Source organism: Dermacentor silvarum, chromosome 6, assembly GCF_013339745.2.
Source record: "Dermacentor silvarum isolate Dsil-2018 chromosome 6, BIME_Dsil_1.4, whole genome shotgun sequence".
In the NCBI taxonomy this organism is placed as follows: domain Eukaryota; kingdom Metazoa; phylum Arthropoda; class Arachnida; order Ixodida; family Ixodidae; genus Dermacentor; species Dermacentor silvarum.
Genome location: NC_051159.1, coordinates 159,728,556 through 159,800,644, shown reverse-complemented (window position 1 = coordinate 159,800,644; position 72,089 = coordinate 159,728,556). Strand labels below are relative to the sequence as shown.

The 72,089-nt window shown below is 47.1% G+C and overlaps 1 protein-coding gene and 1 long non-coding RNA gene across 2 annotated transcripts; both read right to left on the bottom strand.

Annotated features, from left to right (window-relative positions):
* Positions 1-18,795: 18,795 nt before the first annotated feature.
* On the bottom strand, positions 18,796-41,689 carry LOC125946433 (uncharacterized). Its single transcript, XM_049669714.1, has 4 exons — positions 41,550-41,689; positions 37,559-37,701; positions 36,181-36,221; positions 18,796-19,133 (listed from the first exon to the last, which is right to left on the bottom strand). The coding sequence occupies exons 2-4, from the start codon at positions 37,633-37,635 to the stop codon at positions 18,895-18,897; spliced, it is 357 nt and encodes a 118-aa protein (XP_049525671.1). The 5' UTR covers positions 37,636-37,701; positions 41,550-41,689; the 3' UTR covers positions 18,796-18,894.
* Positions 41,690-48,886: 7,197 nt separating this feature from the next.
* LOC125946435 (uncharacterized) lies at positions 48,887-68,023 on the bottom strand. The gene is made up of 4 exons (XR_007467587.1): positions 67,977-68,023; positions 59,118-59,233; positions 51,437-51,480; positions 48,887-49,221 (listed from the first exon to the last, which is right to left on the bottom strand). It is a non-coding gene; the product is annotated as an uncharacterized LOC125946435 (long non-coding RNA).
* Between the last annotated feature and the right edge of the window lie 4,066 nt (positions 68,024-72,089).

Here is a 72,089-nt window from a genome sequence, read left to right as displayed (position 1 = left end):
TTTCTTACAGATACGGCAGTTATGAAGTGGCCAGCAGGCGCCGCAGTTTCGGTTTTAAATTTCCAGTGACGCAACTTCCTCCATCCCCAGTTACAGCAATGGAGCAACAGCCATGACTGCGTATCCATTGAGACGCAACTGGCCAGCTCACGTTTTGATTGGCCGGTCTTAAGAAGCGTAACGTATGCAAGTGACAATGTGAACGACCAGCTTTGTCAAGTACCTTAACGCCAGTAACGCTCGACTAACGTTACGACCACAGTCTGAACATACCTTTAGGGACAAGAACTTCGTTGTGATGGCATGCTGCTGCGCCTTCAGTTGTCGCAACCGACAAGACGAGGGCAAAAGGCTTGTTTTGTTTACCATCCGGCGAGCGCAAACACTTGCTGCACGCTTGGTATTTGCGCCGTCTTGCATCGTCGCATTGCTACTTCGAAAACGTCATTATTAAGGCCAGTTACTGACTGACGAAGCAAAATCGCGCCTCAAAAACTGCTCCGCAGGGCGCGATCGAAGTTTTCCGCGGATTTCCTCTGATAGCGCGCTAGCCATCATCTTCTACGGCAGGGTACGGCAGGGTACGGCAGGGTCGACATGAGCGGCGCCACTGTCGAGATCGCGCCTCGATTGCGCTGGCCACGCCGATTGCGACAGTGGAACGGAGGAGGAGGGTATAAAGTCCCTATATATATTTATATAGGGACTTTATATAGGAGGAATGTGGTTGGCGCTACTTTTTATATACAGGGGCTTTACCTGTATCAGAAGTTTCTCGAACTTTATCGATGCTTCTATCCGTTGTCTGTTGTCACTCACGCTTATGTAATCTGATTGTATGAGCGACGCGAATTGTCTAGTACTTTCTGGAAGACACGCGGGCACCAGGGATTACTCCGGAACCTTCGATGACTCATATGTCTAAACGCCGACGCGTTACGCCGTTGATCAGATTTCGGCGATCGCCGACTGTGTTCGCCGCTATCGTTGTGCTTCGAGTGCAACTTGCCTTTGTGGGCAAAAGTTCGCCCAATAAAATCCGTTTCGTCATTCACAGTTTTGCGACTGTTTTCTTCACCGTCACTACTACGTGACAATATATGTATATATATGTGATCCCGAGCTACAGCCATCTCTTAAACGTGTGTCCCTGTCTTCTCATATATCTGCGTTTCTAAAGCGTAACGTTCCTTGCCTATATTCTCGGGTTTCACGTGTTGTTCGTTGGTGTGTCGTCCCGAGTGAGTTTTGTGTATAACGCGAAATGTTGATCCATAACGTACAGTAAGTGAGCGCAAATAATTTTCACCGTAATGAAACTATAATCACGACATGAAAAATGAATGCAGACTGTCGGTTTTGAGGCATATCCAACCCACACAGACCTGTATATATAATAACCATAATAATGAAGGGTTTATTTGACTTTATTAAATTGATTATATTTGGGCCATCTTTTCTGGAGCAACAAAGTATGTGCCACCTAATCCTTCGAATTGTGCAATAATCAATGCATGAAATTTTCAAATCCAACTTCTCTTTCGCACAATAGGATAATAAATCGCGACAAAATACATTTACTTATAATATGCCTGATCGCAGGTATCTGTGAAGGATAAAGACTGCTTAATGGCAAAGCGCATGATATACAACAGCTGCTTTTCTTTTCTTGTATATCATATATTTAGAATATTTCATTACTTGGGGCTATTCGGAACGTTCTACTGGGTATCTGGTCATTCTTCAACAGTCTGCAAGAACGGATATGTTTCATTATGACAACCGTGGTACAGAACATCCCTGAATGTATTTAGACATATATCGTTAATTCCACCAGTCGCCACAAATATTTCCTCAACAAGCATCGTACATATCGCCTTCACCCGCAGGGGTGGCATAGTGGCTTAAGCGTTGAGTTGTTAAGCCCGACGGCGTGGATGAAATCCCGGACGCAGCGGATGCATTTTGTTGCAGGCGAAATGCAAAAGCGTCCGTGTACCGTGCATTGAATGCACGTTAAAGAGCTCCAGGGGGTCAAAATGAATCCCGAACCCCCCCTCTACGGCATGCCTCATAATCATATTGTGGTTTTGGCACGTAAAACCTCAAAATTTTAACTAACATCGCTTTAACTCTCATGAGTGACACGGCTGCATCAACCACTACACTGTTTATTCGTGTGATCTGGTGTTTTGATTTCGGCATAGGTTGTCAGTGCCCTAGCACATTAACTTGGAATTTGCATGAAATTATTGTTATATCTAAGCAACCTTCGGCTTGCAGATGACATTGTCCTATTCAGCAACAACGGGGACGAATTACAGCAAATGATAGCGGACTTAAACCGTGAAAGTGTAAGAGTGGTGTTGAAGATTAATATGCAGAAGACAAAAATATGTTCAATAACCTGGCAAAGGAACAAGAATTCAGGATCGCCAGTCAGCCTCTACCGTCTGTAAAGGAGCACGTATATCTAGGTCAATTACTCACAGGGGACCCTGATCGTGAGAAAGAAATTTAGAGAAGAATAAAATTGGGCTGGAGTGCATACGGCAGGCATTACCAAATTCTGAATGGGAGATTACCACTGTCGTTGAATAGAAAAATGTAGAATCATTGCATTCTACCCGTGCTTACATATGGAGCAGACGTTTGGAGGTTAACAAAGAAACCCGATAAGTTAAGGACAAAGAGCGATAGAACGAAAAATGTTAGGCCTAACGTTCAAAGACAGGAAGAGAGCAGTGTGGATCGGAGAACAAACGGAAATAGCCGATATTATAGTTGACATTAAGCGGACAAAGTTGAGCTCGGCAGGCCATGTAATGCGTAGGATGGACAACCGGTGGACCATTAGGGTTACAGAATGGATACCAAGAGAAGGGAAGTGCAGTTGAGGACGGCAGAAAACTAGGTGGAGTGATGAAGATAGGAAATTCGCAGGCGCAAGCTGGAATCAGCTAGCGCAAGACATGGGTAATTGGAGATCGCAGGGAGATGCCTTCGTCCCGCAGTGTACATAAATATAGGCTGATGATGATGATGATTGTTGAGGCATTTGTAAAAGATAAACATAAAGATTACATTACATTACACATTGCACTAGATAAAATTACCACAATTAAGCGGATCGCATTAGGTTGTGTAAAATTTAAATATTCGCTGAATGAAAACTTCGCTTCAGATCGATTTGCAGGTGTGTATGTCAGCGCATATTTGTATCTCGATGTAGGTTGCTTTGTTGTACGTTGTCAATATTTCTATTTAAAACATGTAATACCTTCCCGCCAAACCCCGTATGCTTGAAACATCAAAGCCTCTCTGGACCCATCAATTAGTACAACGTTAGGCTTAGGATAACATTAGGCTTAATAATTTACTGGTCATTCTTTTGTTGTACTAACCACTGTCAACTATAAAAGAGGACGCATATAACATAATATATCTTACCAATCGCTATTACGAAAATATGCAGTATGTTCGGCTCATCCCTGAAAACAAAAAGAGAGAAAAGGTTGTGTGAAGATAGCAAAGCAAACCATTTTCCTCCTTTTCAAGGACTTGTGCAATGCATACATGTTTTACGTGAAACTAACTATAATGTCATGTCGACTGTCACTCCGCCAAGACCTCCGCGTGAACCTGACGGGCTGACAAGGCTCAAACGGGGCTTTAAAAGCTCCGCTGAAAAAGAAAACTCCTTCATTTTAAAATTTCCCCTTTTTTATTTGCAAACAACTAGCAGTTACCTGGTGAATCGCTCTGCATCTGAGGAAGATTTCGAGGTTTCCGAAGTTGTATGCAGCGGTAATATTGCTACGGACCTGCCCCATTGATGAGAAAAAGGCCAATGGCTTCTGCGCTTGACGGTGACGATTTTTGAGCTGACGCGAGCTCTGGCTTTTAAGTCAGTGATTGGTATTCGTTCGCCTATTATTGCGATAGCAATTATATGGACACTCCAAGCGGATTTCTGCCGTCGGCGTCGCCGTCGCCGTGAGGTTCCGTATAAAGTCATACGTCGATGAAATCGTCGCCGCACGCCGTATGCTGTATGTGCTCGACCAGTCTCCCGTTTTGATCTCGTCGAAAATTTGCGAGCCGACGCCAGAGGCATTGGCAACAGTCACCAACGCCCACGCGTTCGGTGCGAACGCGGGCAAAACGCCGACGGCGTAGACAATAGGTCTGCGCGTTGCTGGTGCTGCTACATGTCCAAGTTTATGCAGCTGATAAAACTACTATCTTTACTCCGTATAGCTCTCTACTAATTTGCTATCGCAATTGATGCTTCGCCTTTCGGGTGAAACTGCGACATTTTTTATGTATACTGTCTCTCGTCTGCCTTTTGCCATGTAATATCTTGGCGGGAGTAGCGTTCTTTGAGCTCGATACTGAGTTATACTCAGCGGACGCTACCTGAAGTCTTCTGTAATTACTGCATTCGCAGGATAATTGTCCTCGATGGCGGCAACATTTTCCACTGCGGCATCCATTACTCCGCTTCCCTCGATCCTCGCGTCTTCCCTGGCGTTCAAGGTGATGACAAGGCCGGGATCAACCTGCACGAGCGCATTCACACCAACAACAGCTGTATCTTGTCATGTTCACAAATGTAATGCTTAAAGGGGCCCTGAACCCACTTTTTGTCGAAGTGGAGAAAGGCATTTGAATTGAAAATTGGCTATTTCAGAAATTTTTTGCCGCAAAAAGTACTTCAATGCGTTCAGCAGAAGCGGAGTTAATGGTAATCAAACGTAGCCTCCGCTGTGCTCCGGTTCCTTCTTCAATGCCTTGCACTACGAATACTACGGCAGTGTGGGGCGTGGCGACAACGCTCCGCCTTCTAAATGTCGCCGTGGGGCGCAGTTTAAATTTCACTTTGGATGTTAACGTAGACCCCACGACTTCCGATTTTGGTGCCTACGACGCGCTAAACGTAAGCCAAAGGCGGTAGCATTCAGCGATCCGCAGTGCACTTAGCCAGTGGACTCGTGGCGGCACCCCGCGGCGGCTGCGTTATCTACGCTGCGTAGCCGACCGCAGCTACCAATAGCAGCCGCGTGTGGGACAGTGACAGTGACAGTGACAAGAACTTTTATTGGTCCTGAGAAACTGGCCAGGGGGAGCCGAAGGCTCCCTCAGGTCAAGTCGGTGGCTCCGCCCACGATGGCACCGGGAAGCGAAATCCCGTTGCGATGTCGTGGGCCCTCAGGACTGCCTGGAGTTGGATGTGGTGGTGGTCGCTTCATAGGAACTCCTCCCACTGTTCCTTTGTGGCAAGCATAGAGTTTTCTATGGCTGGGCACAGCCAGAGCATGTGATCGAAAGAGCATGAGTCGGCTCCGCATTTGGGGCACGACGGCGGGAACTGCGGGTCTATCCTGCTAAGGGACCGCGGAGTGGGGTACGTGCGGGTTTGTAACATTCTGAGCGTGCTAGCTTGTGGTTTATTTAGTTTTGGGTGAGAAGGAGAGAACCACCTTCTTTCCAAGCGGTAGTGTGAGACGATCTCGTGAAAGGTGCGCAATGGGTCTTTCTGGATGCTAGCCTCGTTACGAGGAGGGCCGTTGACGGCTGCGCGGGTCGTGAAATCGCGCGCCAGCCGGTGAGCCCTTTCGTTGGGGTTGCAGCCGTGCGGTTGGATTGAGTCTCCCAGATGGGCCGGGAACCATTAAATGTGGAAATATGCTTCCGTGCCAATTTGACTGAAATTAGTGAGCTTGTTGATCGCAATTCTATTCGCCCGTTTCGATACGCGCGTCACCGAAAAGGACCTAACGGCTGTACGGGAGTCCGAGAAGACGAAGAGGGGAGAATGTGCGCTGTGTATGGCCAGGGCGATAGCCGCCTCCTCCGCCTCGTGAGCAGAATTAGTGCGCACAGAGGCCGCATTCACCAGATTGCCTTTCGCATCCACTACCGGCATCACTTGGCACTGGCAAAAAGTGTCCGACGTCAACACCGTATTTTCTGCGAGACGGGGCGCTTAACGCTGCGACATTAAAATTTTTGCGTCACTCCTGTCAAGCTCTAGAAAAGGATCAATCGAACATGTCAAATCGATTAAGTCGAAAAAACGAAAGGTGGACATTGATGAAGATTAATTGTATTGCGTTATGATATTAATGAATTAATCGTTAATCGATATTAACAACCCTACCTCGTATATGACGCGTTTCAGCGGTGGCGATACTGTGTGTCGCTACATTTCTCCAATGTTATTATCATTAATGTCAACATTTATTGTACGATTGGTGTTGCAAGAATTTTCTTATACTGTGATTTTTACATTTCACAGGCATTAGTGAACAGACTGTAGATAACGTTTCGTCGTTGCTCAACAGGATCTCAACGTATTCGCCTACGCTTTTACCAATTTCGAATCGTGACCCACTGGTATAATGGAAACGCGGTCTTAACTGACGCCAGTTCAGTTCGAAACGTCTGTTCTTGGTTGCTCGTCACTGGGAAGAAGTCGTTCGTTTGTTCGGCGCTTCGTGCCTGCGGCCGTTAGGCCTGTCGGGCTAGGCTTCACGCCGGCCACCTTTCTGTGACGCCCTTCTAAATCTATGACATTAAAAGCAGTTAATGCTTCCTTTCAGAATCAGTTTTGTGCTCTTTGATGGGCATTCGTTGCGCCAGTCTACGACGAAACCTACGCAAGCCTCCGCCTCCTAACTTATTGCAGCCATATTTGAACCGTTGCACTATCTGTGCTTCACCGTGACCGTGACAGAGCGCATAGTTGAAGCTATTGTGTACAAGCAAGATGTATGAAATGAGCGAAATTGCACTTACCGGTCGACCCGTCGGGGTCGAGGCGCTTACGCGCTGGCCGCGAGATGACGATGTTGTTGTATGTGGCACATACCCACGATGCCAAACGGCGCATCTTCCGTTTAAAATGATAATGATGAATGCAGCCAGAAATGATGATGATGATGATGATGATGCACCTCCGTTATGGCTCGCACCCACTAAGGGGGATAGGCCAGCCAGAAATGCCACGGATCTCCTAACGATAGTAAGCTTAGAATTGGGTGGTATTACCACTTGCATCCTCTAAGTGCCGAGATCAGTCCGTATTACGAGAAGAAGATTCAAAATTTAAAGGTAAGAAATAATGCGCAAAATAAAAGAACACCTGGTAGAGAAGTGAAGGAAATCAATAATAAATAACTGGGAATGGGAAATATATGGCACAGGAACTCCAAAATTGTGAGGGCAAGCTTCCATTTGGTTGGGGGGGGGGCAGGGGTGAAGGAGAGGAAATATTTGAATTTGCTAATTTTATTACGGAGGAAGAAATAATGAGTGCATGATGGAGAGTGATTCAAATTGAGTTAAATCACGTTCTCATCTGCTTTCATTCCAAGAGGCAATAGTAGAGGGTCAGGAAAGATTACTATATATATATATAAAGTGAATGGGAAAATGGCGTCACAGTAGTTGAATAGGTAGCTCTTTTCGCACCCCAATAGCTTCACATCGCACACGTAATCCAAAGATGTCTGTTCGAATCCCACCTACACTGCGCCAGTTGTTTCTTCATCGACTTTCATTTCAGTTGATTTATCAATCCTTTCTTTCAACTAAGAATTAGAAATGATTGCCCCGATGTCGTCTTTGGTGGCGTTGTTGGTTGGCTTCGTAGGATTTGACTAAGAATAACCAGGCAGCTCGGTTTGCTTTCTTCTCGCATATATATATATATATATATAGAGAGAGAGAGAGAGAGAGAGTAGTCACTGGATTTTTCATTGGGCCAAGCGTATTTAGAAAGATGAGATGAACAACTTCGCGGTAATCTTCGGTTGATTTACCCAACAGTTTCGGTCGGTGGACCGACCTTTTTCATGGCATACAGGAAATTCTCGCAACTGTTCCTTTAGATCTTCAGGTAGAGAAGAAAGAACACAAAAAACGAGAGAAAAGAGAAAGAAAAAGCAAGCATAAAAGAAAAAAGAACATGAGAGATGGAGAGAATCACTTACCAGGACTGACTTTCTAAGAGACAGTATCCTGGACCAAGCAGTTGCGGCTGCTTGTCTACCGTCAACATAGGGTGCCTAAGGATACTGCAGTGGAACTGCCGATCAATACTTTCTGCAACTACAGATTTATTATATTTAATCTCCCAACAATCGCCAGACGTTACAAGGAACTTGTTTGTCCGCTGACCAAGACTTTCATTTAAACAATTATAAGTGTTTTCGATCGAATAGACCTTCCCGAAGTGGCGGATTAGCTTTTTTCATTTCGTCTAAATTCTGTCATAAAGCAAAAATTTCGCATCATACCCTATCATCCAAATGTGAAATCTTAATATTAGAAATAACTATTCCGGGTTGCGCCCCGCTCTCTATAATTAACTCCTACTTTCCCGCTGGAGTGCAAAACGTACGGCCACTTGATGTCGCAGTAACATACTGCAAAAAGAACATACATTGCTTGCGGGTGACTTTAACTCGCATCATGTGTCATGGGGCTTCCGCACGGACTCATCTGGAAAACGTTTATGGGATTGGGCTCATGTTAACAATTTTACATGTTTAAATGCTAAAGTTCCCACTTTCGTGCGTTCGCAGTCGCGATCTGTCCTAGATTTGACATTTGCTAGCTCAGACATTTCCATTTCTTCTTGGACTGTGGTTGATGCCGCCACTAGTAGTGACCACCGCCCGATTGTCATTGATATTAACAACCCCCTCATTTCTTTAAATAAACATGCGCATACATTCGTGGACTATTCAAAATTAAAAAATAATTTACAGTCAACTTTGTCTTCTAGGACAGATATGGAAACAGATATTAAAGCGATGAGCCTTTGTGCAATTTGAAAGGTACTATTAAAAAATCAGAATTTCTAGCATCATCAACAAAAGAGCGCATTGATTGTCCATGGTGGAATAGTGACTGCGCACGAGATTATCGACGCCGAAAAGCTGCATGGAAGAAACTTATTTCCAATCAGTGCCCTACTAATTGGAGTAATTATAAATATGGTGCTGCTACGTTTAAAAGAACACTTTCCTTAGCGAAGGATAATTATGATGAAAAACGGTACAACGTTTTATCGAAGGGTGATAATGATGATGATAAAAATTGATTTATTGTAGGATGACTCGAAGGCCTATTATGTGGAATAGGAAGGGGAGAGGGAAGGAGAAATTAGAGCCGTCCTAGAAGCTGCATGTCCTTGGCGAAACCCAAGAGCGAATCCAGAATGGCCCTGTCGGAATCCGCCAATCCAGGTGCCGGCCAAATCCATTGCTCGTAGGACGACACTTTCACCACCCTCAGGTGGTGGTCCCGCTGCTTGGCGTAGCGACGGTACTCCCAAAACAAATGGGCTGCGGATGGTCGCGTGGCCACGCCGCAGTCAGGACACCTGTGCGGCTCCTAGGGTGCTTCTTCGTCCTCAGAGGCTGTCGAGGGGCCAGGTTCCTGCGACGGAAGGGAGTCAGGAGAAGGGAAAGGAGGGCGTCTCGCCCGGCGTGGCCGGTACTGCCACCACCGCTCCAGCACGTCCGGTGTGAGGACGAAGCCAGAACGGAGCCTATGCAGCAGCACCTGCCCCGACCTGGGAAGACCCGCGGGAAGTGGGTTTGGGTCTTGCGGGACACACGCACGGAGTTCCCTCTTGCGTCGGTTGGCTGCTGCTCTCAGAGCTCTGTCTGGGTCATACGGTGGTCCTTTTGTCGTGCTAGTTGTGCTGGTGCTAAAGGTCCCTGAAGGATCCTGGGAGATGACGCGGTTGGAAAGAAGGGCGTGCGCCGCCTCATGGGCTCTCTCATTTCCCTTGATGCCCTGGTGACCAGAGATCCAATGAAGTGCTGCAGTGACCCCGCGGACCTCCACACGCCTGAAGGCCTGCTTGACCAGAAGAACTTCTGATGAGGCTGTGTGGCGAGACTTGCAAGCATGCAGCGCATATTGGGTGTCTGTGTATATATCGATGTGTTTTGCATGTGTGTTGCTTGAGACCTGGTCTACTGCCCAGCCTATCAGCCGGAGTTCAAGTTCCGTTGGGTCGTCGGAATCAGCAGTTATGAACGTATAATGTGTCGCACAAGAACCGACTACGTGGTAGGCGACTGCTCCCTCACTGGTGCGTGGGTCGAAAGATGCGTCAGTGTGCACTTGTTCTTGGCTTGGTGGTGCATCTGCCAGACACTGCGCATGACACGCCGCAAATGCTGCCGATGGTGCGCATGTTGTGCGCCCATATTTCGGGGCGTTGGTGTAGTGTCAACGACAGCAATGTCATCCCAAGGTGGAATTTCTGATGGCAGTTGGGGTAAAGTTGATATGTCCTTTCCCATGTAGGCCAGTAGTGCCCTGCCTTGTCTGGTGTGCTTCAGGCGCTCCTCGTGGCCTGCCTTCGATGCTTCGATGGTTGCGCGGAGGGTAGGCAACTTCGCATATCAATGCAGCTCCTCGACACGTGTGTGCTTCGGGAGCCCTGTGATGATGCGGAGAGCTGCTCTGTGGAGTACCTCTAGCTGTGTCCAATGCCGAGCAAGCAGGTCGTAACAGCGTGCTCCGTGTATCGCTCGGGATGTCAGCAAAGCACTCACAAGTTTTCGGCATACGTCGGTACCAGCACCACCCATGCGGAAGCAGATCCGTTTTATGAAGTGCATAGTCTTGTGCCACGTCCGGCGAAGGTCAGCGAGCCACGCATCCGCTGTGTCTGTGTGGTGAATAGGTATCCTGAGAACGCGCACTGGTTTTTTCGATCGCTGCTGTGTTTCGCCTCCGAGAGTGAGCGTGAGGGCAGCTTCATCTTTCGCTGAGCCTCGGATCACCACGTACGTTGTCTTCTCTGGAGATGGCCGCATACCAGTTTGTGGCAAGTAGTGGCCAATAACGTCAAGTGCCGCCTGCAGGGTCTCTTGCTGATTGTGAATCAGTCGTGACGCAGTTCATAACGTGATGTCATCTGCGTAAGTGGTGAATCCCAGTTCGGAAATATCCTCTAGTCACTGAGCCAGGCCTATTATAGTCAAATTAAAGAGCAGGGGTGACAGTATGGAGCCTTGAGGGACTCCCACCAAGTTTGGGTAAACCTTCCCGACGTCTCCGTCTACCCGTACGGAAAAAGTGCGATCTAGAAAGAAAGAGCACACAAAGTTGAGTGGGCGGCCTGTGATTCCGTGCCTTTCTGCTGCTTCTATGATGGCTTCATGCGTCACAGTGTCAAAAGCGTTTCGGAGGTCCACCGCCACGAGGATGCTCGGATGACCGTTTCCTCGACCAACCGTCTTTCGACGCAGTACACCTTCCTTCACAAGCAGGAGGTTGTCGTGAGGGCCAAGGTTTTGTCGAAACCCTGTCTGTGCTGGATGGAAGCGACCCTATGTTTCTAGAAAGTGATATATGCGCGTCAGGGCCATTCGCTCCGCCAGCTTACACGTAGTAAGTGTGAGCGATACTGGGCGCATGTTCGACAGTACATCTGGCTGTTTGTTTGGTTTCGGTATGGGTGTGACGATCGAATGCTTCCATCCTGCTGGGATTTCACCGTTGAACCACACTGCATTAGTCTCATCGAGAAGTTGCTTCTTTGCGTATTCTTCAGCATTCCGCACAGCCGCCCACGTTACGCCATCATGGCCTGGTGCGCTGCGCGCGTTTATAGAAGAAAGTGCCTGTTCGAGCTCGAAGAGCGAGAATGGCGCCTGGAGGCCCTCGTCGGTCACTGGCTGCGTTTTTCCGGTAAATGACGGCGTTCGGGGACCTAAACGGTTGGGGAAAGAACGTCTTCGCGGCTTCATCTTGGAGTTGGATGACTGACTGGCCAGTTTTGAGCAAGACGTTTGAAATAGCACTGCGTGTTTTGCGCTGACCTATCATAGCCTTGAACGCGTACCACACCTTATGGAGGCCAGTTCTTTCATTGAATGATGAGCAGTGCTGGCTCCAACGTTCCCGATACAGGCGTTTGGCGTATCTTCTAGCGACGGCACTGCGATGTCAAAGTCGCACACGGTGGCGATGTCGTCGGCCATTCTCTACGTACGTCAACTGTGCTCGCTTGCGTGCATCCCAAAGGTTTAGCATGTGTATGTCCGGCGCCGGCGCATCAGCTCTTACCTCCGTCTCAGAAGTGACCATTCGCAGGGCGCGCGACGCCCGCCCTCGTACGGATGCAGTCTTGGGTTGCTCAGCATACGCTCTTCTGTAGGCATCCCACCTAATCGTGCGCACAGTGCGGCCGGCCGCACATTTTCGTCCCATGTTGAAAGTAATCCACAGTGGATAGTGGTCACTGCCCCAAGCGTCTGGATCACATCGTCAGTCTTTCACGTAGTCTGGTGTGGACAACGTCAGGTCCGGGATCATGCTACGCTGTCCACTGTGCAGCGCGGCTGGGGTGATGTATAGTGACACCGACTATACTCGGTGTCATTTGCGAGCAATAAGTCAGTTGTCTCCGTGGCATCTACGAGTGCCGTTCCGTGGGGCGTGTGATAATCATAGCCCCACTGCGGATGCTTGGCGTTAAAATCGCCACCTATCAGGAAGTCGTCGTTGGGGTAACATCTGCGCAAAGCGCGAATCCATGTGAACGAACCGCGTGTGCGGGAGCTAACTTCCGGGCGCATGTATACCGATACCAGTACTACATTGCGCTTTGCGATCTTGCAACGGACCGCTACCACTTCCTGCACGGCAGTCGAATACTTAGACGTGTCCATCTGTGTTTGCGGAATGTCTGTGAACACAAATACCGCCGCTTGTCCGCGTATCGCAAATTCGTCGGCAGCACCGGCGATACCATTGGGCTGCGGGGTTCGGTGCCGTTTCCTGTTTCGATGCTCTATTCACGGTTGGTAATAACCATTGAACTTTCGTAGTGTCTCATCTGTGCCATTGGTCTCTTGAAGTAGAAGCGCAAGAGGGCGGCCGACACAGTCAAACAAGAGGTTCAGTTCCACCGTACAGGTGCCCAGCCCCCGACTGTAGCACGTGCGGAGTGGGACCGTCGAGAGCTGTACGCGAAGCTGAGTGGCTACTGACGCGAGGACGAAGAGCTGCTGGAGCAAGCCATATTGTGGCTGAAAGCGCTGCTCCTGCGCTTGGAGGAGAGGATGCAAAATTTATTGTACCAGCAGAGCCAGGTCCGTCTGCTGTGTTATGGTAGTAGAGGCTGTTTTTTGCGTTTTAGTGGGCTCCTGCGGATTACATGGCTGCCGCTGCCGCTTGGAGCGAAGTCGTTCGAGTAGAGCTGCATGCCTTTTCCATTCTCTTTTAATTTCCGCCGCAATTCGGCGTTCTGTCGTGCGAGTTCTGCGACCTCAGCTTCGACACTATCTTTCGATGGGTCGACCAGCTGCGATGGTAAAGGTGACGTCGGGGTGGTATCGCCGGCTTGGAAGCACTTGTTCGAGTTTGCTTGAGTGCTGTTGCGTAGCTGAGGTTGGAGCCGCTTCCTCTCGCAGTCGGTTGTGCGCAGTTCTTCGAAACAATCTCGTTCACTGCTTCCTTTAAGGTACGTAGCTGCGTTGAGACGTTCTCGTCCTCAAGTCGGTGCTGCGTCGATTTAACGTCATGGGGCTGGACAGTTGTGCGGAGTCTTCTCGATCGGTGCACGCCATGCCTTTTACGACGCGAGCGGGGCCGTGAGCGGATTTTGTTAGCGAGGTTTGCGTCAGACTTCAGTTTCGCTGGACACTTCGGGTCAGTAGCCGTGTGACCTTCTTCTTCACACTTGCGGCACTTGCGCGTTGTCTATTTGCATTCATCACCAGCACTGCTTCCTTCGTGTTTCTTGCCGCATGTAGGGCATACCGCTTCGTTCGGACAGACATCCTTTTTATTACCAAAGCGACGAGATCGTTTACACACAATGCTTTTAGGTTCGTAAATTGAAACCCGAGTGATGCGGCCGTAGTAAACGACGATGTTAGGGTGTGGCGTCCTTCAAATGTCAGCAAACATGTCCCACGCTTTCCCATTGGGCGCGCGTCAAGGATACGTAAACAAGCATTATTTAGGTTTCTTCGCTCTCGTAAGGCCTTTCCAGTGCCCATAAATATTCACTCAGTGGTTCTGTCACCAAAATAATTATTAGAATCATTAAATAAGATCGCAAAAGCCTTAGAAGAGCGTTTTACAACTCAGCTGCAGGTAAACTTCGTAGGGGTTCTATCAGGAGATGACTTTATAGAGGTATCAATGGAAGAACTTCAGCACGTTATTGGGCTGCTCCCTGGCACATCTCCAGGTCCAGATCGCATTACATCAGGCATGTTAAAAATATTGTTTGACCTCTCCCCACGAGACCTCTCCAATATCGTTAACTACTCCCTCATGAACGCATGGATTCCTCCTGACTGGAAACTCGCAAAAATAATCCCCCCGCTCAAAAACCAAGGAGCAGGATTGGACCCAGATAATATAAGACCAATCACATTAACCTCTAATGTTATGAAATTATAGAAAGGGTATTGCACATTCGTATTATGAAATTTTTACCGGATAATACATTATTGAGCCCATATCAGATTGGATTTAGACCCAGATGCTCGATATGGTGCGCCCATGTCGATTTAGAGGAACGCATTAAGCTTGTACGGCACAGGCGGCAGTATGCAGCTTTAGTGACCCTTGATTTAGCTAAAGCCTACGATAGTGTAGAACATGTCATACTCCTTAACGTTTGAAATAGCATAGATTTCCCTCGATATATTATAAATTGGATACATGAATTTTTAATGGATAGAAAATTTAATTGTTCTCAGCGTGGCTTGGCGACACAAAAATATAGTCAAACAAGAGGAGTTCCCCTAGGATGTGTCCTTTCTCCTATTTTGTTTAACATTTTACTAAGGCATCCCACTGTGCGATAGTGTACAAGTATATGTCTATGCAGACGACATAGCATTCTTTGCGTCTGCGAGTGATATTCACTCATTACAGAGTACACTGCAGTCATACTTGGGAACACTTGAAGCCTGGTTTGCGAATATTCGGATGTCGCTCAATGTTAACAAAAGCGCCTTGATTGCGTTTCCATTGAATGTACCAATTAATATCTCTCTGTAATATCATCAGGAAATTATTCCGGAAGTTGACTTTATCAAATATCTCGGTGTAATATACGACACAAACCAGAGCTGGCAAAATCACATTGATCATGTCAAATCTAGGGCGACACGCGCTGTTGGCATGATAAGCTAACTTGGACGACATCGCTCTGGGCTACGTAGAAACACTTTAATGATGATTTATCGTATGTACGTTCGTCCGATATTGGAATTTGGGTGCGTGCTATTCTCTGGTGGGCCAGCGTAGAAAATTGACCCCCTGGTTCTTCTAGAGCGGGAGGCAATTCGGAATTGTCTCGGTTTGCCAAAATTTGTAGCTAACAATGTTTTATATCAAGAAGCACGACTGCCTACACTTCCCTGCAGATTCCGCATTCTAACAGTAAAAACATATTTAAACATTTATGCATCTTCTTTGAGAAGATCACAATTTGTATTCATTAGGGAAATGAGGGCATTTTTCTATGAGCATTGGTCCCGCCTACTTCGACGTCAAGTTTTGTTTGTACAAGCTGAGCTAGATCCATTAAACGTTATTATACGCGAGATCGCTTGCTCAGACAAACCCTTGCCTAATATGATGATAGAATTTGACGATATATTCCATCGAATGCCAAACTCCTGCCCACTACATACTTAAACGGCATGTTACAAAATCATATAACGCAACTAGGAATAGATCATGTGATCGCGACTGACGCGTCAATGAATGAAGAGAAAACGGGTGTGGGTATTTTCTCCGAGTCACTATGCTGGTCTTATGCAGTACGCCTTCCGGATTTCACACCCATATTTTTGGCTGAACTAGCAGCGATTATCTTAGCTCTGCGGAAACTTCCTTCAAATTACTCAACAGTGGTTATAGTGACTGATTCACTGTCAGTATGTACATCACTCACTTCATCTGCAGACACTATTGAAGCAAACACATTTAAATTGTTAACCCCTCCTAACTTAAGTCTGGTACGATTGGTATGGGTTCCAGGCCATCGGGGTATATTCTTAAATGAAATGGCTGACACACTTGCGCGGATATCTCTTGATGGGCCAGTTGTGTCTGTCATGCCTAGTTCGGCTTATGTCACTCTGGATAGGTTTAGAAAATTTTCCCTATTACAAGATTCTATGAAACTGAAAATCCAAACGTCGGAATTTAATGATTTGTCCTTTTCGTCGGACAATAAATGGTGCCCCACACGTAAATTAGAAATCTCCATAACAAAATTACGCTGCAGAATCCCGCCATTAAATTTTTACTTATACAGGTCTGGTCCGGCACCGTCCGCTCTGTGTACTACCTGCCAGGAACCCGAAAACATTGACCACTTTCTATTATTTTGTCGTCGCTTTATAGAGATGGGCAAAACGGCTCACTTCAGTGAGCGGCTCGGAACGGCTCAGCTCACTGAAATGAACCGGTTCATTTGAACGGCTCACCGGTTCACTGAAACGTGTAACCTGTGTTATGCATATTCTAAAGTTATCTGGCTTTGAAAAAAAACGATGTATGCATAATTTAATAACCATGTTATAGGTATCTTCGCTATGTTTAGAGAATATATTCACATATATGAAAAGCGTGAATTTTTAGTTGTAATGAAACTTTCTTTCCTTACATTGGGGATAAAATGCTCATGATACTCAACAGGCAGAATGCGACGTACGTTTTTCCGAAAAAAAAAGATATGTAACTTCATCGTCATTACAGAAGCTTGCCTGTTTTTGTGGTACTTTAAAATCAACTTTCGTCAAAATAAGAACACAAAATGATTGTACATAATCTTTCAACTTTATTCATTTATTCACATACGTACGTTCACTATAATATGAGTGAGCTGTAACGCCATGCAAAATGAATGTAGAAATGATTTCTTGAAGTACAATACAAAAATCATACGAAAGATTCACAAAACTGCTGCACGTACCTTTCGTTTTTTTTTTTTTTTCTCTTGAGCGCACGCGCGATACTGGCGATCATTCCATCATGCGCCAGGCCAAAAATAACAAAAAAAACAACAAAACAAAACAAATGAAGTTCTATTACAACACAAGAGATCATTGACCTCGTTTTAATGACGTGCTAATGATACACGCTCAGAAAATGCACTGAAGTGGATGTCATGGGCAACATTTCATGACTACACAAATTAGCACAAATGAAGACCAGGACGTAAACTGTACGTTCACCTGTTGTCTTTAAAGACACGGAAGACCATCTTCGACGTCTTATTGGACCAGCGCACGTTGTGCGATCGGTGAGAGTCGTGAGACATCGTTCGAACAGCAGCAGGCAACGAACGGTACCATCCTTTGCCAATTAAGACTTCTTTACTTCTCCCCTCGGTGGAATCGGGTGCCACATGATAGGACGCACAAAAAACCAAAGGGACTGCTGCGCACACCACACACTGCGAGCGAGTACCAGTAGCGCGAGTCTGCCCGCACCGGCCACCATTCGTCGGTCAGAAATCGAAACAGCCCCCGCGTCACCCACACGCTGGCTCTCGCGTTGTCCAGATTAACGAGGCAGTCACACCACACATCGCTCCATTTTTAACGTACCGCACGAGACAGACTGTACGCATCAGCCAATACATCACGAAATGAAAACTGGTATAGAGCTGCGCTCAAACTTCGCAATAGGGAATTTCGTAATCGTCGGCGAATGTTTTTACACTCTGCTGATACTGGGTGAACGGCGTTCCTTCAGTCAAAGATAACCAGAATTATCTTCTTACAATACACACGCATGCAGCTATGAACGAAGGTCGCTCAATTGCACTTGGAAAATGTGAAGACGTCCAGAAATTCACATCTAAAGTTTAACGTATCAACCTGCTCCCAGTTTGTGTCCAAGCAAAGCTAGCTTTCGTACTGCTATCAAATTGTCGGCTATCAGTAGGCATCCGACCTAATAGATGCGTGGAATTATTGACTGATCAAGTGTGTTGCAAAGCTGCATGGTCCGCATTCCCCAGTGGTGAAACTATTTGCATTAATAGGAAATATTACGTTTGGAGTTTTACTTGCCATAACCTTCAGCTGATTATGAGGCCCGCCGTTGTGGGGAGCTGCAGTATAGTTTGGACAATCTGACGTTCTTTAACGTGAACCCTGGGCACGCTATATGGGCGTTCTTTTTTTCCCCTTTTTTGCATTTTGTCTTCGTCGGAATGAGGTCGCCACGGCCGGAATTGAGCCCGCGACCTAGAGCTCGGCAGCGCAATGCTATAGCCCCTGCGCTACCACGAAGGTTAAAGAAAAAAAAAAAACATCGCTACCCGTGTGTATTATTTGGTACGCTGCAAATGTAAAGTCCTGAGGCATTCAACGGACAACTTTATCACTGACTGAATTCATAAAGTAATAACTCACCAAATATTTACATCCGTAGAAGGTGACTCATTGATGAAGATAGCCCGCGAACATTTGTGCAGCCAATGAAAGAACTTAGTTTCTATCGGCGCTTACTATGCAATGTTCTGTTGCACGACCAGCGAAAACGGTACTCCGCGCGTGCATAAAAAGATTATGGATACTCTTTTGTCTCAAATGGCAGTGAAAAAGTTCGTCACGGCTCCTATTCATCAAGGCTCATTTCCGATAGTACACCCTCTGCATGACAGTGCTCAATTTTATATGTACAGGTTCACGTACGTCAACCCCTTGAAAACATTCTTACTTCGCTGCACATGCAACCGAAAAACAACAAACGATATTTTCTCGGGTTTCGGTGTTCTTTATTTCAGTTAAAACTCAGCCTGGAGCAGAGAATTTGCGCAGGCGGAGCTACGCTCGCTGTCGCTTGAATTTCGTGCGAGTGGTGCAGGAGATGTCACACCGAGGAAATGAAGAAGAAGAAGAAGGTATAGTAGCCAATAAAAAATTTGGCATAGCCGGGAAGTCCCCTTACTCCGCATCTCTGTAATCTGGCGAAGAGGCTTTGGCTGGGAACTACGCCCTGCATCGAAGCTTGCCAATTGGCTGCCACACTATTGGCCTTGATTCCTTGCTTGCCGAAGCCCAGCTTCTCAAGCATCCAGCACACGATTTGCACAGCAATGAGTCCCATCACTGCAGATAATGAGAGAAAAGGCATGGCATCAAGAAGGTCAGCATCCTCAAATTGACACTGATTGAAGGTAGAAATTAGGAGGGGCCACTCAACATATAATAAATCAAACTCGAGTGCTACTAGATGACCCTTCTAGAAACCTGGCAAGGTATGCTTTATTCAAATAGAATATTTATTGGGGACAAAATTGGGTATAAAAGGCGATCACAATATTTTCTCCAATTCAGGTAGTGCGTGCATGGCTTAAATAAAAATCGTAGGCTGCATCGGTGACCTCGACACTCGATATTTGCCAGTCACTATCGCGTGCTTGAGTGAGAGGGCCACTTTGGGAAAGCCTGATGTTTATGCAAATAATAATGTACCTTCATACAAGCGTGTAGGCGTGTACGATATTTAATGATAGCGTCCACAGAGCAGTACGGATATATACGGATATACGGACAGTTCGGATATATATATTGTAAAGGAAAGAACAGGAGACAGAGACACAGCACCCGTTCACTGGGCCGGCTGTTCTATTCACTTCCTCTTCTTTTTCCCCTTTTGTCCCGTGTTACCGAGCTTGTGCTTCCACTTCATTACACTCGGCCACACTGCATTTTTGAAACTCAGTGCACAACCACATCAGATTTGTCGGTGGACCCTCTTCTTGAGACGAGCCACGTGGACGGCGAAATTGTTCTTTCTTCTCCTGCCCAAGGTTCCCTGTTGATCCAGAGTGCGAACACGCCAAGTGTTCTTCCCCAGGCGTTCTGTGATCACAAAGGGACCCTCAAATTTCGCGCCAAGCTTCTTTCCCGGTGCTCGACTACCTCGTTGGACCCACACCTCATCTCCTATCTGGTACTGCGGCGCGGGACGATGGCAACGGTCGTAATGACGCTTTTGAACGTCTTGGTCTCTCGCGGCACTCTTGCGAGCTTCTTCTCGAATATTGCGGCATAATGTCTGTCGCGCGAAGGGGCGTCCAAATCTGATCGGGGTATCCAAATTGAGCGCGTTAAGGCGGGGTAACTGGCCACAGACTATTTCGTACGGCGATGTCCCAGCTGAGTTCTGTAGTGAAGTGTTCATTGAGTAAGCAGCAGCCTGGAGATGTTCGTCCCAATCTGCTTCTCGCGGCTTACTATTTCTGCAGTAGGGAGCCAAACGTGCTTGAATTGTCTGATTAGCTCTCTCCGTCAGGCCGTTTGCTTGCGGATGGTACGCTGAGGCACAGTGGTGCTCAACTCTTGCATGGCGTAGGTAGGCACGGAGTTCGGAGCTGCGGAAGGTGGGTGCCCGATCGGATATTAGTTTGGTCGGAAGACCATGCCTCAGTTCAAATCGGTCTCTCAAAAATCTTGTCACGTAGCTGGGTGCCAGAGAAGGCACGGCGTCCACCTCCACAAATTTGGATAGATGGTCAACAGCAATGAGGATGTAGCGATTGCCAACCGCTGTCGTTGGTAGGGGGCCAACATGGTCGATGCCAACTGTGTGAAATATGGTAGCAGGAGGTGGAATGGGTGTGAGTAGCCCAGGCTGGCACCCTGGAAGCCGCTTGTGTCGTTGGCATATTTCGCAGCTAGCGACGTAATCACGAACACTCTTACTCATTTTGGGCCACCAAAAGCGCTCCTGTACTTCTTTTAGTGTCGCTCGCTGACCTACGTGTCCGCCTTCAGGTGCATCGTGGATGGCGTGAAGAATACCAGGCCGCAACGAAGCAGGGATGACTAGAAGGTGTTCTTCAACTTGCCACTTATTCTTCCATAGACGACGATAGAGAGTTGCGTCGAGCACGACATATTTCTTGCTGTTCTATGCGTCCGCAAATGAAGCTATGATAGCCGCCACGTCAATGTCTTGGCGTTGGGCCTCCGGTGACGTCTTGCTGTGAAAATAATATCCAGGCTTCCTTCATTCTAGACGAGTCGTCCCCACTAGGATTTCGCGACAATGCGTCAGCCACTTGGTTTAGAGTACCGGCGCGATGTCGGACGCTGTAGTCATACTCCTGTAGTCGTATTATCCAGCGTGCGAATTTATGCTTCAGGTGTTGCTTTGAGAATATCCATGAAATTGCAGCATTATCTGTTACCACCGTGAAATGCCGACCAAGCAGATAGTGTCTAAATTTGTTGTCAACGCTCCACACAACAGCTAGGCATTCCAACTCGTTGGAGTGGTAGTGACTTTCAGCATCTGAAAGTTTTCGGCTGGCATAGGCGAGAACATGCTCAGCACCATCTGGGTCGCGCTGCACAAGTACTGCCCAGAGTCCAACCTGGCTAGCGTCTGTGTGCACCTCTGTGGTCCAGTCTTCATTGAAGTGGCTCAGTACAGGGCAGTCGGTCAGCTGATGTTTGAGCGATTGGAACGCCCATTCCTGTGATTGGCCCCATTTAAAGCTGCGTATCTTTCTTGAGCAGGTCAGTAAGGGGAGCAGCTGTCAAAGCGAAGTTGGCAACAAACTTTCGCAGATAAGACGCGATGCCCAAAAACGACTGCAGCTGCTTAATGCACGTCGGAGTGGGGAAGTTCGTAACGGCTGATATCCTTTCAGGGATAGGCTGTACGCCTTTCTCAGAGATATGGAGTAACCCAGATACCAGATGGCCGTAAGTCCAAATTGGTATTTCTCACTGGTTTAGTCGGAATCCAGCGTTGTAGAGCCTCTCAAGAACTTCGTCTAGGTTCCAAAGATGTTCTTCTGTTGTGCCCACAACTAAGATATCATCGAGGTACACAGCACAGCCGTGATCCTTAAGCGGACCCAGCACGGTGTTCATAGCGCAGCTGGAATGTACTGGGAGCTGTCCGTAAGCCGAAGGGCATACGGTTGAACTCGTAAAGGCCTGATGGTGTACGGAACGCGGTTTTAAATTTGTCTTCTTCTGCGACATTGATTTGCCAATACCCAGCCCGGAGGTCTAACGACGAAAATAATCTTGCATTCCGTACTGTATCGATGGCATCGTCAATGCGGGGCAGTGGGTAGGAGTCCGGTATAGTATGCTTGTTCAGCTCTCTATAATCAGCGCAGAGCTGCAAAGATCCGTTTTTCTTGCGAACAAGGACAACAGGTGCGGCCCAAGGACTGCACTATGGTCTAATCACGCCAGCAGCCAGCATCTCACTTACTTGTTCGGCAATGACAGACCGTTCGCGTTCAGCATACCGTCGCATTTGTACGTATATAGGTGGGTGACTGTCTGTCGGAATGCGGTGCTCAAGCAAGTCAGTACCGGGAAGTTGTGCATTGTTGTCGGCAAGCAGAGCGCGATGTTGCTCGAGAACGCTAGAAAGGGTCTTCCTGCCGGAAGGCTCACCTCTCTGTGACTCAGTCGGAGGCGCGCAGGAAGTTGTGGACCGCAGCATAACTTTACCGCCCTCAATGTTCAGTTGCACGTCGTTAGAAAGGACGTAGTCCGCGCCAAAAATGATGTCGGCAGGCAAGTCGTCGAAGACGGGCACGTCGCGTAGATGCTTTGTACCAGCGGTTGTGTGTAGCCGCAGGTCAATGGTGCCTGCTGGCTGTACGTTTCCCCCTAGGCATCGCAAGGGTGCCTGAGTCCAGGGATGGAGATTGGCAGGCGCGTGCCGCCGAAGCAGCGCTGAACGCTCAGCGCCGGTGTCTACAAGCGCTGTCAGCTCTCCGATACCGTCGACGTGAATTGACACCAACGGCCTTGTGCTGCTCTGGTATCGCATTTGCTGTCTTTTGTCTTGCACACCGTCGCTAGTGCAGTGGCTAGCGTCGCCAACGGAGGGGCTTCCACACTGCATCAGGGGAACTTGAGAAGTAGCACACGGCTGCGTGGTGGCAGCCCGACGCCGTCTAGCTGTGTTCTGAAGCACCGAAGCTTTGCGGACGAAAGCGTCAGGCGCTGTCTCTAACGCATACACGGACAGGACGACAGCATGCGTGGAGTCATGGATGCCATCTATGACATACTGCTTGGCCGCTTGGGAAGCCCAGGTAAGGTTGCAGGTGCTAAGGAGCCACAGCTTGTCGTAAATGTACTCGGCTATGTCTTCATCTGGATCTTGCTGGCGTGACCGCATCTGCATAAAGCGAGTGTCATAGGCGCTTGGCAAGTTCTCGAAAGCAGAAAGCAGCGCCGCGGTCCAGCTGGACCAAGTTGGATAGGCTCGTCCTTCAAACAAATTCCAAGTCTGAGCTGCACCTCGGAGACGACCTTCTGCCATAGACCTCTTCACGGCGTCTGTCCACGCGTAACGATTAGCGACAGATTCTATGGTACGCACCCAAGTTACAGGGTCCTCTTGGAAACCATAGAAATCAGGAAGAGTCGTCGGTGCTTGCAGTGAAAGCGCGCTTAGTCCGACGACTGACGCAAACGCGTCGGTCATTGTCTGAAGTCGTTTTGAGACAGCAGAGAGGGCTTGGTTGAGCTCACTAGCGCCGTCGTCCACTTGAGACACTGAGGAGGCCTGGACGCCGTCCCCGGATGATGTGGCGAATACTTGCGGCGACGAATGTGGTCCCGGTAGTGTCCGTTCGCTTGCGATGCTCGGGGCCAGATCTTCCGAAGTCTCAGTATTAGCCGACTGCGCCATTGTAAAGGAAGGAACAGGAGACAGAGACACAGCACTCAGCTCACTGGGCCGGCTGTTCTATTCACTTCCTCTTCTTTTTCCCCTTTTGTCCTCTGTTACCGAGCTTGTGCTTCCACTTCATTACAATATATATATATATATATATATATATATATAAATTGAATTCAAGAAGAAGCAATTCAGTTATCACAATGTTAAGAGATACTACATGCACACCACTGGATCAATTAAGTTGCATTTTGAAATACAAGGCTTTTTGACGCCTGATTTGTACAATAAAAAGAAAATTATTCAATTGCTTGCTAAACCAAATGCTGCCAATAAAAATTTTCAACTCGGGTTGTCATGCAGGGAGTCAATGAACTCGAGATTCATGGGAATATTTTTAGACAGGATAAGAAAGTAAAATGTTTGAATATTTGTATGTGAACAAATTTACCAGACTTGTAAGCAAATGATGACCGTAAAGAAATGACTTGTAGGCGATGACATTTTTTGGCAGTGTTGTAATTAATAGATACCTTTTATTACCTAACAGATTACAATGCTTGCTGTAATTACGACTTTTTTTCACTAACCAATTACATGTAAGAAATTTCTTCATTCACTAGAGAAGCTATAAATGGTGAAGCAACATTGAGCAGTAGAATTTGAGAGGAACTACAATAGAATGCCCATGGTCGCGCCATGCAACTGTCTCAAGAATGCGTATGTTCAGGCAGGAGAACTAGGACACTCAATCATCATCAGCCTATTTTTTTATCTCCACTGCAGGATGAAGGCCTCTCCCTGCGATCTCCAATTACCTCTGTCTTGCGCTAGCTGATTCCAACTTGTGCCTGCAAAATTCCTAATTTCATAACCCCACCTAATTTTCTGCCATCCTTCTCACCTGTGTTGCCCTTCTCTTGGCGCCCATTCTATAACTCTGGTGATCCACCCTACGCATCTAATTACTTCTACGCCTTACATGGCATGCCCAGCTCCATTTCTCAATACCTGTTTCCGATTCTCACCACTCCCGCAGACATGAGCTGCACAAATCGAACCAGCACTTTTATGACTCCCCAGCGATAATAGTTTCTTCTGATGTTGATGACAGGAAATTATCTCCGGGCAATTTTTTCGGCTTTTCATTTGCACAACAAGGAACACCTTGTCCGAGCACCAGCCACACACAAGAGCTGCGCTTCGTAGAACGTCAATATGCGAGAATCAGGGCATTAAGGGCAATCTTGTGGACAAAGCGTTCCTCAGTTACAACACCGTGCTTTCCTTCAGCATGCACGTCCAGGGAGTTGTGTTCTCTCAGATCTCTTCACAAGAAAATGAGCTGGTTAGCGAACGGAAATGTTGAAAAGCAATTGTCATTGAAGATGTATAACACGTGAAAGGCTGCAGGTTACGCAATCAAAGAGCCAGGCCTTCTCCTTCTATTTGTTGTAGGTATTAACGCGATAGCGTTAAGGGCCCCGTGTCGCCCAAAATCCGGCGTCGGCAACCGGCGTTGGCGCGCGATGTATGCGGGTGGTGGAGAAAATCATCTTCAACCAACCCAACCTCCCCGACCGTGTAGGCCCTCCACGTGGTGCAAGGGTTTGGTGAACAAAAAGTGAATTTCTCACTGTGAAATCCGCCAGAAAAATGGTAAAGTACGACTTAACCATTCGGTGTCGGATTCACCGTCGGATTGTTTACCAATCGGCGTCGGATTGTACTTTGAATGTACGAGAAAGCCTAATTTTGCTACGAGGAAACTCAAACACAAACCCCCTTTCCAGCATTTCTACCAGACCTACAGCCGCTTGGTTGGGTGCTTTACTTGCGAAAACGATATCCAAATGGCGCTCGCATCCTAGGCAGGTCAAATTGGGACTTCGCCTGCTAATTCGTTTTGGACACGCACGCGTTTCGGGGCAATAGCAAACAATTATTAAAATAATAAAGAAAGGTGCTAGGGCCTTCACATTTTAATATAAGACCACTTATATTGCCCCTAGAAAAACGGCTTTCTAGCAATGCATTTCTGTTTAAAACTGAAGCCGACTTTAAGAGGATCGGTGTAAGCTTAGTCTTTGTAAGCTCGCTTTCCCACGTTCAGTGTTGCAGTGAATGAAGCCTAATTGACGTATGCGAACGATGCGATGCGAACGGGTCCTGATAACGCTATCGCGTTCTACTCTTAAAGGCGAAGCTTAAGCGTCCTCCAATTTTTTAGCAGTATTAGTAACGTTTGGAAAAAACGTTACGTAGAAGTAACAGATTAAACTGTTAGGGATTGCACAATTACTTTCGTGGGGCACTAAGCGTACACTATTGAATGTAGTATACCTAATTGGAATTAGCTGCATTAAATATAATTTGCTATATCTGAGTGACCCCCTGCCAGCGTCACTGGGCTGGTGTTGACAAAATATAGGAGGCTATGGTTGAACAAACTCCAGGATCACATATCTGGTCAAAGAACACGATTTGGCTGTGCGTTTTCGAGTGCAGAACCAGTGCCACGCTTCTTATTTTTCTGTACACTGCAGTTTTTAACCCATTTGGGACCACCGTACTTTAAAAAGTACAGTACCATTTTCATTTGTAAATAATTAAAGAATAAATATACTGTGTTCCTTAGTACGCCATTTTGATAAGAACAGTCCTGCCAAAATGACCCCGTTGTAGTTTTTTTGACAGCTTCATGATGTATTTGATTTAATCCTCGCCAAACTAGGAGAAGTGCTGAACACAGCCGGTGCGGCCGTACACGCCCCTTCTTTATTTTTTATCAAGCATATCATATGCTTCACGAAGCTGAGGTTTGTGTGGAAGTATTAGAAAAGAATGACGTAAACGATGAATGCATGACGTTCTATATACAATACATATTTATAGCGTCGCAAGAAAATGAATGTAAGTGTACTTTGTAAAGTACACTGGGCCTAAGTGTATGCTAGAGGGGTGTGCTTGTTCTCGAAGCACACACGGTGGCTTTCTTACCATTATTTTTTGCTGGCTATTTTTTAATATATTTTGCTGACTAGAAACACTTCAGAGACCATCGCAGGTAAAAAATATATTAAGGATTACATCAAGATTGCTATTATTTATCCTGTTTCCTTTTTTGCTGCTGAGAAAGATGACAACGCTCTTATCTTCACATTCAATAAAATAGCGAGCCGTGTTGCATTAAATTTAGATGAATAAAAAGCCATTTGGATATCATATGAACATTTTTAAAACGGTAGATAATTTATGCAGGATTTTAATACAAATTGGAAAATTGGTGGGAGGAAACAGAAAACAACAAAGACGATCTATATTCCTGTGCCAATTGAGATGAGTTATGCAAATAAAGTAGAGCAGCCCGCATTGCGGAAGCAGACGTAGATCCCCTCTCTTGAAAGGTTGGAAAATTCTAACAAAAATGTTGCCGGCCAAATTATATAACAGGACTGAAATGCAAGAACCGACTGTTATTGGAGGAGATGCCACCAGTGCGTTGAATCTTTCAACTACCACTCAACCAAATGGTGGCTGAATGCTTTAGTCTTGAAAACCTGCATTCATCGTAAGATATCACGTGTAGGTCTGCGTCAATAATATATTTTCATCACGCGCGCCTCTGAAAGCAACACCAAAGTCCTTCTCCGTGAAATTATGCTACACACTTGAATAGTCAAAACACCTACCAGCAAACTATATTTCCCACAAAAATGCTCATTTTGCTATCAGAAGGTTATGAGGACTTATGCAAAGTTTGTTTGACTCTTCGCCGTTGCAAGCCTTTGTTTTTGAAGCTCCAAAATATAGCATTTACCATTTGGTAACCTACATCAGGTACTGCTCCCATAAAGGTCCAGCGTCCTTTATAAAGTACAATATCGTAGTGTTTCAAAGAATAAAGCGGCAATCATGAAACTTTCACAATGTATTTACAGTGTGAAAATATCACCACACACAAGAAATCTGCAAAATGTAACGGGTAGATTTTTCCTGGTACTTCATAGGTTAAACCATTACATTTTTCCCAGGTCGCTGAAATTGACGACTGATAAAGCTTATAGCACAAATGTTGAAAGAAATGACTCTCTGACGTCCCTTAAAAAAGTACCTCTGAATATTGGAGGATGATTGTCGAATTCAAGTGATAGCTTATCGTTAGGTGTGGGGAAATATGCTTCTGGGACAGTTTTTTGATGTCTCAATTGTTTAATTTAACAACCATGTGGGTGCTCTGACGTATGTAATGCCAAAGAGAAAAGTTTACGGACCACGGGACATGAGAAAACGTTCAAATCCCCGAGCAGCCTATAGCCGTAGCCAGTAAAACAGTAGACGACTATGTTGTTAGCTCATTCTAGTCGAGGCCTTAAATGCAAATACCAGGCTACGTTGAAAGGCTGCGGAGATATTAAGCTTTGTCACAGATTTCATGGTGCGTAATATTTTGTGGTTGACTGTCTATGCCAAGTGGATTTGGTTGTAAGCTTTCACTATCACCACGCGACGAGATTGTAGAAATGCTGATGTATTTTTTTCTTTTTGTGAAGCATTGCTCGTTGTGCAAATTTGTGCTGATGTTGTGATAGTGATCATATTGATCCTGAACTGACGTTACAAGCCACCGCCGTCAATCAAGGACTATTTTCTTGCGCTTTTCTTAGTTTCTGAGCCACGAAATAATTTAGCCGCTTGTTTGAATTATATTTAACAAAAAATACCTCAACATTGACGTAGTAGAGGGGAAAGGTTATAAAAATCTAAACTTAATTTTTCACCAAGTCTGGATAAACACACATATTCCAGATAAGTAGTGACACATAGATATCGCATATAAATCTTGAAACGGGCAGAGATATAAGGTTAAGTAGGACCGTGTATACTCTGCAGAAGATATGGCTGGTACAACCAGTATGGCGAAACGTTAGGCTAGCCTCACTACATCGTCTCTTTCGTCTTGTTAGTGATCGTCATCTTTGTCGCTGCCGTGGCACCGTGACATAACCTCCGGCGGCGAAAGTGCCGACCCGGCGCATGCTAGATGGCGGCCGCATGGTATGGCTTGAAATCGCCTGGAGCTATTTCATAAGGGACATGACTGAGTTGTCGGACGACGCGGTAAGGGCCGGAGTACCGCGAGAGCCGTTTTTCCGATAATCCCACATTCCGTGAAGGAGTCCAAAGGAGGACTCCTTTGGACCCGTCATCGTCGACATGACGATGACGGTTTACATAAAGACACTTCTCTCTCGCTTCCGACTCAGAAAGGTGACAGTGGGCAATCTGACGGCCCTTGGCAGCTGTAGCTATGGCATCGCGAGCGTACTCAGACGGAGACTCGAGAGAAGTTGGGAGGAGCGTGCCATAAGGTAATGTCGGGTCACGTACAAAGAGGATGTAGAAGGGGGAACAGAGAGTGGTGTCGTGATGTAACGAGTTGTACGCGAACGTCACGAATGGAAGACCCGCATCCCCGTCGCGATTATCTGAGAAGACATACATCGAGAGCATATCTGTAAGTGTTCGGTTCAAGCGTTCAGTGAGGCCGTTTGTTTGAGGTTGGTATATTGTCGTTAACTTCTGTTTCTTGGCACAAGCGCCAAGCAGATCTTAGATAACCCTAGGTAAAAAGTAGCGGCCCCTGTCTGTGAGAAGATAGCGAGGAGCTCCGTGCTCTTGGAGCAGGAAATCTGCGATGTCGGTAGCGCAACAAGCCTGGATGGCTCGTGTGACGGCGTAGCGGGTTTCATAATCTCTTGCGACGGCAATATACTTATTTCCAGCTCTGGAGGTAGGGAAAGGGCCCAACAGGTCGAGGCCAACACGATAGAATGGTTCGGTGGGTATACCAATGGGCTGGAGGGTTCCAGCCGGAAGCAAAGCAGGCTTCTTACGACGTTGGTCCAGTTCGCTAGCAGCGACACAGCGTCGCACGCTACGGTAGAGTCCAGGGCAGAAAAGTCGTTGCCGGACACGGTCGTACGTCCTAGAAACACCCTTGTGGCAAGCAGTATAGACATCATAGAGTTGCGCGAGTACAGTTTCCCGAAGATGAGAGGGAACAACTATAAGCAGTTCGTGTCCGTTTGGGCGCATATTTCGGTGGTATAAGATGCCGTACAAAATGAAGGACGTGCTAAGCGAGGGTTCTGACGGATCAGACGCAGGTGGCTGATGAAGTCACGCAATGATGTATCACGTCCTTGCTCCTCGACAATGTGGTGGAAGGCGGAGAGCATAAAAATTTTAACAGGTTCATCTTGGAGTCTGGAGCGTCGACGGGGTGCCAAAACAAGCAATCTGCATGCTGGTGTAGCCTACCGTCTCGTACACCACTGTGTAGGTGAATTCTTGAAGACGTAGTGCCCAGTGACCTAGACGACCAGTTGGATCTTTAAGTGTAGATAGCCAACAGAGAGCGTGATGGTCCTTTGTAGCGGTGAAAGGGCGGCTGTATAAGTATGGCCGGAATTTGCTCATTGCCCATACGAGTGCGAGGCACTCGCGTTGTGTAATGGAGTAATTGCGTTCAGCGAGCGAAAGCAGGGGACTTGCGTACCCAATAACTCTACCATGCCCACGATGATACTCAGCTAAAAGAGCGCCAATTCCAAAGCCCCTAGCATCTGTACGTACCTCTGCTGGGGCAGCTGGGTCCAAGTGAGCAAGAATTGGCGGCGTAGTGAGCAGGGTGATAAGGCGTTTGAAGGCAGCAGCTTGGTCAGGACTCCTTGAAAAGGGGGAGCCTTTCTTGAGAAGGTCAATCAGAGGCCGAGCAATCAACGCAAAATCTCTGAGAAATCGACGGAAATAAGAGCAAACGCCTACAAAGCTGCGCACGTCTTTTGCACTTGTCGGTACAGGAAAAACGAGAACAGCACGAACTTTCGCGGGATCGGGGCGAACACAAGATTAGTCGACGAGATGACCGAGGATAGTAATTTGGCGGCGACCAAAGTGGCACTTCAAAGAATTCAGTTGTAGCCCAGCAACATGGAAGACTGAGAGAATAGACGAAAGGCGTTCAAGGTCACGAAAGTCGGCGAGAACACGATGACGTCGCCGAGGTTACCAAGGCATATAGACCATTTAAAGCTGCGCAAGAGCGTGTCCATCTTGCGTTCCAAGGTGGCTTGAATATCGCACCAGCCGAACGGCATGACTCGAAACTGAGAAAGACCATCTGGTGTAACAAATGTGGTTTTCTCACGGTCCATGTCGTTGACGGCAATCTAGCAGTAACCGGAGCGCAGGTGTATTGATAAAATACGTAGCACCGTGTGGCAATCCAATCCAAGTCTCCAGCTGTTGTCTTTTTTTTTTTTTACCAAGACAAAAGTAGAAGCTCGCGGGCTCGATGGTGGTTCAATAATGCCCTTGGTAAGCATAATAACAACCTTCTGTTGTATCACTCGGCGCTCTGCGTGTGCCACGCGATAGAGCCGTCTGTGAATAGGTGGCGCATCGCCGGAATGTATGCCATGATGCACAAAGGAGGTTTGTCTCAAAGGCCGACCGTCAGTGTCAAAAATGTCGGAATAAGATGCCAGCAGATGACGAAGATCGTCGGTTTGTGTGGGTGAAAGGTCCAAGGCTACCATCTCCGTAATGTCGTCGTGTTCTGGAGGCTACGTTGCGGAATGAGCATTACAGGTGGCGGAGGAGGCGACAAGCGAAGGATAAGGCGAAGATGGACGAGGCGAGAGGGAAGAAAGTTCCTACTCGTGCGACGGCAACAGTGTAGTGAGAGAGATGCTTTGGGTACTACCTGAGGGCAGAATCCAAAATTCAGGAGTGGAAGGTAAGTTTTGTTAGCCGATATGTTCACAACGGTGTGAGGAAACGACACGCCGTGCGAAAGTAGGGCGCTTACACAGGGAATGACGACATAGTCACCATCCGGTACACAGGGGTTGGGCACAGCAGTGATACAGGTAGTCCTGAGGTAGCAGACGAACAAAGTCAGCATAACAAAGCTGGATAGGCACTGCATCGGTAGTGTCGGTTGGACTATACCAAGTTGGACTACACCAGCCGAGTAGTAAATTATAGCTGAGTGAGCAGATAAGAAATCAAGGCCCAAGGATCACGTCGTGAGGCCAATGGTCATGTACATGGAACTAAACAGATGGGTGGCGACCACCGTCGCTGACACGAGCGGCACATATTCCTGGGCAAGCGGGAATTCCCCCATTGTACATTGTACTTGTACTACGGGGCACTCGGCAGTTGCGAACACGTTCTTGAGCCGCTTCAGGAAATCAGCGCTCATGACTGAGATGTGGGCCAGTGTCGAACAGGGCAGTTAGAGATAGGGCATCAACTTCCAAGGCGATTAGGTTCTGATCTGTCGGCAAGGTAAGGAGAGGATTTGCAGGTAGGGGTCCCAATACAGCGTCACCTCCGGGAGCCGCGTATGTCAGTTTTTCGGGGATGAGCGTAGATAATGGTGCAGCGAGGAAAAACGACAGGTCAGGGGTGAGCGGGACCGATGATTGTGCAGCGACAGTGAATGGCTCGAGCGTCCGGTGGAAGCATAAGGGCATGCCGCGGTATGTCGGGTCATTTGGAGCATCAAATGGCGGGCGCTGCTTGTCATTGTGGCGGTAGTAAAACGTGGACCGGAAAAACGAAGGCTGACGAAGGGCAATAACGGGAAATGTGCCCCACGCCGCTACAGTGGAAGCATATGGACTTGTCGTCAGGTGTTTGTCACTGAGCCCGACCTTGATATCGTCGAAACTTCGGTGGAGGTCGATGAAGAGGGGCAGTAGGTCGAACCGAAGGGCGGGTTATGGAGCACGCGGGTTGTATTCCTGCGTGTGCCAATTCTTCGCGGACAACTGCCTGGATGAGAGAGATCTTCGATTGAGTATCCTTCGAAGGGCGCCCGAAAGAAAATGGCGACACAGCCTCCATTTCGTGCCTCACAATTTGGGCAACGCTATCCGGAGTGGACGACTCCAGAGACGAATGAGTGTCTTCGCGCGACGACGTAGCGGCGGTGTTTGGAAGCCGCATGAACTGTCGGGCGACGCGATGGCTCTTCGCGTCTTCGAAACACCTGCAGCCATGGATAGTTTTGTCAACCATCCAGCAGTCTTGAAAACGAGCAACTTAAACGCATCATCGGTGATGCCTTCCAGAATATGCCTCACTTAGTCAGCCTCGGGCATACTGGAATCGAAGCGATGGCAAAGAGCTAGGACATCAAGGATGTACGCAACGTACGTCTCTGTAGCTGTCTGAGCACGGCAGGATCGGTCTTTCGCAGCGGCGCACTTTCGGCCAGTGATCTTGCCAAAGATGTCGCGTAGCTTTTTCTTACTGGAGTCCCAGCTGGTCAGCTCTTTTTCTTGTGTGTCATACCAGGTGCGTGCTGGTCACTGGAAGTAGAAGACAAGATTTTCGAGAATCACTGTCGGGTCCCATCGGTTGTGTGCAGCGACGCCCTCGTACATGACAAGCCATTCCTCGACGTCGACGTTGTCGGTGCCTTTACCATAAAAGGTGCCAGGATCGCGCGGTTGGGTCAAGATGACTGACGGTTTCGGCATCGCGATCGCTGACGGCCCGGGTGCGCCGGGTGCTGACCGCATCTTGTTGGTTCTCGTCTTCTTTTTCGCTCTTGTGGCACCGTGAGAATACACATACATATTCCATGGGCGAAACTACGGCGTTAGAGTATACCGGCGGCCATCGCGCGCACGCGTCCATACAAATCTTTAAAGCTTAGTGCATGCGCGTTTGGCGAGTGCGCATATCGAGTGACACGTCTGGGCTGAAGGCAATCATGCAGTGAAAAGCAAGCGATCTTGGCGGGGAGGGCACGCCCTACCCTGCGGCCTCCCCTTTCGAGCAGCACATTCCGATCGCACAATTTTTCGCAGTCGAAGGCTCCCCCAGTGGTATCCCAACCTTCTCCGACCGTCCTCCTTTCAGCTTCCACTGCCTCACGATTATGAATTATTCATTGGTGTGCCCTTCCAAAGGACGCGGTGACACATAGCCACCTAGCCAGCTTGAGCTTATCACGTAATGTACAGGGTCGACCACATCTAAGGTGAACACCTCATTAGTAATCAAGCCGGTAAAACTATGGCGTTTATTCTACTTTACGAGTGAAATGTTCGTTATACGATAGGTAATCATGGTGTCGATAAAGACAATAACGATTTTTCGAATTATGTACTGAACATCACCTTCTATGATATCGTGAATACAAATGAGGTGTTCACCTTAGATGTGGTCGACCCGGTACACATATTTATCAGTCCGGTATTTCACCTATCTTTTAATGTTTTCTTTGTTCATTAAACCTACGTTGTACAGTTACCTTTGCCTGTAACGGATTTGTTGCTAAAAATTATCTGCTTTTAAAACGACGCATTCTTTGCGAACCCTATAACACTTGTCTGACCATGGATACAAGCTGGCTTGGTGCTGCAGCTGTCTTGCTGAATAGGTCGGCCGCAGGACAGCACTAGTCTTTACAACTCTTATAGATGTACAGGCTCCTGGTTTAGATTTTTAGGCAAAACAATTTATGCATAAATATCCTAATTGCTAGAAATGTACGCCCAACTCTTTTAGTAAAGCAAATCTTTCAAACTTTTTAAAGCCTACTTTCTGTACCATTAGTAAGCACAAAATGAGAAAGTATCGCAATTTCGCGGGAATGCCAGAAAAGTTTGCGTGATGATGATAGCGCACCGTACCGTACATGGGTAGATTTTCTCTGGAGCACGGCAGAGAACCCTTACGCGTTAACAAAATGCCAAGCCAGCATCCCGATTGTGCAAGGCAGCAGTGATGCTGTCAATTTTCCTATTAAAATGCATGCATAACGCAGAAATTTCCTCTTGAGAGCCGCTGGCATGGTCGGAATAGAAGTCGTTGACTTATTTGAGATTGGTAAATTGTCGCAAGTGTAGCAAGCCGAATTTTGGTTACTGAACCGGCAAATATTTTACACAAATACAAATCTTTTCAAAAATCTGAAGAAACAAATTAAGCAGGAAGTTTATAAATCCGTAACTTTCCAGCAAAATCAGATATCAGTTTTTTGAATGCATCTGTTGGAGCATCTAAAGCGAACAAATGTGATTTATATCAGTTGACGTAAAAATGCTTCAATGGTAACAAGGGTTTCGCAAATTTCCTGCTCACAAATTAGTGCTATATTTGATACGCCAGTTTTGTCAGCGTAAATTGTTCTAATATGTCTCTTTTACGGAATTCGATAGTGTGCTTTTTTTTTCGGAGTTACAGGTTGACAACTTGGTTCCCGAGCATGTTTTTGTTCAAGTTTTGCAAGATTCAATATTATCGCAATAAAAAATACGACCAAAATTTAAAAATTAAAATAAATTAACATATAAATTAAAAATAACTCCATAAATTAAATAATCGCGACATAATACCTCTACATATAATCCCAGCTCGTATGTATATCTGTGAAGGTCAACGACGGCTTAATGGCAAAGCGCATGATATGCAACAGCTTCTTTTATTTTCTTGTATATCATGTATTTATAATATTTCATTATTGGGGCTATTCGGAACGTGCTTCTGGGTATCTGGTCATTCTTCATCAGTCTTCAAGAAGGGATATGTTCCATTATGACAAAAGTGGTGCAGAAGATCTCTGAATGTATTTAGATATATATCGTTAATTCCACCACAATTATTCCCTCAACAAGCATCGTAGATCGCCTTCACCCACGTGAGTGTCATAGTGGTTTTAGCGTTGCGTCGCCAAGACCGACGGCCTGGATCAAATACCGGCCGCATGCGGATGCATTTCGTTGGAGGCGAAACGCAAAAACGCCCTTGTACCATGTGTTGGATGCACGTCAAAGAGCCCCAGGTCGTCAGAATGAATCCTGAGCCCCCAACTGTGCCTCCTAATCGTACCATGGTTTTGGCACGTAAAACCTCAGAATTTAAATAACATCGCCTTGGTCCTCGTGAATGGCACGGCTGCGTGAACCGCTACACGGTTTATTGGAGTGCTTTGGTGTTTTCGGTTTGGGCATAGCTTGTGAGCAGTCTAGCGAATGAACATCGAATTTGCATGAACTTATTGTTGGATCATTTGTAAAAGATAAACATAAAGACTGCATGACATTACACATTGCACCGGATAAAATTGACACAATTGAGCGGATCGCATTAAGTTGTGTAACTCTTTAAATATTCGCTTTACGAAAACTTCGCTTCAGATCGATTTGTAGGTGTGTATGTATCGGCAAATATTTGTCTCTCGATATATTTTTTCTTAGTTGTATGTTGTCAATAATTCTATTTAGAACAGTCAATACTCTCCCGCCAAAGCCAGTACGCTTGAAACACGAAAGCGTCATTTGGTCACAGCTATGCCTAGAACATTGATAACATTAGGCTTAATAATTTAGTGGTCATTGTTTTCTTGCTCTAGCCGTAGTCAAATACACAAGAGATCGCATATAACAAAATATACCTTACCAATCGCCATTGCGAAAACATACAAACGATGCGGCCGATGACTGAAAAAAAGAGAGAAGGTTGCGTCATGATAGCAAAGCAAACCATTTTCCTCCTTTTCAAGGTCTTGTGGATTGCATGCACTTTTTAGGTGGTACTGAATAAAATGTATGATGTCGACTGTCACTCCGCCAAGACCACCGCGTGACCCTGATAGCCCGGCAAGGCGCCAAACGGGGCTTTAAAAGCTGCTCTCAAAATAAAATTCCTTTATTTGAACGTTTCCTCATTTTTTATCATTGTCAAACAACCAGCAGTTATCTGATGCATCGCTCTGCACCTGGCGAAAATTTCAAGATTTCCGAAGTTTCATACAGCCGGTAATATTGCTACGGACCAGCCTCATTAATTAACTCCTTAACCGTTTAGGACTAGCATAGCTAGTCTTTGCCGAACTGTCCCGAAATCGTTTTGGACGAGTGTAGCTCATCCGCTCGAGATAATATCTCCTTTTGAGCGTTTTAAATGAGACACGCTCGTTTGCGGGCTAGTTGGTGTGTTGCTTTGCAGATGGCAGCACTGGGCAGGTAATTTATGTTTTTCAACCACCATTTCACATTTCTTTGGGGGGAAACTCGCGTCTAAAAAGATGGCGTCGGGTGAAGGCGACGCATGTGTTTCTGGTCCATCGTCGCGCAAAAGAATGAATTTCTTCGTCGTCCAGCTCTTTGGACGATAATGATTCAGAAAGCGAAATTTAATTCAATTATGGAAGCGAAACAATACCGATGTCTTAGAAATTAGCAGTACATCAGATGAAGTACACTACTCAGAAGACACTATTGCCAGTGCGCGTCATTGGCGGTGCATTGGTGTGAAGGATGCATCCCCACGAAGGGTCCTCGGTTTCTGTTTTTGGGCGTCCCAGGTAAGGCGTTCAATATAGCATTGCCTGATGACTTGATAAAACTATCCGAACAGCGCTCTTGCTCTGTTTTTATTGTTGATTACCAGCAGGTAGCTGGCTTCCTTTATCATGAGCAATTATAAACTTTAATGTGCTAATTTGACTTAGTATGTGCTTGAATTATTTTTTTTCAACACCGAAAACTTGCTTTTTAGACGGAAAATATTCAATATAAAATTTTAAAAAATAAGCAGTTTGGACACGGGACTTATCCAAATAATAAAACGGTTAAGGGGTTAAAAAGAGGCAAATTGGTACTGCTATTGACGGCGACGGTTTTTGAGATGACGCGAACGCTCGCATTTTAGTCAGGGATTGGAATTCGTTCGTCTATTTTATGTATACTGCCTCTCGTCTGCACTTTTGCCACGTAACAACTTGGCGGAAGTAGCGTTCTTTGAGCTCGTCACTGAGCTACTCAGCGGACGCTACCTCAAGTTTTCTGTAATGGCCGCACTTGCATGATCATTGTCCGCGCTGGCCACGACACTTTCCATAGGGGCATCCATTACTCGGCTTCCCGCGATCCTCGCGTCTTCCCTGGCGTTCAAGGTGATGACCAGGCCGGAATCCACCTGCACGAGCGCATCGACACCAATAAGAGGTGGATCTTATCATGTTCGCAAATGTTATGTTTAATCTAAAGGTGCCACACCCCAAGTCTGCTTCAAACCCTACGAAGATTACCTCATTGGTTCGGAAGCTGAATCAAAATTTGTATAGCTTGCTTAGTGACTGCAACGGCTACCGACACGCTGCGTGCGAACGCTTTATGCGGCCTCGCGTGGATGTAATTTGAGCCTTACGTCACACATACACAAGATATCTTGTATGACGCGCACATCACTCAGATAATGTTGCCGATAGGCTGAAAGGGATTGTTGCTGATGCATTCAACCTGCTTGTCTAACATGTATCGACAGTTGACGCAGTTATCGAACAATGGCACCGCTTGGCACTGGCAGAAAGCCGACATATCTGTCAGCAGTTAGCCTAGCTTTGTAGCAAACTGCAGACGTCTTTTTGTGGCAACGTTCACCGTCTTTACACCACCTGCATTTTGAAACAGCACGTGACAACATTATGGCTTTATGACACAAGTGCTGCCACGAGGGGTGCCGCCACTCGAGCTTAACGCTTTCCGGAATAGCAAGTAGCGTCTATTAAAGTCTCTGCTTTAACGTGCCGTGTGCTTAACTTTCTAAGTTTTATAGCAAAGCTGTCTATGGCTAGCATCCCGGGATTTCTTCGTGGTGTAACGTCAACAGAATAAAAAAAAATTACACGTAAATTCGTCAGCCCTTCCCCTCCGTGAAGATGGTTAATCAGCGAAACTTAAATGTGTGGCCCCGGTGTTTATCACTGGGTTAATCCCGAGGGTTCATTAAAGTATTTCTCAATGATGAGGTTACACACACGTTCCGCTGCGACGGAGAGAACGACGTCACTGACGGTATGCCCGCAGTCCGCCGTTGTCGCTTGCGTTCTATGTCTCGTGTTTGCTCAGCGGCGTGATTAGCAGCCTTCGCCCGCCATTGCCGCTTGCGATATTTTTCAAATCAAATTGCTTCAAAATTAAATCTGTCCATTGCGTAAGCCAATGAATGGCTCATATCCCCGTAAACGCTGCCTCCTTATTACGATGACAGAAGAGAATTGAAATTCTACGCTGGAATGATGAGCGGTAACGCAGCCAGCTGTGAAAGCAGACGACGACGACGAACGCGGGAGCAGTGGCACGAGCGCGTGCCGAGCACGAACCAGCTGCAGAAGAGAACGACGTCGCTCGAGCCAATGCTGATTTTAATATGTTCAGAGGTGATTTGGCAAATTAAGCCATATTCGATTTCCCCTAGATATATAAAGCTTCTCTTTAATAGGGTGGGCCAAGGAGGTCTTAAACCTCCTTGGGGTGGGCCGATTCCCGCGTCAGTGCGGGCAGAGCTATGGCTCATACCCCCGCGTAAGGCAGAGGCTACAAGCAGTGACTCATGAATTGCTCATGAAAGCAAGCAAAGATGCAATGAATCATACCCCCGTAAGGCAGAGGGTACAAGCACTCAGCAAAGTTAAGCGAACCGCGCATAGATTCTTTGGAATCACGCATGCAACATACAGAACAGCATACGTTTCAGTAAAGAACAAGCTCAAAACAAGAGTGACGTCCCTGGCCTTTCGCATGTAAAATAACTAGCCTAGCAACCGATTTTAATGTAGTTAACACGTAGATTTAATGTAGAAACACGCCACCGCGATGGGCGGCGGCGTGTTGCAAAGATTACCATTACTCCCATTGCTACCATTGCTTAACAAAAAAAGCATTACTAATGTTACACTAAAGCCATAAAACATTGCATACCCCCCTCAGCAGTTGTGGTGGCTCTTTTGAACAGCTTCGCTGGTCATCCACTGTCGCAAGGTGGGGATGGCGATAAAATTTGTCCGCTGGTGCAGTTGGTTGCCCCGTACCTGTTACCTGGGGACACCGAATTTGTCTGCCGCAGTCTCCTATTATGTCACAATATTTTTTTATTGCACTAGCAATTATATGGACACTCTAGGCTAAATTCTGCCGTCGTCGTCGCCATCGCCGGGAGGTTCCGTATGAAGTTCATGGACAACAAAATCGTCGCCGCGCGCCATACGCAGTATGTGCGTGAAAGCATGCGACGGTCAACCGGCAATCGCAGCTCGCGCACACAAAGGTGGAGGGCCACGCTTTACTGCCAGCCGCGCGCTCCCGCTGGGCCGGAAGGCTTCGGAGAGAGGGGCGGGGGTGGGGGTGGCGGCCTTTTCTGCGCCGCGAGCGCCCGTCCGGGCGGCGGTCTAGTGCCCCCCCCCCCCCCCCCCCCCGGGCGGCGGGGGGCACAGCCCGCCCTACCTGTGTTTTCGCGGCTAAGATAGCGTTGATGCGAGCGCCGGCACGAAGCTCAATGCACTCTCGATCTGCTGCTGCTGCGCTGACTCACTCCAACGTTTTGACAGCCAGTTTCCGCGGTCGTCGAGTGCGATGCGTTCATGTTTGCTTGTGCGCGCGTGACACCATGCTTGTTAATTTAGTTAGTATGCCTATATGTGTACAACTGTATACGGCTGATAAAACTACTATTTACAGGCCTACTCCCCCTCTCCCCTACGACGCTGCGCCGTGCTCCCAGATGGGCTGCAGAATTAAGCGTCTCTTCCTTATGCATAATAAACACCAGTAGTACTATCCTTACTTTGTATAGCTGTCCACTAATTTATTATCGCAAACGATGCTTCGCCTCTCGGGCGAAACAACCATTTTTTTCATAGTAGTGACTATTCTTTGGGCCAAACTGCTGCTGCATACAGCGCATAAATTCCGAAGTTGCCTGTGCCTATACCGTGCCCCGTATAGTATGCCACTGTTTGACACGTTAATGTCGGGGTAGTCAAGAGGATGATCACAAAAAAAAAAACTCAAACATCCTACACTCCATGGCTGTCTGTGGAACAATGCTTGCATTGGTTTGGCGTCGGTTATGTCTGCCTTATCGATTTACGAAAGCGACGTGTACTCCTTGCCTCGTATGGAAGACTTCCTTGAGGGGGTCCACGGTGCTCGCCGTTTCTCTTCCAAGGCACGAAATTGAAAAAGAAAGTTTGGCCACCGGTGACACGCTCCACAATCTCAGTGCACAGGAATTTTATACATTTCTCTCCCATCATAGCTTTAACAAAACGGCCGCCAAATGAACCTGTGTCGTCGTTTTCTGTGAAAGATTGCTATATATGCTCAGCCACAACAGCGGTTGTACAACCTTCATTTTGCGCTGACCCGTATTGTGTGTAGGTGCTACTACCTTGTTATGGGGGGCATTCTTGCCGTAACTCACGTTCATGAACTCATAGTTATAGCAATAGTACATTAAATGCGTCACATGCTCTAGTCGCCATAACTGTCAGATTATCAAAAATAATTATTATCGTATTGCCTTCAATAAGATAAGATTGCCACAATATCTACCGGTTAATGCATAATTTTAGAGGAGTTGTTGCATCATGTACATGAGTTTTCAAATAGTGTTATTCCTAACAAAGCGTCAGTTCCTCCAATAACGCGTTATTGACTAAGTATTTTTTAAAGGCTTTGACTGGTATAATTAAGGGTAAGACACGGAGGTTTCACATTTCAAGGTTTACATCCGTGTAATTTTAACATAATGTTAAAGAATAAAAAAAAAAAAAACGTGCGCCTTTTCAAAGCTCACTCGAAGTTATCGCTTTTGTTAAAAAAAATTAGTCAGGTTTGTTAACTGGTGGTTTAGTTCGGACAGTTCTCGGCGTTTTACATGCATCCAAAGAAAGGAACTAGTCCAGTTCGGAACATGCAACAGGTTGTTCACAGCGCAAGTAACCAGTGCACAACGGCCGCCTATCAAATGACTAAGTATCTTACAATGCAAATACTGACAAGCAAGGCACAGCTTACGTAGACGTCCCACCACGAGCCACTGCACGCTCCATACGGCGACGGCAAGGGCTTCGTAGACGGGGGTCGGTCTCGAGGCGCTTCCCGGTTGCCTTGCTGGAGTCGGCAGCTGTTTGAACGAATTGGTGACTGGAATTAAATACAGCTTTCATGCGTCATAGCGAAGTGCTCTAAATAACATAAGTGAGCAAATAAAGGCCAGTGTGTGCAGCATTGTCAAAGATAAAATAGCACAATAGAAAGGCCGGAGACCAAGGTAAACAACACGATAGCTAATTTGCAGCTAAGCATAAATGGGGAGGAAATCCTGCCTTTCTTAAAAAGTCAATCACGCGTTCATCAATCGTTTTTGAACAGATTTATCTTTTTTTTCGGCACATGATCACTTCTCCGCACATGCTGGAACAATTACCGAAATTTGGCAGTTTCGCACTATGGGCGAAGCATTGACAGCAATGGCAAAATTTAGAGTTACTCTAGAATTCATAGGACTCGGCGCAATGCAGGACGCAAGCCAACTCTTGTTGTGCAGAAGGAACTGCATCCTGGCAGCCAGCAGGCGCCTTACAAACCTCGACACGTTCGCGTGATTAAAAGCACCGCCCATAGTGTTACAGGCATCGCTTCTGAATGTAGCACGGGATGTGAAACCGTCGGCATTAGTCTACACGTGGTCTGCATCCAGTGAAATTTTATGTAACGCTAGCAGGACGTTTACTGTTCATTAAATTTACGGGCCTGTTTCCACCATCGAGCCGATTGAGCGGAGCGTTGAAGTGCTGTCCACTTAGCTTTGTCATTTTTACAGCCAAACTCAACATTTCTGAAGACCCTCTCACATCTCACGTGCGAGCGGCGCGTTCGCCGACGATGGGAGAGAAGCACGGTGACGCTCCTAACGTCAACCGCGCTAAGACCTTTGTAGCCTCCATATAAGTGCGATTGCAGTAAAAAAAAAAGTTTCACAGTTTCACCAGAAAGAAGAAGCATCGATTGCGATAGCAGATTAGTGGACAGCTACACGAAGTAAGGATAGTAGTTCTATCGGCCTTATCTTGTAAACATAGGCATATTAACTAAATTAACAAGCATAGTGTGACACACGCACAAGCAAACATGAACGCATCTCATTTGATGACCGCGGAAATTCGCTCTCAAACGCTGGAGTGAGTAAGCGCGGCGGCAGCAGCCAGCGAATTGATCTTCATGCTGCCGCTTGCATCGACGCGAACTAAGCCGAACAAAACAGAGCGCAAGGCGCACTCTGTCCCCGTCGCAGATGGCTTACAAGATACAGCCGACCAGGCCGGGGCGCGCGCCGTAAAACGCTTCCCTTCCTTGCGTGCGCGAGATTGAACTGTGATCGCCGGCTTACCCTCGCACGCTTTCACTCGCACACACAGCATATGGCACGCGGTGACGATTTTATCGCTCTTGGACTTTATAATGAACTTCACGGCGACGGCGACGGTGTCGGCAACGACGATGGCGACGGCAGAAATTCGCCTGGAGTCTCCATACAATTGCTATCGCAATAATACGCAGATCAAGCACAATGTTCGAGTACTACACGAAACTTGTTTGAGTTAGCAATGTAGCAGCAATAGCGGTTGACCGGAACAGTCCGGTTGACTAAAGCTGTTAGCTGTCTACGTCACGAGGACGAACGCAATAACGTTACTTGGCGAGGGAACAATGCTTATTGGAGTTGGATGCAAATGAGGTGTATGCAAATAACACGACAAGTATGTTAATACATTAAGGGTTCATACCTTTTGTGTCACAGTGGCCATTTTGACTGGCCAAGAATGAGCGCATAAAGCGTTGCCCACACACAGTTGTACATGCGTATACTACAGAAGTTTTTTGCTACTGCGTATAACTGACGCTTCAGTGGTACATAGCAGCAATCTGTGACATTAAAAGCGGTTTATGCTTCCCTTCAGAGTCATTTCGTGCTCTGTCATGGGGATTCAATACGCCAGGCTACAACGAAGCCTACTTAAGCCTCCGCCTCTTAACTTACTGCAGCCATATTTGAACCGTTGCAGTGCTTTACCTTTATCTGTGCTTTACCGTGACCGTGACGCTAGGCTACAACGAAGCCTACTTAAGCCTCCGCCTCCTAACTTACTGCAGCCATATTTGAACCGTTGCAGTGCTTTACCTTTATCTGTGCTTTACCGTGACCGTGACAGAGGGCATAATTGAGGCTGCTGCGTACAAACTAGATTGTATGAAATGAGTGGGATTGTACTTGCCGGTCGAGCCCTCGGAGTCGAGGCGCTAACGCGCTGGCCGCGAGATGATTTTGCTGTCGTCGTCTTCAACGTATGACACATACCCACGATGCTGAAGCTGCTGCTACTGCTGCTGCTGCTGCTGCTGCTGCTGCTGATGATGATAATGGCCTCATAATATGGCTCATACCCACACTGGAGGATTATGTGCCAAGAATTGTGTGCTTAAACTTTTGCCTAATGTTTTGACGTATAAGATAAGCAATTAAAAAACACACACACACAAAGAAAACGCACAAGAACAAAACAACAAAAAAGAACATTCAAAAGCTTATTCGTTTAGTAGATTGTATGTAACCACAAACGGCATCAAACACGTCCCCGTGGCTAGAACCCTATCCTATCTCCTATCAGCAGTAAACTTAGAATTGGGTGGCATGGTCATTGACATCCTCTAATTGTGGAGATCAGTGCGCATTACGAGAACAGGAAGATTCAAAATTCAAAGGTAAGAAATAATAAGCAAAATAAAGAACCCCTGGTACAGAAATGGAACTGGGAATGGGAAATATATGGCAATGGGGACTGCCAAATTTGAGGGCAAGTTTATATTTCTTGATGGGCGGGGGAGAAATAGGAGGAAATATTTGAATTTTCAACTTTTAATGCAGGAGGAAAAATAATGAGTGAAATGATGGAGAGTGATGGAAATAGAGTGAAATCATGTACCCATCTTCTATCTTTCCCGGAGGATTTGGTAGGCTATCTGGCAAAATAACTATATATGTGTGTGTTCAATAAACCCACACATGCTACCTGAAGGCCAACATAGGGGAAATAATGTATATATATATATATATATATATATATACACCAAGGTCAAAATAGGGGAAATAACACACACACAGACATATATATAATATATATATATATATATATACATTATTTCCCCTATGTTGACCTTGTTGTCGTTGTTTGTAAGCTTCTTATAATACGATTACTCAAAATCGGGCCCCTCGGTGCCCTTTCGTCTCGGACATTACTTAACGAGGGTCTCGAATCCGGCAACATTGATGCCTTCAGGTAGCATGTGTGGGTTTATTGACCAGTTGCCTCCACCGGAAAAGATCGCGTACTCTGAGTGAGTGAGTGAGTGAGTGAGTGAGTGAGTGAGTGAGTGAGTGAGTGAGTGAGTGAGTGAGTGAGTGAGTGAGTGAGTGAGTGAGTGAGTGAGTTAAATAACTTAATTGGAGGCCCGGCGAGGACACGAACTCGCTCGCGCACCAGGCTAGTCTCACATCGGGACCGGCAGGTCTAGCCCACTGGTCCGGCCCGGTCGCGGGCACGCCGGACTTGTCTAGAGCGGGGCTACGCAGAATCGAATCCCACTCCTCCTTGCTGATCTTGGGGTATCTCGACCCACACTCCCAGAGCCTGTGTGTTAGAGTGGAGTTCTGCCCGCAGGGCGGACAGGCGTCGTCGCGATATACATCGGGGTATACTTCGTGTAGAACGGCCAGACACGGATAAGTGCCAGTCTGTAAAAGTCTAAGAGAAATGGCTTGCGCCTTATTCAATTTGGGGTGAGGGGGTGCAAGGAACCTTCTGGACATGTAGAAGAATTTAATATCCTCGTTGTGAGTAGCGGGAGCGTCCCTGTGGCCGTAGGGGGAGAGAACTCGGCGCTCCTTACAGAGGAAGCGCGGTCGGTGAGGTCGCGCGCAACCTCGTGAGCAGATTCATTCAGGTTTAGGGGAGCACCCTCAACCGACACTACGTGAGCGCGAAAGCAGCGAATCGAATGATGGGTGAGAGCATCCGCCGTCGAGACGCTAAGAAGACGAGCAGCTTGCTCGGTGATGCGACCCTTCCGAAAAGCCTTAACCGCTCTTTTGGAATCGTTATAGATCTCAAACCCAGGACCATCTAGCAGGACGAGGGCGATGGCGGCTTGCTCGGTGACTTTGGGGTCTGACCTGCGAATAGTAGCGCTATTAGAAATCTTGACGCTGGGGTCGATCATGACGATGGCAAAGGTCTTCCCATCGCTGTACTCCGCGGCGTCGACGAAGCTTGCTTTGATGTCTTGTTGCTTGATCTGTTTGAGTATCGCTACTGCTATGGCCTTTTGTCTGCCCCTGGTTGTGGAAGGGATGGACGTTTCGGGGCACGGGGGCCACTTCAAACTTGTCTCGGATGCACCTGCGGCAGAAAGGATGTCCCCTATCCGCCACCGAGGTTTGTAAGTGGTGGCGCTGGCTAACACTCGCACAGTTCTAGTAGTAAAACATAAATACCCAAGAAAGTGGATGGGGAAAACGGTGCCGTGGTAGCTGAATTGGTAAGAGCATCGCAGCGTAATGCGAAGACGAGGGATCGTTCCCCGCCTGCGGCAAGTTGTTTTTTTCATCAATTTTCATTTCTATTAATTTATTATATCTTTAGGTAACTTAGTAAGTACAAGTAAGTTCACCTATGTTATCCTTGGTGTCGTTTTTTGTTGGCTTCTTATGATATGATTACTCAAAATCGGGCCCCTCAGTTCCCTTTCTCCTCGTTCATATATATATATATATATATATATATATATATATAGACCTAACTGTCGTCTCACAATATTATATATATATATATATATATATATATATATATATGTGTGCGACAACGGTTAGGTCGCAAGTCTCTACTTTATTCTCCCGAGCCAAAGTCCCACAAAGGTGGTCTCAAGTCGTCATGATGAGTGTGTACAGATGAGAAGATGACGCGTATATATAATGCTCACACTAATTACCCCCCGCGTGCGAGCGGCCGGCCCGGCCGTGGCTTAGACTGGAAACGAGCGGCGAATGAAGGGTTTGATACGAGAAACGTGAACTATCTCGGCACCACGGCAACGCCTATCCGGAGATACCTCTGCTGGAGTGACCAGGTAGTTCACTGGGGAGGTTTGGGCAGTATACCAATGTAGGATCCAAGGAAATGCGATCGGGACTTGTAGAATCCGGGAGTACGAGTAGGTGTCCAGAGTACTACTTCATCGCCACGGGAAAAGGTGATGTTACGGTGTGAGCTGTCGTAACGCTGTTTGCGGTATTGCTGGCTGGCTTCGGTATTGAGGCGAGCACGTCGTCGGCAATCGGCAAGTCGAGCCACGAACTGTTCAGGTATAGTTGCTGATGTGTTAGTCGGGGCCTTGAAGAAGAAGGCGTTGATGGTGAACATTCGCGAACGACCGTAAACGAAGTAGAAAGAGGAGTACCCAGTAGTTCGTTAAACAGCGGTGTTATGAGCAAACGTCACTAATGGTAAAATTGTATCCCAGTTGTTGTGGCTTTGTTCGATGTACATCATATTATGTCCGTCAGTGTGCGATGGAATTGACCAGTTGCCTTCATCCAAAAAGTTCTTTCACGTAGACGTGACGCCTGCAGCAGAAATGATGTTTCACATCTGCCACCAAGATTAGGGAGTAACGTGGCGCTGGCTAACACTCCCAGGGTGAGTTCTAGTAGTGCAACATTAATACTCCAGAAACTCGCCGTGGTTGCTCAGTGGCTATGGTGTTGGGATGCTGAGCACGAGGTCGCGGGATCGAATCCGGGCCACGGGGGCCGCATTTCGAAGGGGGCGAAATCCGAAAACACCCGTGAACTTGGATTTAGGTGCACGTTAAAGAACCTCAGGTGATCCAAATTGCCGGAGTCACCAAATACGGCGTGCCTCCTAATCAGATCATGGTAATGGCTCGTAAAACCCCATACTTTAATTAATACCCCAAAAAATGTATGGGAAGACGATGCCGTGGTCGCTCAATTGGTAAAAGCATCGCACGCGTAATGCGAAGATGTGGGTTCGTTCCCCACCTTTGGCAAGTTGTTTTTTCATCCACTTTGATTTACACTAATTTATCATTTCTTTATTTCAGTATAAGCGCAAGTGATTTTGTAGCGAGAGCTACGTGGGCCGTATTCTCGCCGTTTTGCTGTGGCCGGTGGCCGCACCATGAGCGGAGCCGTTGCCAGCAACCGCCGCAGCTGGCATGACGTCAGAGGAGGAGCCGGTGAAACCGCGTTGCTACAGAGGAGGAGCCGGCGTTGCATCGTATATATAGAAGGGGTGGCTCGGTGGGATTCGTCGGCAGATATGGAAAGTGAGTCGGCGAGACTGCAAGAAGCCAAGTTTCGTCGTCAGAACGAAAGCAAGACGAAGGAGCGAGCCGAGGAGATGGAGGAAGAACGAGCCGCACGCCTCGAGAAGCGTCGTAAGTACGAAGTGGCCAGGCGAGTGGATTCAGATGAGGATAGCACCCGAAACGTGTTTAAGTCACTGGACGACAACCCCTTAGCCTCCCGCCTCACCGACCATCGGAACGTCTTTGTGGCAATTGAGAAACAACAAGATGAAGACTTTCAAAATAAATGCGCTACACTTTAAAAATGTCCAGTCTTAAATGTAACCATAACTTAACGAGAGGTAACAACCAAACCTAAACACTCAGACGTACGAAGCTAAACGATAAAGATGTAACCATAGCGAGAACCAAGCTAAACAATAAGATTAACCGCACCTCTCGCTACGCACACCCAGGCATAACTGAGTTAAGCCACAGCCAAATTTTTTCATATGTTGTCCTTGGTGTCATTGTTTGTTGGCTTCTTATGGTATGACTAATAATAATCGGGCCCCTTGGTTTCCTTGGTTTCCTTTCTTCTCCTTCGTTAAATAACGAGGGTCTCGAATCTGGCAACATTCATGCCTTCAGATAGCATGTGTGGGTTTATTGATAGGCGGTCTTCAGCCAAGAAGTTCGTTCACGTAGACGTGACGCCTGCAGCAGGAAGGATAACAAGGCCAATCAATTTTATGCGTAGATGTCGACTGTAGTTGGACATTACTCGTATTATGCCAAGTCATCTACTCGTTACTTAAGCTACCAGCCCTAACCTCTACAACTCTTGCTCACGTATTTAACTGCCATCTCATACTAAATTATTAACACACAGCGGTTCTTACCCCGGTTATGACATATTTCTAAAGACGTTAAATTTTTATTGCCTTCAAAAACTTCGCTCTCCCTAGACCATTCACTGCTGCGACATTTACCATTTTTCCACGACCGCGGTCTATGCCTGGGTGATTTGGAAGGAGCATGCCCCAGTCCTACACTAACAAATGTATGCCCCATAGGGCTCCAAGGTAACCAAGGAATATCTTCGACCAGATAGGTAGGCCAATCATTCCCCACTGTTGCAGTGTAGAGAAGCAGCCGTGTTTCTTGACGCGGCCGCGCAGGAAGGACTGCCACGAGGCTGCCAGACTACGTGGCTTCACTCCCGTCGGTCCGAATCCCACGAGGTGAAGTAGCCACCGCGGAACTGCGATGAACAGCCATGCTCCAACTGCAAAGTATACGGGAAGAGTAGCTGTGGACGGTGAGCTGAATAACCTCAGACGGGATTCCTGCTCGCTGCGACTGCACTGTGATAAGGTTTGTGTGCAAGTGCATTACTATAGTTAGCAAGCGCTTCCGTCAGCAAATAATTGTCTTGTGTGTGTGTGTGTGTGTGTGTGTTTACATGGTAAGTTCCCTGAAGAAACAGCCTGCTCCTGACGCACTGTCGGATCAACCGCGTGTTTCTATGTGCGCCCAAGCCCAGGGCTCGACCGCTGGCGCCGCCATGCGCCGCTCGCGCATACCATGTTTCTAGCTGCCGCCGTTGTAACGGCGAACACGCCGGGCTGCTGGTGACTAGGCACAGCTGTGGCTGCTGTTAAGGGATTGATGGTATTCCTAAATAAACGCATCACTGTTTTGATGATCCAAATATAACCTCACCATCAGGGAGGGAGCAGTCTACCTGACTGGAGCAGTATTTTTTTATTTGGGTTGTTGCGGAGCGCTACGCGGCGCTCCGCAACACCCCAACGACCGCCGCTTCGCGTCGGTGCCCGGCACCGCGGCTTCCGCCGCGACACCGGGGTACATCCGACCGCACCGCCAAACAGAGAGGGAAAAAAAAGAAAATGCTGATACCAAGAAAAAAATTATTCTGGCCAAAGCAGGATTCGAACCCGCCTACCCCCAGATCTCGAAGCGAGGGTCGTAACCACTAGTCCATACAGCTATAGTTCCAGAGGGCGCATTCACGCGAACCATATGATTGCGTTCGAGCGCCCTCGGCGAATGAAACCACCTAGAAACATGGTACGCCCGAGCGGCGCATGGCGGCGACAGCGGTCGAGCACTGGACTTGGGCGCCAATAGAAACACGCGGATCAACCCGCCGATTGAAATTTTGTGCGTCACTTGGCTACCATTTGGAACAACACGTTCAACATCCATTTAAATAAACTTCAGGTGAAATGAACCTAAAGCAAGCGACAGATTTTGTATGTGTGACTTTTTGTCTTTTTTTTACTCCACAGTCAACTTACAACTACTGTTAAAATTGATTTGTAAAGGTAACTGAGTTCAGTGCGTCAAGATGCGTTTTAGGTGTAAGGAACAATTAATGGGTTGATAGTTAACGGCTTATCGTTATAGTGTAGCAGAGTGCTCATGTGTGTCACTTTTCCAGTCATTTCAAATAGTGCAATTACTGTTTGCCTTGTAAATGAACACACTTTGTTTCTTCAAAAAACAGCATCTTCACTTGCTCTCAATTACTTACGAATTTTACTTGCGCTGATTTACCTGTGGTCTGGTTTATCTACGCAGTAGAGAAACTTTCCTGGACCCTATCGACGGCTCACCCCAGTTAAATATTGTTTCACAGTATAGCAAGTTATCCTAGTAGTGGTTTACGTGTTGTGTGATTACGCTACTTTCGGATTGGAAAACCAAGTACGTCAACATTTCCGCTTTCCGCACTTCGCTAAGTCTTGTAATGAAGTGTGTTTATCTATCCAATGTATATTGGATTTACTTGCTTGATAGGTTTCGTTTTTTCTTTTGATTAACATTGTGGGGGAACTTCAAGAACTTTGTTTATGTCCTTCCGTGTCTAACTTGGCTAATTAGGTATGTCCACAAGGTATGTGCTATTGAACGGGTATGTGTCTAAATAGGGGGGATCTTTGTTGCCGATAATTCCGCTTCTCATGAACGCACTCCGATTCTTTTTGTCGCTACATATCTGAGCCTTTTTCTGTGAAATGCTTTTCAAGACTTCGCTAAAACGTATAGCAGGGTCTCTTTAAACTATTTAGGCAGCTAGATTAACAAGACTGCAGTCTTCGGTGCTACAAATCTTGCAGTGATGGTAAAGCTAGAGACGTTGTAAACCTTAACTTGAAAATCAAAGTGTGTACATCACTAGCCATGCATCGCCCTCATCTCACGGTGGGCGTTGCGGCGTTTGGTCGTAGGTTAGAACGTATACCCGCATGGCCCGTTGGGCCTACGCAGAAAAAATAATCTTATTTCACAGAATGTTCAATATGCTGTACAAAAACACATACTATAAGGCATAATACAACGGTATATTTCTTTTCATCTTATGGTAGTGTCGTACAGAGCATTATAACTTTATTCATTCCATTGGTAGGGCACTGCATGACTAAACGCTTCTTGTGTATTGAAAACAAAGGGCATTTAAATGTTGGCATACTCACAGATCATGCTGGAAACTACCAGGAGAAAAAGCAACATGGCGTTTCTGAAAAATAGAAAAGTGGAGTACAATATAAAAAAATGTGGTTGATCCCTCTTATATAGGAATCGGTATAGAACACGAAAGTGAAACGTGTCTTCACAGAAGTAGTGTAATGTTTATTGCACATTGATATATAATGTCTATTGGTGTTTTGTGGCTAAAGCGCCCTTAGGCGTTGATGCACCCACGCTGACGCCTGGTGGCACGTCTCCTCCATCACGACTACCAACGTCGATGACCATGAGCAACCGTCGTGCATATGGAAGCTGCACTACGCTGCACACGCTAGCACAACGCGAAAGACGAAGCACGTAACTGACACACTAAATACAACGCGCAAGACAAAGCACGTAACTGAGTCGTCACCGAGTCAAATCAGCGCGTACAGCACGTCGTAATTGCAGCCTCCGCGATCAACTTCATAAACATTTTCAGAGCTAATTGCGGAGGCCACGCTCCGCTGTGCTGAGTACGGTGAACGCCACCTAGGTGGCGTTGGTAGTGCTTCTTGATGCCAGCGTCCCTTCGAATGCTGGCATCGAGGCGTCGTAGTGCTGAGACCACCGAAGCGTTCACTGTCGGTGCGCGTTAGTATAGTGCCTAGAATATACTTACTAGTGTGCCGACCGCGGGCTTTCCGGTGGCACGGAGAATGATGCCTTCCGCCGGCGGCCACCAGACGGCGATAGCCGTACGGACCGTGCTATTCCGAGCGGCGTCTCTAGCCAACGCGCGCGTGTGCGACAGACGCCAATGGGCTGTCCCAGCCCGTTTCGCTCTGCGGAACGTTGGTTGAGGTGCAAAGTGTAATCGAAAGAATATGATTTCGTTGCACTTACAAACGAGCGTACGCACAGTTATCATTACAACGCTACACGATACCAGGTGTTTCTGCGAAAAATGCCAATAAATAAATATGTGGTTTCCGAAGAAGTGTAACCTTTTTCCACAGTAAAGCATTATATGCGAGACATGCCCACAAATGCTAAATTCACACCAAGTTGTAACTAATTACCATAAATGACGGTAATTAAACAGGGCACATTTTCATGGGCGGCGAAACACCGTTGACTAATTTTGAACGAGCGCTCAATGTAGCAATTATTAAAGTGTTTCTCACAAGCGACAGCCGCCAGAGTTAGCCTTCGATCTGCCCTCTTATATTCTTCTCCCACTCGGCAAAACGTTCTGGGTCAGCAGGCGCGCTGAATAATGAGACTTGCTCGTTGTTTGAGCGCTATCCAGTTGTACAATATGGGACAAAACAGGTGCTGTGTTTACGCCTCGTTTTCTGCGACGACACCTCGGTTCCGTCCGTGAACAGACACAAGTGCGAACCCCGCGCACAGAAAAGAAACCCAGCAATGACATGCGGAGGCACCACATGCTACTTGCTCGAAAGCTACAACGCGCCGCAACCGACTGCGCTTACGAACGCGCATCCGAAGTGCATCCGAAGCGCAAGCGACGCGTGATGCGACGCTCGGTTAGCACGGTCCCAAACAGTGTCGCCGTCTGGTGGGCTCCGGCGGAAGGCATCACCGGCGGTGCCAGCGTCTCCCATTGGAAACGCCCGTCGGTCGGCACACTAGTAAGTATATTCTAGGCACTATAGCGTTAGTGTCATAATGCAGTACTTCTCTTTTCTGCTCGTAGGCGGCAGCACCGCCCCGAGCAAGAGCGCGGGTACACGGAGGAGTGTTAGATATATAAGGCGCGTCTGTGTAGCTCTCTGCAATTGCGTTTGTGGCGCAATGGGTTAAACGCTCGGCGATCTATCGTCGCGGACCGAAAGGTCGTGGGTTCGATTCCCAAATTTTGCATGTTTGTGGAACTTTTTCTTCTGGTTTCTTTCTTTGTATTATGTTCGTGTATGTTCGTGTGACGTATTTCCGTGACGGAAATACGTCAGTGAAGTCTTGGTGGACCCCGGCATAAAACACTTTCGTGTTAAAAAGTTGTCGCAGTTTCACCTGAAAGGTGAAGCATCAATTGCGATAGCAAATTTGTAGAGAGCTATACGGAGTAATGATATTAGCTTTATCAGCTGTATAAACTTGGACATGCAGCAGCACCGGCAACACGCAGAACTGTTGTCGACGCCGTCGGCGTTTTGCCCGCGTTCGCTCAAAATGCATGTGGCGTTGGTGACTGTTGCCGGAGCCTCTGATATAAACAGGCACTTGGTGCCGCAGCTATATAAACGTCGCCTCCCTTTCCTTCGCCTCCCCCACGGCCTCTCGCGCGTCGGAAGAAGGCGCGTTTGCTCTACATATATGGTGATTGTAAAGGAGGAAAGAGACGCCTGCTTCTGCAGCCCTTAAGCGAGCACGGCGCAGAACGCGCGTTTGTTCTCCGCCGTGCGTTCACTCCCCGTGAAAGCGCGCGCCCCTCGCGCCCTTTCACTCGCACATACAGCGTTCGCGACGATTTCATCTCCATTGACGTCATACGGAACCTCACGGCGACGGCGACGACGACGGCGACGCCGACGGCAGAAATCTGCTTTTGAGTGTCCATATAATTGCTATCGCAATAAAACTAACACACGTATAGATCCGCCGAAAGTTACGTTGCACAAAAAGATATGAAAGTACATGATGGAATTATGTATCGAGGCCGCACAGCGGAAACCTCCAGCCAGCTACATACTTTTTTGTGCTTTGTGAAGCTGCTTGATAGCGCACTGTGGTAGCACAAGATCTGGTTTCATTGCTGTATGCCTCGCTTCACGAAAATGCAGTCTTGGCCAAGAATATGTTTCCACCAGTTCTGCATTGCGAGCTGCACTTTCTCTGTGTCTTCCTTCAGAAACTTCATCGACGAGCAGAACCGCGATCTGCCGCTGCAAGCACTCATCGAACGTGTGAAATATTCACGTACTGACGCCTCGGTTACAGGTTTATCCTTTAGTGCTGCAATCTATACATTCATAACTTGCACCCTGACGTGCCTGATCTTCTCGTCAGACTGTGTTCTCTCCGAGCTTAATGACGAACCATCTGCACGGCACCTTAATGTATCTCGCATGTACGACGAAGTACGTGGTAACTTCTATTTTCATAGTGCCTGTAGCCCGGTGCGTACAAAAAGCAACACGGAGTTCTCACCGCAATCGTCGAGTACTGATGTGCCTACGAGTGCAGGACATGCGTACAAGTTTTTCGTGGGCAGCATGCGCACTGAGTTTGCAGTGGTATTTTAACATACATAACTTGTACAATAGAAGATGAAGAAGAAATCATTGTCTGCAAACGCCAGGACGATTTCAATTTTGCTCTGGCTGTCACCTTGTAGTACATGCTATACGTGTGCGCTTGAAAATATATTTGTATGTAGCCTGTCGTCTGTCTGTCCACGTAACAATATTTCTCCTGGCCATGGTAGGTGGCTGTGAAAACTCATCTTGCCCTGTTAGATGGCGCAGGCGTTGCGGGTGAGAATCAGAAGAAAAAATTCACCGACGATTACAATACTCCCTAATGCGAAATTTGGGTGCAGTTCTATATGTGTTTTCTTTTCGCGATATATTGGCTGGCGCAGGTAATCTGTCTCGTGCGGCACGTTGTAAATTGATCGAAGTGTAGGGCGACTGTCTCGCTAATCTGGAGGTCGCGAGAGCCAGCGCGTGGGTGATGCATGGGAGCGATTCAGAGCAGCCGCCACCGGCAGACCTCCCAGACGACGCGCGCTACTCTGGCGCCATCTCTTTGCCATCGACATCGGACTACACTTTTCTTCTCACGCTTTCGCCATACTCTCCGCTTTCCGCCTCATGGTTCCGCGACACCCTCCTGTTCGCTTTCCTCCTCGCGTCTGTCATCCGCCGCGGTGCTCCGCGTTAGCTCTTTCATCCTTCGCTGTGCTCGTTCGCTCAGTTACGAGTGACAACGCCGCCACCGCCACTCGCCGCCGGAATAGACGCCTAAGAGCTGTGCTCTAAAAAGCTTCAGATTATTTTGGCGCTTTATATGAGTCAATGAGAGCTACATGAACATAATTGCAACAAATAGCGTTGGTGGGCAAGGTACCGCATAGGGAAATTTAGACAGTGCGCAACAATGTTCTGCGCATCAAGTCTTGCAGAAGTGAAACTACGCGCATGTATCAAGGGGATCGGAAACGTAGGGTGGAGGGGGTTCTCCTCTAGTCCGAGGTATATTGATAACAAAGACACAGAAATGTGCGAAACGACGTAAAGGATAGCATCGAATAAAATAACTAACTTTGACCACTTGCGTCTTGTGTGGAACCCAGCAAATGTCAGTGCATGAGCGCTTCAACATTCCAATCCCATCCGAATCCAATAACAGTGGCCCCAATTGAATCTATTTCGTTGTGCTCAGCGACAGGCTAGCGTAAATACTCTGCGTGAAAGCTGTTGTACAACGTTAAATTTCTGTTCATCCACTTCGTGTGTTGGCGCTGGCTGCTTGTTCAATGACATGTTCTGTACAAAATTCACGTTTATGAGGCCATATTGATTTCAATTGTACTCTCAGTGCCTCATGCGCTCTCGCCATCATTACTCTCACCTTATTATGAGCTTATTATCAACAAATAATACTTTTAGTATACTTTATTGGCAGTATCACCCAGTCGTCTTATTGCCGCTGTTACGATTCACTTAGAGTGGTCATGCCCGGACCACGTGCAGTCTGATACGATTCACTCATAGCGGCCATGCCTGGACCACGTGCAAACGCATGGGAAACGGTGTGCCTAGCGATCTTGCTCGTCAACATGAACAGACGAGTCCGTCGCGAGGGTCAGAGATACGTCAGAGACGAAACCTGCCGTGCCACCTTGCAACTATCTCACCCCCGCTAGGGACGTTCACCCCGCTACGGTCACCCACCATCACTACTTCATCTGGTTTGTCCTGTCCTGCAGTGGTTGCAGGAGAGGGGAAGAGTGAAGAGGGCCCGAATGGTGGAGGGTGTAAAAAAGCCAGCAAGCAGCCACGTGTATATAGAACACTTTTGCTTTGCCATATAGCGTGCAGGTGCATGCAGGCTAAACGTTTCTTGTATGTTTTCTACAACCCGCCGTGGTTGCTCAGTTGTTATGTTGGGCTGCTGGGCACGAGGTCGCGGGATCGAATCCCGGCCACGGCGGCCGCATTTCGATGGGGGACAAATGCAGAAAAGACCCGCGTACTTAGATTTAGGTGTGAGTTAAAGAACCCAAGGTGGTCCAAATTAATCCGGAGTCCCTCACTACGGCGTGCCACAGAATCAGCTGGTGGTTTTGGCACTTAAAACCCCATAAACGCCGCTCACCCATAAGTATGTATTAAACTTCTGTGATTTGTTTTTACGTCACCTCGTCTTCCCTGCCGGACCCTCTCTGATGGTCAACCTGGTTCGAGCTCCAAGAAGACGCTGTTGAAGGTCCACCAAACCCCGGCCCGTATCACCACACGGTATAAAAACGGCCTCAGGATTCAGGAATGCATTATGAGGAGGACGCTTCAGCTTCGAACGGCTCGACACCTTACTGTCGCTAGGTGCTATCACTATTGATTCCTTTTATTGCTATTTATCACTATCGTAGCAATTATCGCTATTCTAGACCGCTCGCTTACATTTCAGATGACGCTGCCGAAGCCGAGGTACTAATTCTTTCGCCCTTCTTGGCGTGTAGACGTCTTACTACTCTTCCTCAAGCTCAAGTTAGCGAGAACTCGGGAAGTCGTACAGACAAACTGCATGCCTAAAGATGTGGACAACAAAAACTTATTACTTTTGGCAGCACCGGTATAAAGAATACATCTTGACACTAAATAGAGCGCACAGCAGGACACAAAAGCTTGGCAACAGTTTGAAGAATGATAACCTTGTCATTATTACAGGTTACAAAGTACCTTTTACGTTTTGAAAATTAGCTAAAGCTGTTGAAATCTATAAGGGAAACGACGCGTACTTCAGAACATGCAAAATTCGACTAGCAGAGACTGAGCTCATGAGCCTGGTTCAACTTCTTTGTCCTTTGGAAGTGTGCAAGTTATATTGTCGGGCGTGGAGAATGTTGGAAATCATGCTCGCGCGGCGTATCGAGGAGAATGAAGTGGTGGTTTGCTCGCGACGACCGAAATGCTGATTTCAGGCTTGGAACGTTGTGTTCGCCATGTTTAGACCACTTAGCACTCTGCGCCAATGGACTCTGCAGAAGTGGCTTCTCCAACAGTACACGCAGTGACCCACTTGCTCTAGCTGTTGTAAGCGGCAGCTTATAACTAACAGTAAATTGGTGCTTATAAGCACCATCACGTAGTCAAAGACTCACTGCTAGTGTACACCAGAATGAGCTTTTAAGGGGGGAAAATCAATGGGTAAATAAACAATTTTCGCAGAGGTATTACCTCGGCTACGCGAGAATTGTAATATAGTACCATTCCTACCACAGCACCACTTATTTTACCGAGTAACAACGCACTAAAGCTGTGCGCATTCGAAAGTCAAACTGTTACAGTTCACAAGACAGCATTTTCTTGTACTATTGCCGGCAGAGTAATATACATGGAGTTTGAATTTTAAAGCGATGGAGCTTAGGGCCCCGTATCCAGAAAATCCGGTGTCAGCGTCGTGTCGGCGCTGGGGTCCAAGCCTGAGAAAGTAATCCCGAGCCACCCCAACCACGAAGGCCCTCCTCGTGGCGCAGAATTGTTAGTGAACTAATTGAATTTCTCAAAGTAAAATCCGTAAGAACAATCGTAAAGTACGACTTAACCACAACCTTCAAATATGATAGCGTCAGATTGTAATTTGAATGTACGAGAAAAAAAAAGTTCTGTTACGAGGAAACTCGAACACAAACCCCTTTTCCAACATTCCTGCCGTACAACAGCGGCGCGCTCGGCTAGATTACTTCCAAAAACACCATCCAGATGGCACTCACCTACTCGGCAGGTCAAACTGGGACTTAGCCTGCCTAATGCGTTTTGGACACCCGCACCCTCGGGGCAGCAGCAAACAATAAATAAAATAAAAACAAAATGTCCTAGGGCCTTCACATTTTGATATATGACGGCTTATATTGCCCCTGTGAAAATGTAATCCGAGCAAAGCATTTGTGTTTAAAAGTGAGGCCGACTTTAATGGGAACGGTGTAAGCTTGGTCTTTGTAAGCTGGCTTTCCCACGTCATGTGTTGCAGTGAAGCCTACTCATAAAGAAAAAGGCGATGTGAACGGGGCCCGATAACACTATCGCATTTCCACTCTTAATAGCGAAGCTTAAGCATCCTCCAATTTTTATTGAGCTTTTATGCACTTCAATCCTTCCTTAGCAAAATGTGGAATAAATAGAAAATAGAAGGACGCACTCCCAAAATTGATTACAACAATCACGCGTTATATAAAATGCACCAATGTCAATTGAGATAGGTTAAATGGTTTCTTATCACGAACAGTTCTGATTTTATGTGCATTCAAACAAGGACATTGCGGTTAGCCCCTAGGCGAAAGTTATTACAAATGCGTAAGTTACTTAGGCGAAAGTTATTACCAATGGCGCCCATCCACATGGGAACAGATCGCCGGGCAATGCGTATGCTCTGTAAGCGCAAGTGACGAGCGCGCAACGGCGACCTATTAAGTGATGTAGCACTTGACCATGTTATTACAAACCACCAACGCACAGCTCAGGTAGATGCGCCGACCACGAGCCACTGCGCGCTCCAGTTGGCCACAGCAAGGGCTTTGTTGTCTGGCACCGGCTTCGAGCGCTACCTGGCTGCCTTGGTGGAGTCGGCAGCTGGGCAAACAAATTTGTATCTTCAGGTTTTACCGCTCATGTTAATCCAAGCGTCAGATATTTTAGGCCAAGCGCCAGTCAATTTAATCCATGCTCAACACATTTATTCCCAGAGCCAAATATTTAATCTACGCGCCACGTATTTTAATCCTCACGCCAGTGAATTTATTCCAAAGCAAAGATCGACTTGCGGGGGTGTTTTATGAAGTTGAAAATAACGATTAAATGTGTGTTTACGCTGACCAAACAAAATTGAATTGACTTCTTTAAGAGCGTTGTCATGAGACAAAAAAAAATGCCTTTACTGTGCGATACATCATCGAAATAATGTATAACCTGCCAAATCTTTATCTGTAGCTAATGTAAATGCGTTTTTTTCTGCTTTCCAGTGCGTTACGATGGAACAAATTTGCGAAACGGTTGAGGTTAACTAATGCTCATAAAGCTCGTGAAGATAGTATAGTCATTTGCTAGTTTGTTCCTAACTTAAGGTGCTCGCGCACGCTATAGTTAATGATTTGGGGGGTTGTACTGGTATGGTATATTATATTATTGCCATGACTAGGGCTTTGCTGACATGCATTGAAAGAAACAGGCATCCAGCAACAAACCGTTGATTTCTAAAGCTGATAAAAACAGGCCGAAAAGCACGTCAGGTGACATCTCATAATTTTTTTTCTAGAAGCCCCGCTGACATGAATATCAAGTCAACGAGCTTCGAACAAGCTCTGTGGTTATAGCCACTTAGCCACCTCAGATCACGCGTAAGAGGGTGTCGCGCAACCTCACGCAACATTCGACAGCCCACTGGTGATTCCCAACCATACTGACCTGGATATCAAGCGATCGGGCTTCGAAGGAGCTCTGTGATAGTACCCACGAAGGTTACGTCAGACCACGTGGTAAAGGAGGTCACGTGACCTAGTAACTTTCGGAAGCGAACAGGTGATTCACATACACACTGACAGGGGTATTAAATGAACGAGAATCTCAAAGCTATGCGATGGTACACACGTAGCGAGCGTCAAACCACGTGGGGAAAGGCTGTCACATGACCTCACATATCTTTCGCTAGCCCCTGCATGAGTCCGGACCATATTGACATGGATATCAAATAATCAGGCTTCGAAGAAGCTCTGCGATGGCAAGCACGCCGCGTACTTCAAACCACGTGAAAGGAGTCACGCAACCTCACGTACCTTTTACCAGGCTCTCATGGGTCATCCAAAACATAACGTCATGGATATCAAACGAACGGGCTTCAAAGAAGATCTGCGATAGTACGCATGTCGCGTACTTCAAACCAAGTGAGAAAGAGTCACGTGACATCACGTAACTTTCGCCAGGCTCATGGGTCATTCCCAACCATACTGACATGTGTATCAAACTAACGGGCTTCGAAAGAGCTTTGCGATAGTTCACACATAGCGAGCGTCAAACCAGGCGGGAAAGGCTGTCACGTGACCTCACGTATGATTCACTGGCGCGTGTATGATTCCCAGCCATATCGACATGGATATCAAACGATCAGGCTTCGACGAAGCTCTGCGATGGCACGCACATTCGCGTACTTCAAACCCCGTGAAAAAGAGTCCCGTGACATCACGGAACTTTCGTCAGGCTCTCATGTGTCATTCCGAACCATACTGACATGGATATCGAACAAACGGGCTTCAAAGAAGCTCTGCGCTTGTACCCACGAAAAGCACATCAGACCACGTAAAAAGCAGTGTCACGTGACCTCAAAACTTTCCGCAGCAATTGGGTGATTCAAGAACATACTAACATGCATATTAAACGAACTGCAATCGAACAGCCACTGTGACTGTTGCCACGTAAAACGACGGAAACCGCCGGGAAAAGCGCGTCACGTGACTTCACGTAACTTTGGATCGAACGTGACTGACTGCTGAACCGATTGACATGAATATCATGCCAGAGGAATTTACCTTGAAATGATGTGGTAAGCATAGATGAATTGAATCGGTAAAGCTTGCCACACTTTTTTTTTCCTCGCACACGCATAGGAAGAGTGAGAGACGTGCGAATTCTGGTTTCGGTAGTGGCTCTTCACACATTAACGATGCTATCAAATTGTTCTAAAGTTCTCGTTGCACGTAATGTTGTCTGATTTGTGCGTAATCACTGCACACTGACTGAACTGGAAAAAAGATAGTTTCACTTTTTTGTAACCGTGTCAGAATCTTTCTGTTGCTCAATACGTGGTACATAAAAGTCTTCTTCCTAGCGTGAAAGAAGCCTGCGAATACACGCAGAATTGCCGCGCGGCTGGCTGCTCGAGGCACTTTGCATGTATTCGCGGGCTTCTTTCACGCTCGGAAAGACACTTTTATGTAGCACGTATTGAGCAACAGAAAGCTGTATCGGCAGTTTTTCACGTTGCTGTACAATTTTCTCATTGACACTTTTCATCTAATTGTAATATTTGCGAAGTTGAATAATTAAGTTAGAATAATTATGCAATTAGGCGAAATGCAAAAATAACCACAGTATCTCCAAGCGACGGCATACAAGATTGTCTTGGTTCTGTCCAGCTACGTGGCATTTGCATATGTTTATATCCTGGCGTATGATGGTTGGGACACCCTGTATCATATACTTCTTTTCCGGCAGAACGCACTGTACGCTGCTCAGCAACTGAAACGCCATAATCGCACCGCATGGCGGCTGGTACTTTTTGCACCATCAGTCAGCAATGCGCGATCGCTGCGGTATCAAATTCATCGCAAAGTCCCTGGCTATCATCGTACACAACAATGCTTCAACTCGGTGGACCGAGCGCTCGTAGATGGTACAAAAAATGTTCGGAGCGATGCCCTCAGAGTGTTGCCTTTCAATCGCTGAGCAGTGTACCTTCATCGAAACCTCTGGGTGCCAGTGCACCTTTGCTTGTGATTTTTCACTCGCCGCGGTGCAACCCAATAAATATTTGCGCTGCTGAGCTCGAAGTCACGGGTTTGACGGCGCTCTCGGTGACCACATTTCGATCGGGCAAAATCCGACAACGCTCGTATACTTAGACTGAAGTGCACGGTAATATCGCCCACTACGGTATGTCTCACAACTATATCGTAGGTTCTGCACGAAAAGCTCCATATTTAGCCTAACTCTTTATTATTTTTAATCTGTCTGGACGCCATCTGCCCTGTTAGTGCATGGTCACTATAGCACATATTAATTCAGTTATATTGGGACTTTTGTAACTTAAATGAAAGACAGCGAAATGTATTGCTCTATATTATAAAAGGGTTCAAAGAAATACGTTAATTGAATTATGGAAACTGGTTTATGACTAGAGCAGCACTCACTGAGACGATCTTTCTCATCGATCAAAGATGGCCTTCACATGTCGCAACATTTCGGTGCGGCATCCAAAAAGGAAAAGGTGTGCTCGTGATATGACGCACAGTCCGTGCGTTGTACTCGCTGTATGGAGCGTACGGCTGCCTCGATGAGCATGGCCCGTCGGTGTTCTTTCTTTGTCATGCCCGGTGGAATTGTGAACAATTCTTGGCGGCGCTCGCTCAGGAAAGCTTTAACATGCCACTTGAACTTTGAAAACATCTCTTCCATAGTATTGAAGAAGGGGCTGTAGGGTGGCAGATTCTTCGCAGAGTGTGCCATGCTTGCGAGGGGGCGTTTTCAGCGCGATGGTGGGCCGGTGCATTGTCAAAAATTAATACGGCGTGGCTGGTGGAGTCATTTTGTTGAACTTGCTTAGAGGCTTCAGCAAGAAATTAATTTAATACTAGCCAATGAACTTTATCTACTGTCTTCCAGAGACATACGAGCGATAATGTTTATGTTTGCACCCTTCGTACTAGGCACCATTCGAGCTGCTGGTGTTCCGCGTTTTGCCCTGGCGGAGCTTCTGGCACACCGCACATTGAAATTTGTCTCATCGACATAAATTAGGAAGAGATTTGAAGTTTGATTTTGGAGCCATTGCGCGTAGTCTTTGTGGTCGCGCTTTACGTCACTCTGGTTACGATCAGCTGATCTGGGTGGGGAAAGCTTCAATATGTAGACGTGAAAACCGAGCAGTCGGTCGATGGTAGACGTCCTTACTTGAAGTGCTTGGTATCCTTCAGATAGTGTTGTCCGTATTTGGTTGAAAGTAAATGCCAGATTTTTTTCCGCTATATCACAAACTGCGGTAGCAATGTCTTGCACAAACCTCTTTGCAGATCCGACGCGCTTTCGTGCGTGATCCCTATCTGTAGCTGCAATGGAGCGCACAGTTTTGATATTAATCTCTAGGGTAGCTGCCAACTGCTTCATATTTCCTCCCCTTTTAAAGGTGTCGACAAACCTCTCTCTGTCTACTGTAGAGACTGATCTGTATGTACTTCACTTTCTCTACGCCTTGTGCTTTCAGGGGTCGGCCGCGCCGAGTTTGCCTCATCCATCGCGACAAAGCAGAGGTTTTGGACGTCCCTCGTGAGCCGGGATTCACGGCAAGAGCATTGGCTGTACGGGCCGATGAAAAGCTACTGCAGCAGTTTGCTGAGAAACCATCACTTCGGGGATTTTCCTCACGCCGCAATGGCCGTCTGCTTGCTCATTTTCCTTTGCAAGAGTTTCCTAAACCATCCACGCCTACCCTAACTTTTTTCTCACTAAAGAATAGTAAAAGAAAAAAAATTTTTCACCGAACTTACCCGTACCCGTCAACGAAAAAAAAATTCAAGAAACATCGTTGCTACAGAGGACAGTAAAAAGTTGTGTACTCTGCAGAACGACTGTGGCAACCAGTAGCTATCACCTGCAACTAAGTGACGTGTAAGCAGTCGTCTGCTTTCGTCTCATTGAACTGCTTGCGGGTACCGTTCAGTTGCAGAGTATATATACTGACATTTTGCCGTCGCCTGTACGCACGACGTTTACTTTCTTTTTTTTTTAATATTGACTAAAGATACAGCCAGAACATGGTACGAGCATATTGTCCATCCGTTCTTTCGGATTTGCGCTGTCAAATCAAATCCATACTGCAGCCACCAACTTCCGCACCCTTTCGCATTCGCCACATGGAAGTAGCTCAGCGAGGAGACCAATACCATATGGCTAGCTTTAAAAAGAAACTATTTTTGAATGCTAAACGCTAAGAATGTGCAAAATGACCTGCGCTTAAAATCCGCCGAGCAAGGCGCGCAATTACCGCAGACAAAATGTTGACTAGCTGAACGTTGTTTCACACCCAGCGCGTTTCATAACACTTTATTGCTGATGTATTTAGAAGAAAAGCAATGACGCTATATACCTTTGGGATCTTCCTATATTAGAAGGAATTATGTCCGGTAGAGAAAATTTAGGTGCTGTTGTCTCCGCCATAAACCAAACTTCGATACAATGCACCAACGTAAGATTAATGTGGAGCGAAAAGAAATGAATTAGTGAATAAATAAAAATAAATAAAATAAATGTTTTAGCGTCGTCGAGAGGGTACGCTTTTCTAATAACATGCGTACTTACGCGATTATAGCGTTATAACGGTATTTTGGTCAGTAATAAAACTGCTCAACTGCAGCAGGGATCTTAGGACATATTGCCGTAAGTGCGCATTTTATAAGCCGGGAGTACCCTTTCGAAGTTTCTAACTGGCAGAGTCTTGAAATACTATTTTTATAGCGGAAGCATTCTTTGGCGAGCATCCCAGCCACGTCACGCGAAAAATATATAGCCTTGTATCACCACAAAAATTTGTAATTTGCGAAGTTAAGGCATTTAATCGTTATATTAGTGTAAATTTTGATCTTTGGTTGCTTTATAACAGATAAGGAACAATTTGAACAAAAAGAAAAAAAAGGAAAATAAGAGAATACGCAAAAAAGCGAAACTATCTTTTTTTTCCAGTTCAATCAGTGAGCAGTAATTACGCACAAATCAGCACACAATTCTGAGTAACGAGAACTTTACAATAATTCGATAGCATCGTTAATGCGTGAAGAGCAACTACCGGAACCAGAATTCGCACGTCTTTCAGTCTTCCTGTGCGTGTGCGAGGAGACAAAAAAAAAAATACGACAAGCTTTACTTTCTGGCAAGTACACGACGGGTGCACTGTAGAGACGGCGTGAGTTGTAGTTGATTCGATGGGGCGGCCGCAACGGGGGGCATACGGAGTAGGCCAACGGCCGAGGGCGCGGAGCGCCGCAGTAAGAGCGAGGACTTCCTTGGACGGGGGGGCCAAACGTAGACTGCCATTTATTTCAACAGATGGAAAGGGGTACACGGCACAGTACTCTTACAAGGTTTGGCGCGGCGTGGCGCCAGCCGTCAAAGCAATCCGAAAAACTGAGGATATAACAGGTACCGTCACCTAGCTTTTGCAGTTCCCATTAGAGCACTGCACGGGCTCGGGCTTACCCGAAAGCCCGGGCCCGGCCCGGCCCGTGGGCCGGGCCGGGCCGGTAGAGGAGTTTTTTCACGGGCTCGGGCCGGGCTCGGGCACGGTGTGTGCTTTTTGACCCGGGCCCGGGCCGGGCTCGGGTTTTTTGACGCGGGCCCGGCCCGGGCCCGGGCTGTCTGCGAGTTATTCTCGGGCTTCTCAACTCTGAAAAACATGTATTTTTTGGTCTCGGGCCGGGTTCGGGCCGGTTTCGAGTCGGGCTCGGGCCGGGCTCGGGCTTAAGATAAAGGGGTGGCGGGCTGGGCCGGGCGGGTAACGTAGATTATTTCCGGGCCCGGGCCGGGCCCGGGTCTCGCCATAAAAGTTTTGATCGGGCTCGGGCGGGCCGCCCAATGTAAAAACGGCCCGTGCAGTGCTCAATGTAAATCGGCCCGTGCAGTGCTCTAGTTCCCATTCTTTGGATATTCATGTCGGCATGGTTGGGAATTACCCATGGGCTTGCGAAAGTTACCTGATGTCACGTGACTCCTTTTCACGTGATGTGAAGTACTCGACGTGCGTACCATTGCAGAGCTTCTTCGAAGCCCGTTCGTATACTATCCATGTCAGTATGGTTAGGAATGACGCATGAGCCTGGCGAAGGTGACGTAATGTCAGTTGACACCCTTTACCACGTGGTTAGATGGGCCGTACGTGCGCATCATCGCAGAGCTTCTTCACAGGCCGTTGGTTTGGCATCCATGTAAATATGGTTGGGAATCACGCATGGGCTAGCGAAAGATTCGTGATGTTACATGACACCCTTTCCCATGCGAATTGAAGTACGCGATGTGCATACGATCCCAATACTTCTTCGAAGCAAGTTCGTTTGATATCTATGTCAGTACGGTTGGGAATGACACCAAAGTGCCTGGCCAAAGTTACGTGATGCCACATGGCTGTTTTTCAAGTGGTTTGAAGTAAGCGACGTGCGTGTTATCGCAGAGCTTCTTCAATGCCCCATCGCTTGAAATCCATGTAAATATGGTTTGAAATCATGCATGAGTTAGCGAAAGATATATGAGCTCAAGTGACAGCCTTTCCCACATGGTTTGACGCTCGCTACGTGTGTACCATCGCATAGCTTTTGGGATTCTGGTTCATTTCATACCCCTGTCAGTGTGTATGTGAATCACCTGTTGGCTTCCGAAAGTTACTAGGACACGTGACCTCCTTTACCACGTGGCCTGACGTCGCCTTAGTGGGTACGATCACAGAGCTCCTTCGAAGCCCGACCGTTAGGTATCCAGGTCAATATGGCTGGCAAACAGCAGTGGGCTGGCGAATGTTACGTGAGGTCGCGTGGTCACGTGATCTGAGGTGGCCTAAATGGCTATAACCACAGAGCTTGTTCGAAGCTCGTTCACTTAATATCCATGTCAGCGGGGCTTCTAGAAAACAATGATGAGATGTCACGTGACGTGCCTAATTTTCGGCCTGTTTTTATCAGCTTTAGAAATCAACGGTTTGTTGCTGGATGCCTGCTTGTTTTTATGCATGTCAGCAAAACCCTGTTCATAGCAATGATATAATATAATACACCAGTACATCATTGCGATGATGTATCGCACAGGAAAGACATTTTTGTTGTCTCATGACAATTCTCTTCAAGAAGCCTATTCAGTTATGTTTGGTCGGCGCAAAATTTTGCGTCTATCGTTATTTTGAACTTCCTATAACACCCCCGCCAGTTAGTCAGTTAATACTGTACATTAATAGAGCCTACTAATACAGTGGAAATAAATATAGGCTGACGATGATGATGATGATGATGACTCTACATTTGATGATTCCGAATGGAGCAATGAGGGCGTTTGACATCAAGAAACAGGTCTGGCAATGTGGTATGAAAAGGTGCCAGCAAAGAGTGCTTTAGAAAAATAAAAGAAAGTTGAACACGATAAGCCTATTGTTTCACTTAAAATACGATACCTCTTTATTTATGAGTGGCTGACTAGTATTTAGCAAGTGCAGGTTGAACGTAGGACAGAGCTGCGACCCGGTTCAGTGTTTTCAGAACCCCGGCGCCAATTCCACACATGTTATTTTGATGTTTTGTTATCCCTAAATCTGGTGCTTTTGGCATTTAATTGCAATGTATGACACTAGAAACACTTCCGTTCTATGCATTTTTATATCTTTTCAAGGGGATAACCATAAAACAGGTGCGGCAGACTACGACAAACGTACATATACGCATAGGCTATTCCTTCAATAATGCAGCATCATGCCGCTCCTTGTAGCTGCTGAGGTTCACCATGGCCATGACAGAAGGTATAAATTAGGCAGCTCCGTAGTTACAAGGCTTTGTGAAATAGGTTGGAGTGAACTCACCGGTCTGGTTACCGGAGTCGAGGCACTGTACGCACTGGCCGCCCACCGACCCCCGCACGCTGATGATGATGACCTTAACGTCATCGGCACCTACCCACTCACGGGAATTAGCCAAGAGACTGGCCATATTTTACATATGTGCTAAGGGAATAAATTTAGAAAATCTATAATTTTGGTGAACAAAGTAAGCGAGTAGATTCTAAGCCGTTTCAGTGGATAGTCATTCAATATACCACCACATGCGATCATCCCTTTAGGAGGATAATGATGATTATATCTAAAAATGCCACGAACCCCCTATCGGTGGCAGGCCAAAAATGGGGTGGTATTACCGCTGAAAGCACCCTATATAATAAACCTTTGTGGGCATTAGGAGAACAAGGTTTTAAATATATAAAAGAAACCCTACTTATAAAAAAGTTACTTGTAGTCTTGTAGTCAGCCTTCAAAAGCAAAGAAATAAAAGTAGATGAATACATACGTCACTATCATCGGTATACAGAATCTTTCAGATCCTTAGCGCAAGTTTTCGATTTTAATGTAATTAGCATTCTTAGAATACTAATACAACTTGTTGTCTAACCACCACCAAATCAGAGCTTTGGCCACTGGGCATATGCCTATTCGTGTCCTATGCCCTAGAAAGGGCAAGTACGTGAATAGACGAGCAAGGCAATAGGCAATATTTTAAGAAGTTGGCAAAAGTTAGCAAAAGTGGCCAAAGTGTGGAAAAATAATAAAAGTGAGCAAAGTGGGGCTTAAGCGTGCATTCAGGAAGGTTTGTTATTCTTTCCTTTTCTCCTGCTTGTCCTGCTTGAGCGCGCACTGCGTAAGAATCCCGCTGAGATAGAGAGGAGTCAGAAGGTCAGCGACAGGAATTCAAGAAGCCGCCTACAGAGAATTGCATAAAAGTGCCTCCCATTTGCGTCATTTTATTGCGATAGCAATTATATGGACACTTAAACTGGATTTCTGCCGTCGGCGTCGCCGTCGCCGTCGCCGTGAGGTTCCGTATAGATAACATCATCGCCGCGCGCCGTATGCCCGAGCGGTAGCGTGCGGGGGACGCGCGCTATCACGGAGAGCGAACGCACGGCGGAAAGCAAACGCGACCGTCGCGCGTGGGGCTTTGGGAGGGAGGGAGGGAGGGAGGCGGGGCGACGCTGCGCTCCGGCACCAAAGGCCTATCTTGCAACCGGACGCAAGGGGAACTTCCCACTCAATCTTCCACGCGCAAGCAAGGAAGCGGGACGGCAGCGCTGGAGGGAGCGGGGGGGGGGGGGGGGGGGCACTTCTACTCTGCCAACAACCGCGCTCGTCGCTCACCGGCCGCACTGTCTCTTATCTCCACACGGCTGTGACCTTTTCTATGCGCTGTGCATTCGCCGCTCAGTTGCCGTTGAAGCGATAGACCGCACTTACCTTCGCCCGCTGCGACGTATATGCGCTTGCTGCCAGCGTTTTGACAGTCGTTGTCTGCGGTCATTCAGTGTGATCTATTTATGTTTGCTTGTGCGCGCTCACACCACGCTTGTTCATTCAGTTAGTAATAGTCGGGCCACATTTTTCAACGCACGCTACACATGCAATGCTGCCCGGATCGGCAGTGCAGCGCTACAGGTGTGTCCCTTCGCACGCGCTGCCCACGGGAAGCGCTTCTCATCAACACCAGCATTTCACACGCGCCTTCTCGTGGTCATCGAGTCTCTCTTCATGTCGGTCTACTTACGCCGCAGCACACCTGCTTACTTAATCAGCTCATGTTTACTACAATTCATATTGCTACCAAAGCCGCTCACCTTACTTCGTGTCACATTGCTGTGTTGCTATCGCATTCATTGCTTCGCCCTTAGGGCGAAACTGTGACATTTTTTTTGCACACCATTTACATTTCACAATTGCGCAAACATCAAAGAAAACTTCAGTTTATACCGGTTTCCCCATAAGCGTGGAACTCACGTGTAAATGGTAATGAGCCCGAAACACTGAAAATACCAGAATGACCATTAGACATTATAATTAAAGATGTGTCCAGAAATATGACGTGCCTCTAGATTGCTTGAAAGGTAAGCGCATTACCGTGAGCAGTCATCGCGGCAGGAATTTTGTCAGAATTTCAAAGCCTGAATTTTCAGGATTTCCTTCGAAAACAGCCTGAACACGACTCTTACAATGGTTCTATCGTTTAGGCTACCGTTATGGGTTTGAACTACATTTATAACTTCATCGCCGTGCACCGCATGCTGTATGTGCGAGCTAAAGTGTGCGCGGGTGAGCCGATAATGGCGGCTCAATCTCATGCGCGCAAGGGAGGGAAGCGGGGAGGAAGCACACCATTCTCCGTCGCGCGCAAGCACCGGGGGGAAAGGAGGCAGCGTTCTACTCCGCCAGCTGTTGCGTATGGTGCGGCCGGGCGCGGCCGCGCGGGCTATATTTTGAAAGCGATCCGCGATGGGGACACTGCGCCGAGTGCTGATAGCTTCGTGTGCGCTGTGTTCTCGCCGCTTAGCTCGCGTAGAAGCGAGAGGCCGTACGAATGCCAATTCGCTCGCTGCTGCTGCCGTGCTTCCACGCTCCAGCGTTTTGACAGCGAGTTTCCGCGGTCACTGCGTGACATGTGTTCGTGTTAGCTTGTGCGCGTGACACCATGCTTGTTAATTTAGTTTGTAAGCTAATGCTTACAAGTTTATACGGCCGATAAAACAACTGTCCTTACTTTGTATAGCTGTCTACTAATTTGCTATCGCACTCGACAGCTGTGCCTTTCAGATGAAACTTCGGCTTTTTTATTGCGATAGCAATTATATGGACACTCCAAAGCGGATTTCTGCCGTCGTCGTCTCCGTCGCCATCGCCGTGAGGTTCCGTGTGACGTCAACGGCGATGAAATCGTCGCCGTGCTCCGGACGCTGTATGTCAGAGTGAAAGGGCGCGAGGGACGCGTGCTTTCACGGGAAGCGAACGCACGTCGGAGAGCAAACGCGCGTTCTGCGCCGTGCTCCCTGAAGGGCAGCGTCTCTTTCCTCCTTTACAATTACCATATATAGAGAGCAAACGCAACTTTTTCCACACTCACCAACGCCGCGCGCGTTCGGTGCGAACGCGGGCAAAACGCCGTCGGCGTCGACAACAGTTCTGCGCGTTGCTGGTGCTGCTGCATGTCCAAGTTTATGCAGCTGATAAAACTGCTATCCTTACTCCGTATAGCTCTCTACTAATTTGCTATCGCAATTGATGCTTCGCCTTTCGGGTGTAACTGCGACAATTTTTTGTCTTTGAATCTTTACAGAAACCTTTACTTACAACTATTTGATGCATATTTGTATTGTCTAGAGCTTATTGTCGATGTATACAGGTATATATTTGTTTCGATTTATATTTCCTCAAATTTATTTGAAATCATTGACCCCTCGCACCACACATGTTCTTGGACGATCATACACATCGTACAGACCGTTAGAGCACTGCACGGGTCGATTTTTTCAGCCCGGGCTCGTTTTTACGTTAGGCTGCCCGTCCGAGCCCGAACAAAAGTTTTATGGCGAGACCGGGCCCAGCCCGGGCCCGAAAATAATCTATGTTACCCGTCCGGCCCGCCCCGCCACCCCTTTACCTTAGGCCCGAGCCCGGCCCAAGCCCGGCTCGAAACCGGCCCGAACCCGGCCCGAGACCGAAAAAGATCACTGAACGGTATTAAAAAATAAAATAAAGAAGATAATGGAAGGAATTTATTCTTAAGGCATAAATACATGTCATACAATCATTAAATTCTGCCGGTGCTAACATATGAGGCAGAATCTTGGAGGTTAACAAAGAAGCTCGAGAAGAAGTTAAGGACCACACTACGAGCGATGGAAGGAAAAATGTTAGGAAAATGTTAGGAAAATGGAGCTGGGTAGGCCATGTAATGCGTAGGATGCATAACCGGTGGGCCATTAGAGTTACATAATGGATACCAAGAGAAGGGAATGCGCAGTCGAGGACGGCAGAAAACTAGGTGGGGTGATGAAGTTAGGAAGTTTGCAGGCGCTAGTTGGAATTAGCTAGCGTAAGACAGGGGTAATTGGAGATCACAGGGAGAGGCCTTCGTTCTGCAGTGGACATAAATATAGG

What these genes read in the sequence shown, in the direction of transcription:
- LOC125946433 (XM_049669714.1), bottom strand. Translation starts at nt 37,635, where the DNA reads ATGGATGCCCCTATGGAAAGTGTCGTGGCCAGCGCGGACAATGATCAT. An exon ending in GCCATTACAGAAAACTTGAG is followed by an intron (nt 36,222 to 37,558) that starts GTAGCGTCCGCT and finishes TCTTTTTTTCAG; the next exon opens with TCATCGGCCGCATCGTTTGT. An exon ending in TGTTTTCGCAATGGCGATTG is followed by an intron (nt 19,134 to 36,180) that starts GTAAGGTATATT and finishes CATTATCTGCAG; the next exon opens with TGATGGGACTCATTGCTGTG.